This window comes from Hyperoodon ampullatus, assembly GCF_949752795.1.
Source record: "Hyperoodon ampullatus genome assembly, chromosome: 4".
Classification (NCBI taxonomy): domain Eukaryota; kingdom Metazoa; phylum Chordata; class Mammalia; order Artiodactyla; family Ziphiidae; genus Hyperoodon; species Hyperoodon ampullatus.
In genome coordinates, this window is record NC_136917.1 from 1,465,833 (window position 1) to 1,537,921 (window position 72,089).

At 42.0% G+C, this 72,089-nt stretch overlaps 1 protein-coding gene across 6 annotated transcripts; it reads left to right on the forward strand.

Annotated features, from left to right (window-relative positions):
- Window positions 1–6,711: 6,711 nt before the first annotated feature.
- On the forward strand, window positions 6,712–44,326 carry MAPK9 (mitogen-activated protein kinase 9; the record flags this gene model as incomplete). 6 transcript variants are annotated; one of them, XM_079703894.1, is made up of 11 exons in its annotated part: window positions 6,712–6,836; window positions 19,215–19,344; window positions 21,835–21,893; window positions 24,523–24,661; window positions 33,853–34,018; window positions 35,056–35,127; window positions 38,727–38,909; window positions 39,932–40,056; window positions 41,081–41,144; window positions 42,750–42,825; window positions 44,179–44,326. In XM_079703894.1, 11 exons carry the CDS (start codon window positions 6,715–6,717, stop codon window positions 44,324–44,326), a joined length of 1,284 nt encoding a protein of 427 aa, XP_079560020.1. The 6 variants fall into 6 exon arrangements, with proteins under 6 accessions (XP_079560020.1, XP_079560019.1, XP_079560021.1 ...); XM_079703893.1 differs by lacking the exon at window positions 35,056–35,127 and adding an exon at window positions 35,471–35,542; XM_079703891.1 differs by having other exon boundaries at window positions 6,715–6,836; window positions 42,750–42,821; window positions 44,184–44,326.
- Window positions 44,327–72,089: the final 27,763 nt, after the last annotated feature.

Here is a 72,089-nt window from a genome sequence, read left to right on the forward strand (position 1 = left end):
CTTGTACAGTTCTATGTCATTTTATCACATGTGGAGGTTCATATAATCACCACCATCGCCATCAAGATACAGAACTATTTCATCATCCCAAAGATCTCCCTTGTACTACCCCTTTATAACCACACCACCCGCCTTGCCCCTCACCATCCATAACCCCTGGCAACCACTAACCTGTTCTATATCTCTATAATATAGAGAATTCTCATTTTAAGAATATTGTATAAATGGAATTATGTCCTATGGACCTTGTGAAATTGGCTTTTATCACTAAAAATTGTCACTAAAATTTCATAATACCCTTATGACCCACCCAAGTTGTAATGTATATCAGTAGTTCGATCATTTTTATTGCTGGGTGATGGTCCATGGTATTGACATACAGCAATTTCTTTAACCACCCACCCACTGAAGGACATCTGGATTGTTTCCAGTTTTGAACTATTACAAATACAGCTGCTATAAGCATTCATGTAAAGGTTTTCAAGTGGACAGATCTTTCTTTCTAATGTGGTATGTATACAGTGGTTTGGAGGTATCAGGAATGGAGGCTGGAAGAGCACTTTGGCTATTGGTATGTATGGGGATCAATGAGGCCTTTACTCACAACACTGGGTATTGGGCATTGGGCCTGGAGATGGGGAGACTGATGACTACAAGGGGCCGGCAGGAAGAATCCTTGCTGGAGTCACTCACGTCCCTGTGAGTGACATAATAACCAAATTCTGTATCATAGTATGTACTGTAACTTAAGAACTGATGTTCAGAAGAATGGCCCTGAGGTGCTGTGAAGTTTTTGGTTATCCAAGAAAGATTAAGTTGTTGTGCTATGCTATTTTTAATACGAATTAAAGTAGGAAAAAAGAACAATTTGATTAAAACTTTCAGCAGCAAGCATTGAAACAAAGAGGGTGATTGTGAAAATCTGCTTTTAATCACAGCAGTCAGTTAATTTAAATATTGAATGTCCTGGGTATTCTGAAACATTAGTGTGATTAAAGGTTTGAGTCTATGGATCACTGAATTATCTTCATCATCAGAAGAAAGTGTCTTAGTGGGGTGAAGACAACAAGATGAGATGTGAAGATCTGCGTTATTCTGGCCTGGTCTTGACCAGCCCTTGGACAGTCACTTTACTTTCTAAATAAAAGTAGAGATATTACAGTAGTATATTGGGAAAAACATGAATATAGTAGTCAAATACACCTCAATTCAAATACAGGCTGTGCCACTTTCCAGCTGAGAATTTGGGCAAGTTCCTTACTGTCTCCGAGTTGTTTCCTCATTTGCAGAGTGAGGACAGTACCACGCACCTCACAGGCTGTTAGGAGAAGGTGTATAACTGTGTACTCAGAGCCTGGCCCACATGCCTTCCTGCCTCCAGTCTCATCTGCCTCAAATCCATTCTCTGTAAAGGTGTCAGAGTGACCATTTTGCAGCTTTTCATTTAAAAGTGTTTGTTTAGTTTTTAAAATGTGAAATATGTGCATAGTTTTAAAAAAAAGAACAAAGTTATAATGGCAAGAATGAAAGTCTCATTTCCCACTGTTTCTCTGCACTTGCTAGCATATTGTGTGTTTGTGTGTGTGTGCATGTGTTTGTGTATTTTTCCATACATTGGCATTTACCATATGCACTCTTCTTTAACTTGGTTTATTTCCTTATATATCTTAGACATCTTTCCATATCAATGCATAAAGTCCCTGCATTGTTTTTAATGGCTTTATTATACTTTTGTGCCATAATTTATTCAGTCATTCCAAGGGTACTTTTTAAGTTACTTCTAGTTTTTTGCCTGTTACAAGCAGTGCTACAAACATCCTTGCACAAATATCTTTGAATATTTGTACACATGTATTTGTCAGATACATTTATAGAATTGTAGTTGCCAGGTTAGGAGTCTTGTGCATTTAAATTTTTCCTTAGGTATTACCTATTTTGCTTCCAAAAAATGTTTTACCAATTTATAGTTCTCACCATCATGTGTGAAAGTACCTGCTTCGTCACACCTAGGTTGATACTTAACTTGCACTCAGGTCTTGCCTCCTCCAGGAAGCCTTCCTTTACGTCCATCTCTCACTCACACATTCCACTTGTTCTCTCGCTCTGCCCTCTGGACACTACTCTGCTGGGCTTCTGCCATGCAGCCTGTGCATTCCCCTAGGACACTTTCTATGTGATGTGATAATTATGCAGTTGGTGGTTTGAGGGAAGGGACTGTCTGATTAGTACTCCATTGACAGCTGCTACCTCACTCTTGGCACACAGGAGACCGTCAGGAGTTTGTTAGGAGAACTCAGTAAATGGTAGCTGTCATCCCCACAAGACTCAGACTGTATGCTCTCCAGTGTTCTTTCCCACTTTAAAATTTTATAATTATGTAAAGCTGTAGTTAGAGCTAATTTTTCTATTTAGAAAAATTAATCAGATTTAATATTTATAGTACCTGAATTGCTTATATTTAGAATACTAGAGGTAAAGAAAAAAATTTTTAAAGCATTTCTTACTCTAGGCTCTAAACAGGTAGGAATGTTCCTCCTGCCCAATGTTTATTTATAGAGTGGGTAGATTTTACAGGTCTTCAGTCTTGGAGAAATAGAGATTTTCGATTAGAGCATTTCATTAAACAAGCATTCATCGAAGCAGCATGGTAAGTGGAGAGAGTGTGGACATGAGCCAGATGCCTTTAGCAAAGGCCGTGCCGATTCCTGACCTCGAGGTACCCACTCACCACACTTAGGTCTGTAGGAGCAGAGTGTGTTCTTCTAGGAGCTTTTTCAGTGGAAAAATGGTGGGCATTGAACAATGTCGTATGAGAGGGAAGACAGGCCCTCCCTGCTTTTGAGGAGCTCCTGACCTGGCGGAGGGAGGCAGAGGCAGACCTGCAGAAGCTGAGTGACAGTGAACACGGTAGGCACTGGGTCCCACTGCTGGGAACCGAGGTGAGGAACCAGCACCTTCTGGTGAGGGAAGTTAAGGCAGGGACTGCACCTTCAGTGTGTTGGTAATGTGGTTGCATGAAGAATTCTTAATGTGTTGGTAATGTGGTTGCAAGAAGAATTCTTAACACCTCTCAGTTTGTAAATTGTCTTCTGAAACCAGGTTGACATCCATTTTGTTGAAATACAATCTCAAGAGAGAGTTGATTTCATTAATAGCTAAATTGCATGCTTTCTTAGTTTGGTTTGGGGCTCTTTCTCTTGCTCTCATGAAGCCCATGAAGCCCAAGCTTGACAGAGGAGGTGGCTTTGACAGATTCTGTCTTAGGTGATTTTTTTTTCTGCCTAATAGGGGAAACTTATTTTAATTTTAAAATTATTTAAAATCTTGAGATGAAATTATGTTAATTATTGACCTAATAATGTAATGTACTCCCCAAATTCACAAAAGCTAACCTAATACTGTACCAGTCTGAGTACAGGTTACAACAGCTGTAGCAGAGAGAGTTCCAGAGTTGTTCAACAAGGTTGAGATTAATTTGTGCCAATCTCAATGTGGGCAGGTGGACCAGAATGGGGGCCAGCTCAGTGCCACAAGGTCATTCCAGACTCAGGCTGGTGGGTGACTGTAGCATCTTCCGCATGTGACTTCCATCTCTGGGTCTATGACTGCTGATCCCTCAGCCAACAGCAAGGGAGAAAGATAGATTGAAAGGCAAGCAGCTTTCTGTTTAAAAAAATGATCTGGGAGTAGCATACATCACTTCTGCTCACATCTCATTAGCTAAAGGTTGGTCATCTGGCCACACCTGGCTGCCAGGAAAGTGGCCAGATGTCATCTCTAGTTAGGTAGCCATTTGTCCAGCTGGAACAGGGTGACTTCTGTTACTAAAATGAAGGGAGGGGTGGATCCTGGAGTAGGTCAGCAGCCTAGGCCTGTCATACTGTCCCTTGGCCACTTCAGACTTAACTTGTCCAAAGCCAAACTTTCCGACTCAGCTACCTCCTGCTTACTTCCAGCTGTTTCACCTTTGTTTCTCCCCATCTACTGCAGGGCAACAAGTCACGTACATTCTTCCTCCAAGCCGTGCATTTCCTTCTTTTCCCCACCTGCCACGATCCTGCCATTTTTGTCAGGTCTGCCTGTTTTGAGTCCTACCCATTCGAATCCAACCCTTTCTCAGCTTCCCGAATGACCTCTCTGAAAAGCAAGTGTGAGCCCATGCCTCTTGTGCTTTGATGGCTCCACAGCCCTCAGGCCCAGGCCCAGATGGCTCCGAGCGGCTTCCAGGGCCTGGGGTGATCTGGCCTTGTTTTCTCTCCAGTTTTTTCCCCCCATGACCCAGCAGAATCAAATCTCAAATGATTTGTCATGCTTAGAAGGCACCTCCAGCTCTCTGCACATGCTACTTCTTATCCCCGCACCCTAAACCTCCATCCTTCTGGATTTAGGGCTCTCCTTGCATCCGATCTCTTCTGAGTGTACCCTCAGTGTACGCCCTCTGTAAGCTCGAAACACAGAAGGCAGGTTCTGGCAAAGGACCTGGTCCACAGTGGTGCTCAAGAAATGCTTTATGAATGACCAGCATTGCTGGTGCATTACAATATGGCCAAGAAATAGCAGATTGTAGTGGCTCCTGCCTTCTCGCTGAGTCTGTCTCTGATCCTTTGCGTTTTCACCCCACTCATCAAGCTGAGCAGTTCACCATGTCTGAGCACAGTCAGTTTGAGTTCTGTGCCTCTACTCTGTCTCTGGCAAAACTATCCAGGGCAAATGCCACCTCCCCCATGAAGCTCTTCTTGTTTTCTGCACCCCTGCCCGTGGGTAGGACCTCTTTTGCCTTTCAGCTTTGTTTCTATTTTGCTTATGGCCCTTACCTCTTTATAACTTATATTACAATGTAGATAATAGACTCATTCCTCACACTTCTCCCCCAAATAGTGAAGTAGGTGCTGCTTCAAGACCAATACCTGTTTGATCTTGATATATGTCTTCTATATTATTTATCACTTTCTTGTACAAAGGTACCCCATAAATGTTGAGATGAATTGTCTCAGTCTCTTAAAAACTGTAAATAAATTAGAAAAGGATACTCCTTCAGATGTCAGTAAAATAGAGCAGCATTGTGAGGGAATCATTAGCTACAGTGTTATGGGTCAGATCAGCAGAGGTATATTGAATGGTCACTCTGTCCCAGGGGCCAGGCCCTCCCTGTCCTCCTGTCCTGGGAGTACAGGGTGCCGCCGTGAACAAGACAGACCTGTCCCTCCCCTCCTAGAGCTTAGGGCCCCCTTCTCACAGCAGCATGGCTTGGCCAGCTCACTAAGCCTTGGGTCACTCCAGTGTAACACAGGGCTGATAATTCCTGTCCGTCGTTGTGAACAGTGTGTTAGTTTATCTAGTGCAACTCTGGCCTCTGAGATGCAATCCCCAGCCAGTGTGCAATGGCTCTTGGTCAAAATGGCTGCTGGTACTACCAGCTGTGCCTCAGCCACTGCCCTGAGAATGGTAAAACATGAAGCAACAGTCAGTTGGAGAAACTATTCACTTGATTTAAATTCTTTGTTCAGTCTTGTTGTTAATCAATTTCCATGTTTAATGGAAGTCCTAGACATCATTGTGTTGAAACACATATCATCACTCCAAAAAACTCAGTGGGTAGATATTAAATATTAGGTGTTAGAACAAACAAGCAGGAATTTGGGGAAGCTGTAGAATAAAATTTAAATTCTGTGTTTATAAACAGTGTAGAATATTTACCTAAATGATTCTATTGTTGGCTTTTTAATTTTTAAGAAATGATCAATATAAATAGCTTGCTAACTTTTGAATAAACATTATCAGACAAGAACCAGGGAACGGAGCAAAGGTAGCTGCCTGCCGATTTCTGTTTGCTTTGTTTTCTGTATAAAATCATACAGGCTCCTGCAGCGTAGGAATCTCAGCCTACTGTCTAAACCACAGAAAGGCTGCTCTGGGGCTGCCAGTTTATACTCATGCCTCATGGATAACATAGCGTCCATGTTATTGACTGTAGCTTATGACAGAGTTCTCCGTCTATGGCTGTCTGTATTGAAGCTAGTGATGTAGGGTTTGGGGAATGTAGGCCGGCTCCGGGACCACCTCACAAGGTAGGAGCGCACTCACGAGCATCCACGGCACACACAGGTGTCACTAGGCCTCCAACACCCTGTTCTTTAACTTACCACTTTTACGATCACTTTGGCATCAGACTTGCTTTCTGGTTCATCACTTTAACCTGAATTTGTGGACACAGCAGAAGACTGGTCCATTTGTTTCTCTGCATGAATGAATTGTAGACATGTTCATTTTGCAGCATCTCCAGAGTGCCTCCATATCTGGTTGAGACAGCACGGTGTAATCTGGTCCCACAGGAAGCAATCTGATGAGAATCACATAGTGATGTAGTCTTGTCATGGCTAATAAAAATGTACAAATTCTTTTCTCCAAAGGTTGTTATTTCCTAATCCAATCCCTTAAGATGTGGTCATGCAGGGTCTCAGAATTCCTTCCTTTCATGATAATCTTGTACCATTAAAATGTCTTTGCATTTTTTGCATGTTGCTTAAGTTCAGAACTTGGTCTAACTGAGTTTACCAACTTACAGCCACATTGTCTTATATACCAATAAATCTGAAACACTATTAAGTGAGCTATGCATGTATAATTTCAGTAAGAATGCATGTTCATTCTGTTTCTCTTTCAAGGAATCTGACGACTGTACCAGCTCTTCGGAATATTCTATGACACTACATCATGAGTGACAGTAAATGTGATAGTCAGTTTTACAGTGTACAAGTGGCAGACTCAACTTTCACTGTCCTAAAACGTTACCAGCAGTTGAAACCAATTGGCTCTGGAGCCCAAGGAATTGTCTGGTAAGTATGGTCTGTTTCAGTAGTGTAGATTGAGTTTTTGTTGTAATAAAAACTTAATAGATCTAAGTCGTCAGAATGTAGAAACACTGATGATAAAAAATACCCTTTTCTTTGCTATAGGTTTATAAGCTAAATTGAATCAACCTCTTGCTTTAGTTACATATAGTCAGATTGTAGGATACAAGCTCAAATTCTTAGAATGCTGCGTAAATTTAAATAGGTAGCAATTTTTCTTTTTTCTTTGTTTCTTTTCTCCTTTTTTTTCTTTTCCATTCCCCCTGTCATTATGATATTAGAGTAATAGGTATGACAGTGAGTTGTAACAGACATTTGGAGTTTTATTCATTTCTTCATCCTGGCCACCTTCCCCCCCCCTCCCTCTTTTATTCCCAATCACTCCTATTCATTTCTAGGCGCCGTCATTGCAGTGCCTTGCCCTTCATTGGCAGGATGAGGCCAGTCAGTGTCATTATCACCCCATGGATTAACCAGGAAGGGATGCCGTATGAGGGGTTGGGCTGGCCGTCTCTTCCTTGGTGTCTCACTTCAACTATGTGTCCAGCCCAGAACGTCAGAACCGTTGGTCTGACCCTGAACCTTAGTCTCTTGCTTGGTAAGACAGTCAGCTGCCGCGACATCACTGGCCAGCTAAAGGTAAAGTTTTTCACATGTTTTCTAGACTACAGTTATCAGCACTTCCCAGGCTTTTTATCCCTTCGTTTTTTGGCAAAATCTTTTCTTCTTTTTTTGGTTAGTAAAAACAAGATTGTCTTTGCATCTAAAAGGAACTGTGGTAAAGCTAAACACCCAGTGATTACAGCTTGTAGGTAAAGGGGATTCAAGATAAAAGAGAACTCTTGTATGGTCTGGTAGGAGAGTTTATATTTTTATTAGAGATGTTGAGTTTAGAGAATCTGCATCAGTGGTTAGTAATTGATCCTCTGTTGTAGAGATATGTGATCAGGGAAGTTAGTTGTTTTATTCGGCTCAGGTAGTTAGAGGCCCTGGAAGCTGAGAGGAGATGGTAGTTCAGAGATTCCCAGAAAAACTAATGAGGGGGAAGGGGCTGTTTGGAAGGAATGCCTGGCTTGCATCTAAAATAGTGGTGATCTTAACTTCCAATTGATAACATGCTATATTGGTACTTAAATCCAGTGTGCCAGGAAAGTTTTAAAGTGAATGGATGGTTCATATTAGGATACTTTGATGTTAATAAAAAGTTCTAGACAGTAAAATATTCTTTTGATTTATAACCCATCTCTTATTTGGAACTGGATGGTAATTTGGCATAGGGAATTAAGCAAGACTGATATCAAGGACATTTAATGTAATAACCACATTAAGAGCTTGACTGGAAATTCATAATTAATTGTATAATGGAGAGCTTTACAAGGCTTATACAGTTAAAATTAATGACTTCATTACAGCATGGTAAATGACAATAAAATTACATGCTACTTTAAAAAATACTGTTTTTCAGAGATTAGTTTTGATTTCCAGTTTTCACATACTACTTCCCATCTTTGTTTTTTAAAGACGTGTTTAATAATGAAATTACTCATTATGGGTGTATATTTTTCATTAAAAAAATTCTAGTTTTGAAATGAAAGTTCCCAAATAAACAGTTATAAGCTAAACCTCCTCTGGTAAAAGCAGCGGTAGAATTATAGGATGGAAAGTTCTGAATTTTTAAAGAATTTTAAACACTAAGAGTCCAGAAATAAACCCATACATCTGTGACCAGTTGATTTTCAAAAAGGGTGCCAAGGTTATTCAATGGGGAAAGAACAGTCTCTTCAACAAATGGTGCTGGGACAACTGGATACCCACATGCAAAAGAATGAAGTTGGACTCCTACCTCACATCATGTAAAAGGTTAATTCAAAATTGATCAATGACCTAAATATAAGAGTTAAAACCATAAAACTCTTAGAAGAAAACAAAGGGGGAAGCTTCATGACTTTGAATTCTTAGAAATGACACCGAAAGCATGAGCAACAAAAGAAGAAATTGGACTTTATCAAAATTAAAAATTTTTGTGTATCAAAGAACACTGTCAAGAGAGTGAAAAAACAACCCACAAATGGGAAAATATTTGCAAATCGTGTATCTGGTAAGAGTCTAATATTCAGAATATAAAGAACTCCTACAACTCAACAGCAAACAGACAAACAACCCAATTTATTTATTTATTTATTTTTAGGTAAAAGCATCTTTTTTCTTTTTTAAATTGAAGTATAGTTGCTTTACAATGTTGTGTTAGTTTCTGCTGTATAACAAAGTGAATCAGCTATACGTATACATATATCCCCTCCTTTTTGGATTTCCTTCTCATTTAGGTCACCACAGAGCACTGAGTAGAGTTCCCTGTGCTATACAGTAGGTTCTCATCAAACAACCCAATTAAAAAAAAAAAAAAAAAAGCAGGCAAAGACTTGAATAGACATTTCCCCAAAGAAGATTTATGGCCAATAAACATATGAAAAGATGCTCATTGTTAGTCATTTGGGAAATGCAAATCAAAACCACAATGAGGTACTACTTCATACCCACTGGGTGGCCATAATCAACAAATTGGAAAATAACAGAGGTTGGCAGGGATGTGAAGAAATTACAACCCTCCTACATTGCCAGTGAGAATGTAAAATGGTGCAGCCACTTGTGTAAAACAGTTTGACAGTTCCTCAACAAGTTAAACATAGAATTATTACATGACCCAGTAAATACCCCTAGATATATTCCCAAAAGAATTAAAAACAGATGTTCAAAAAAGACTTGTATACAAATGTTCATAGCAGCACTATTCTCAATAGCCAAAAGGTGGAAACAGCCCAAATGTCCATCAATAAATGAATGGATACACAAGCTGTGTTTTATACATACATGGAATATTATTCATAAAAAAAAATGAAGCACTGATATATGCTACAACATAGATGATCCTCAGAAACATGCTAAGTGAAAGAAGCCAAACATAAAAGGTAGTATTATTATATGAGTCCATTTATGTGAAATATCCAAAGTAGGTAAATCCATAGAGAAAGATGCAGATTGGTGGTAACAAGGGCATGGGGGAGAGAGGAATGGGGAGCAGCTTCATAATGGGTATGGAGTTTCCTTTTGGGGTGATGAAAATCTTTTGGCGTTACTTAAAGGTGGTGATTGCACAACACTGTGAATGTGCTAAATGCTACTGAATTGTTCACTTTAAAATGGTTCATTTTATGTTTATGTGAATCCCCCCTTAATAAAAATTTTTTTGAAAAAAAATGTAAACTGAAGGGTGCCTTAACTTAAGGATATTTGTCATTTTTAATGGATATTTAACCCCTGATACTACAGTGTTATATGTAATATTTTCATGTTATATTATGCATTAAAATATGTTGTCATTTTCTTGTAACTTAAGTTATATATTGATATAATGTTAACTGTACTTTCACTTAACTCTTAGTATTTTCATTTAAATAATTTTATGACAGTTTTATTAACATTTGTAGGAGCAACTTTCACCTCACATACATGTAGAGGCTAAAATTTTAACACCATCCTAAATTTCACATCTTGCAAGCCCCCATTTCCATAGCCTGAATTTTGATTTTAAGGAAGGATCAAAAACTGGGTTTCACCCTTTTCTGCTCAAGAAGGAAGTCTTCGAACTGATTAAAATAGCTCTTAATGAGCCTCTTGCACAGCTAACAGTTTATTTTGTGATCTTTGATGTAATTATTCACTTAACTTTGTAACCCAAGCCAGTTGTTCATTACCAAATCAAAACCTTTTAGTTCGGTTAACTTTACTGATGCATGGAAAAGAGGTTAGTTAACTTGATTCAGATTATTGATACTTTCTTTTAGAAATGTTTGTGCAATTATGAAAATTATTCTTAGACTTCTGGGATGTTTTCTTTTGGCTTTTAGACGAGGTGCCGTCACGAGAGCTGGGCCTAGATGATTGGAGACCTGGTTTCCATTATTACTTTACTGCTACTTTCTACCAGAGCCTGTGCTGGCTTCCTCTCAGCCGGGAAGGTGGGTGACTGCTCCTCACCTTCCTTCTAGGCTTGAGGCTTCGTGGTCCCATTGAACTGCAGCAGTGGTGGTGCAGGCAATGGTAGTCCCAGACTGACAAGAGAGAAACTTTTCCCGTGATACTTCCCCCACATGTCTTCAGAGGATTTTTTCCTGGCTCTGTTTTGCACAGAGTCTTGGATATTGGTATTATGCTTTAAGGTCCTTAAAAGAAAAGTGTTCTTTTTATATGAGGTTCAAGGAGAGGATCTTTTACCTTGTTCTGCTGTGTAGATAGAGCAAGAAACTATGAATGGTGCCAGTCAGACTCCTTTCTTCCTCATCAGTGATGGAAGGGCTTGAGTATACCCACCATCAAGCCCTAACTTTTAGATAACTTCTTATCTCCAATGGTCCCTTCTCTGCAAATAAGACAGGTTCTTTCCCATGCCCATCACTTTTGTCCCCACTGCATCTCCTGGTTGGAGTCTCCTTTGAAACCCTGCTCTTCTGTCCCTGTCCTGACACTATCCCTGATCTTTTGAGACTTATCTGTGGAACTTCAGATAATCTCAGCTCATGCTTGGAATAGAGCCTTCTCTCTGATCGAACCAAAGAGTGTGTGATTGGTTTGATTGACGCACATGCGCGCGCGCGTGCACACACACACACACACACACACACACTCCAGAACTATAAGATAATAAATTTGTGTTTTAAATCAGTAAATCTGTGCTAATTTGTTATAGCAACAATAGGAAACTAATATACATGTGTTTTTACATTTTTGAGAAGTAAAATATCATAGCAATAATGCATGGTTTACAAAACTTGTTAATCATCTATTTAAACTAGAGCTTGATAAAGATATAGGGACAGGTGTGCAGGTACACCAAAGTGCAGGTATTGTTACAGGATTAAAAGGAGGAGCTGGGATCCAAATAAAATATTCTGACTCCGAACTTTGAATTGTTTTTACAGTTGTCTGATTTATTTGTTTCTATGTTTTTGTTGTTCATTAAAACTGTTAGTAAAATAATTAAGAAGTTTTAAAATGTTTATCATTTGAAGTATTTATAAAATTAAGTTATTAGTAGAATTAAGTAATTCAAGGTTTTAAAGCTCTACGGGGAAAATGTGTGTACATTTCTTTCATATATATATATATATATATATATATATATATATTCACTTTTTCTCTCTCCTTCTAAAATCTCAAGTTGTTTAACCAAAGTAGTAAGGACTGTTTGTTTTACGAAACAGTTCTACGAAGTGCTTAACTTTTTTTTTTGCTTTTATTAAAAAATTTTTAAATTGAAACATAGTTGATTTACAATGTTGTTAATTTTTGCTGTACAGCAAAATGATTCAGTTATATGTATATATGCATTCTTTTTTTAAAATATTCTTTTCCATTATGGTTTATAGTAGAGTATTGAATATAGTTCCCTGTGCTATACAGTTGGACCTTGTCATTTATCTATTGTAACATATAATAGTTTGCATCTGCTAACCCCAAATTCCCACTCCATCCCTCTCCCACCTCTCTCCCCCTTGGCAATCGCAAGTCTGTTCTCTATGTCTATGAGTCTGTTTCTGTTTCATAAAGGTTCATTTGTGTCATATTTTAGATTCCACATATAAGTGATATCATATGGTATTTGTCTTTCTCTTTTTGACTTACTTCACTTAGTATGATAATCTCATTCCATCCATGTTGCTGCAAATGGCATTACTTCATTCTTTTTTATGGCTGAGTAGTATTCCATTGTATATATGTCCCACATCTTCTTTATCCTTTCATCTGTAGATGGACATTTACATTGTTTCCATGTCTTGGCTATTGTGAATAGTGCTGCTATGAACATAGGGTGCATGTATCTTTTTGAATTATAATTTTCTTTTTATATATACCCAGGAGTGGGATTGCTGGATCATATGGTAGCTCTATTTTTAGTTTTTTGAGGAACCTCCATACTGTTCTCCATAGTGGCTGCACCAGCTTACATTCCCACCAACAGTGTAGGAGGGTTCCCCTTCTCCACACCCTCTCCAGCATTTGTTATTTGTAGACTTTTTATGTGTATATTTATTTATTTATTTATTTATTTATTTATTTATTTATTTATTTATTTATTTATTTATTTATTTATTTATGGCTGCGTTGGGTCTTCATTGCTGCGTGCGGGCTTTCTCTAGTTGCGGCAAGCAGGGGCTGCTCTTCGTTGTGGTCTGTGGGCTTCTCATTGTGGTGGCTTCTCTTGTTGTGGAGCACGGGCTCTAGGCGGGTGGGCTCAGTAGTTGGGGTTCGCGAGCTCTAGAGCGCAGGCTCAGTAGTTGTGGTGCACGGGCTCAGTTGCTCCGCAGCATGTGGGATCTTCCCGGACCAGGGCTTGAACCCGTGTCCCCTGCATTGGCAGGCAGATTCCTAACCACTGTGCCTCCAGGGAAGTCCCTTGTAGACTTTTTAATGATGGCCATTCTGACTGGTATGAGGTGGTACCTCATTGTAGCTTTGATTTGCATTTCTCTAATAATCAACAATGTTGAGCATCTTTTATGAAGTGTTTTAAAAAAAAAGTGTAATATTAGATCTGACAATGCTTAGAAGTGACAGTTACAACCTTAACCTGAAATGGTTGGTATAGCTCTTATTCCTTTTTGCTTCCTCTAGTTTTGTACAAGCATGAATGTTGGCCTGTTTTATACTGTTTTGTTTTCTATTAGTATATATAAATAACCATAATGTCCGCAACAAAATTTTTGTGATAAAGAAGATATATGCTATAAGGCATAGGAAGGCTATGATTCAGGAGAATTGACTTCTAAGTCCAGCTCAGATCCTCATAGCAGTAGTTCTTAGTGACCTTGGGCAAATCATTGTGTCTTCATAGTTACACCTCTAAAATGTATAGTTTGGAACTTCTAATTTAAGATGGTGGGTCAGACACCTAAACCAAGAGACAGGAGAGCAGTAATCAGTGGATATGAGAGCATTTAACAAGTTTCTGCAGAGGAAGTGAGAATAAGTAGATAAGACATTTGCCACAAAGAAGAGAACCTATCTATAGTAGTACTCCAAAGAGGCTGTGAGTATACAGATGCCAGATACAAAAAACGAAGATGAAACGATGGCTAGAAGCAGGGATGTTAATTAAAAGTGTGTCTATGAAACAGTTTTGCTAGTTGGCTCCCAACATTCCCACCCCACCCCCATGCTCAGCATTTGCCCCTAGAGAGTGAGTAAGTAAATGAAGAATTATTAGGCCAGTATCTGGGGAAGGAGAAGCCTAGTAAGAGGAGCCCAGGATTTGGGGTGTTCTTTCCCTTGAGGGCATTTGAAAATTCTGGAGTGGGCAGCTGAGAGACTTAGAGTCCTTTGGACTGCTTTGTGGGGCTATAGGAGACAGGGATTGGAGTCCAGGGCCCTCTAAAGGGGCTTAGTGAACTTCCTTTGCTTTAACTGGGTCCAATAAAGGGCTGCATCCTAGAAGTAAGGATGAACCAAAAAGAAACCGGCCCTTGCAGGAACTGCCACTTAGCTTCACATCATCTCATTTGCTGAACCCAAAGTGAGGTGAGCCCAAATTGCTAGTGCCCCCAGGTACCCAGCAGAAATAAATGTAAATTCTACCTGGAGGAAGATAGCGTCATACTGGATATCAAATTATTTATAGATAGCAAACAGTTTTGCAAGTTCAAGGTGCAACACATAATCAGAAATAACTAGTCACACAAGGAGATTGGACAACATTCACAAAATCCAGCACAAACAACAGAGAAAAGAAACAGATCCACAGGGGTTATTGGCATTATTGGATCCAGACTTCCAAAGAGTTATGATGTTATGTTCCAGATGATAAAAGACAGTATGAAAAATTTTTGGTGGAAAATGAAAACTTAAAAAAACTAAATAGAAATTATAGAACTATAAGACGTAGTAATTGAATTATGAAGTTAATGGGTGGGTTTTAAAGCATATTAGATATAACTGAAGAGAGAATTGTGATCTGAAAGATAGGTGAGGAAAAAAGTACCCAGAAAGAAGCCTGGGGAGACAAAAGGGTAGAAAAATATAGAAGAGAGGATGTATTTGTTTTCTATTGCCACATAACAAATTACCATAAACTTAGTGGTTTAAAGCAAAACAACAACCATTTATAATTTCATAGTTCTGTAGGTCAGAAATCTGGGTGGGCTTCCCTGGGTTCTCTGCTTGGCATTTCACAAGGCTGAAATCAAGGTGTCACTGGACTGGGCTCTTATCTGGAGGCTCTGGGGAAGAATTTGCTTTCAAGTGCATTCAGATTCTTGGCAGAACCCAGTTCCTTGCAGCTGTAGGTCAGAGGTCTCCATTCCATTCCCTTGCTCTCTATCAGCCAGGGGCCACTCTGCTCCTAGAGGCTCCCACATTCCTTCTAATGTGACCCCCTTTCCATCTTGCAGGCAACAACATGTCTAGTCCTTCTCAGGATTCAGATCTCTCTGACAGTCCCCTCTTCCCACCAGCCAAAACAAACTCTGCTTCTAAAGGGCTCTTGTGATTGGATTAGTGCCCCCCCCACCCCTTCCCTTGTGATCTCCCTTTTGTTAAACTTGGCCCTCTTGCAGGACACAGGGTCGATATACTACAAAACAATCAAATGCCTAGAAATTGATAGAACAAACCACTTCAGAAAACAGTTTGGCATTATCTACTAAAATAAACTATATGTAATACCACTTTTAGCTATCTACTCATCAGAAATGCATGCCCAGAACCATGTACAAGAATGTTTATGACCATGTTTTTTGCTTGCAAACTGAAAACAACCAATGTATCTATCAACATTATGTCATGTAATCATAACAAAAGAATATTATAGCAATGACACAGAATGAGTTATAGCTTCACACAACAACGGATGTACCTCACAAATATAATGTTGAGTGAAAGAAGTCAGACATAGACAGTTTCAAAACCCAGGCAAAAATAAATGATGCAGGGGCTTGAAGATACATGTTTAGCTGGTAAAAGCAAGGAAGTGATTATCATAAAAGTCAGAAGTAGGGGACTTCCCTGGTAGTCCAGTGGCTAAGACTCCGTGCTCCCAATGCAGGGGGCCCAGGTTCTATCCCTGGTCAGGGAACTAGATCCCACATGCCACAAGTAAAAGATCCTGCATGCCGCAATGAAGATTGAAGATCCTGCGTGCAGCAGCTAAGACCCAGCACAGCCAAATAAATATTTTTTTTAAATTATAGTATTAAAAAAAAAGTCAGAAGTAGTTATCGTCTTTGGGGGGCAGGAAGGATAGTGATTAGTGGGGGGGAGCGCTTTGGGGTTGTTGACAAAACATGGTTCTTTGTAATAAATCATTGAGATGAGGAACAAAAAAAGAAAGCAAAAGAATGAATACCAGACAGGCATACGCCTTCTCACCAACAGCACTCAACTTTGGAAATCATTGGAGCTCTGAGAGAAAATTGATTTCGAGCTTAGAAGACAAACTATCAGTCAAGGATAAAGGAAGAGTAAGGTAATTTATCTTCCATGCCCTTTTTTCTGAGGAAATTCCTTGAGAATGTACTCCAACAAGAAGGAATACAAGAACGTGTAACACCAGAAGCAGTGGAAGGCAGAGAAAAGAAATCCCAGGGCGATAGGTACACAGCAGGCCTTGAAACCCCAAGAAAAATGTCTTCCCCCAAAATGGAATAGATTCCAAACAATAGATAATGTGAGTAAGAAGGTAGGAAGTACTAGTGGCAGGCTCTAAAGAGGTATATTTGTCTTCTCTTAATAAGGAAAAAAAAGTTTATTAGAAACTTGTGGTAGAAAAGTTAGAAAAAGTCATGATCTAAGTATAAAACAAATTTAAAGCGGCATGATGTTTGAGAACTTATGGAATGTTAGAAGAGAATCCATTTAACCTTAATGCTGGAAACAATCACATTCTCTTATGAGTGGCAAGGGTCATGTGATCTTTAGAAATGAAATGTAATCCTCGCTCTGAAATTAGTAATGTTTACGTGTGTGCACATACATACATACACTCTGCAAGTTGATTTTCAACTTTTAGACACATCCTAAGGAAGAAACACAGAAGATTTAATTATAGAGATTGAAAGATGTGTTATTAAACTTGACCATTTAAGACAGAAATTGGAGGAGAAGAGATTAGAGGGCTGGAGGAAAAAGGAGATGAAGTATAATATTCTCATTTTACATAATGAGGAGCAGGAGGTTCCTTTGAAAGTTGATGCAACAAGTTTAGGCATGTTATTTAAAGTTACAAGGGTGACCAAGGGAAAAGTTAAAAATAACATGAGAGGGCTTCCCAGTGGCGCAGTGGTTAAGAGTCCACCTGCCAATGCAGGGGACACGGGTTCGTGCCCCGGTCCGGGAAGATCCTACATGCCGCAGAGTGGCTGGGCCCGTGAGCCATGGCCTCTGAGCCTGCGCATCCGGAGCCTGTGCACCGCAACGGGAGAGGCCACAACAGTGAGAGGCCTACGTACCGCAAAAAAAAATAATAATAATAAAATAACATGAGAACCAAAAACTAGGAGGAGTTGGGGGTTTCAACTAAGTGACTAAATCCTCAGTTTTCATAATGGGGAGCAAATAGCTAATTTCTGAAGTTGATAAATGAGGAAATAGTGATAAAAGCATATTCTTTGGAGTTGAGATATTACTAAAAGAAGTAAAGCCAGGAATAACTGAAGGTAGCTCCTCCTGGAGTTGGAACTAGGAATGGGGAAGCATGAGTCCGCTCAGATATTCAGAATTGGTCCATTTGGCTCATTGGACAAAAACTTTTGAGACCAAAAAAGGTGTGTCTGTTTTTAAATTCTCAAGACTGAGAAATATATATATATAAGTACAAATCACATGTGTATGTATTAATTAATGATTTGTTTCACAAATAGATTTATTTTTAACATTTTATAATCCATATGAATATTACATTTGCATATGGGCATGTGATTTTAATTAATTAATTTATTTTCTTTATTATTTTTTTAGCTCCATCATGTCCTAGTTGTGGCACGCAGGGTCTTCATTGAGGCATGTGGGATCTTTCCTTGTGGCATGCGGGCTTCTCTCTACTTGTGGCCCATAGGCTCCAGAGCGCGTGGGCTCTGCAGTTTGTGGCACGTGAGCTCAGTAGTTGTGGCACACAGGCTTAGTTGCCCCACAGCATGTGGGATCTTAGTTCCCCAACCAGGGATCGAACCCAAGTCCCCTGAATTGGAAGGTGGATTCTTTACCACTGGACCACCAGGGAAGTCCCTGGGCATGTGATTTTACATCTGTGTATACATGAACACATAATGTGAACTGAATTAAAGAAAAAGTAATTCCAAAGTAACATGAAGCTTCTAATAATTCTTAACCAAATGCTACAGCAGACAGCCTTCAATTTAAAAAAGTTAAAATTGAATTAAGTTTGGGTTTTTTGGCAAAAAAAAATTAATAGAAGTGAATAATGTAAACAGTGTTATAAACTGAATAGAATAAATAAATAGAAACAGTATTTTAAATGGTGCTTAGGTTCTCAGATGGTCTTTAGCAGCTTTTAACCCCTGATGAGGAGCCAAAAGGTAACAGTGACAGCAATCATACTGTTAGTGCTAGCTTGAAACTAGTACAGAAGGTACTCAATTTTTCCTATCTATTTTCTGGAGGAAAATCAATCATAAACTTCAGCTGGGAACTTGAGATTCTGGAAACACAGCTCCTAGAATATTTTATTTCTTACCATAGTAGTATGAGGAGGTATTTCTAGCAGAATTTTATGTATAGCAATTGCTTATGTTAGGGATTTTGTATCTTGGGGATTTACCATGAAGTGAGATTTTGGCTTCTGTTTTCCTTTTATATTCTTACATCTGGGAAAAACACAATCAATCAAAACTTAGATTTATTATATCCATCTCATTAGTTCAAACCATTTTCTCCACTGTGATACTCCAAAATATACTTACATTTCATTCTGTGATACCAGTGACTTTTTTTCAACTTATTGGCATATTTAAACTGAAGATTTTGTTTCCTGAGCAGTCTTACATGCTCTCTATTAAATTACTTGGTTCTGAACATAATAATCTCAACTAATATAATGAGACGTCCATGTGCAAAGGATTGCTGAATCCCATCCTAGCTTCAGCTGCCATGGTGGCGCCTCTGCGGAGGAGTCCGTTCGTCCTGCACTCTTAGCCAACTCACCTTGCTCTTAATGTGCAGAAGTACCAGAGTGGAAGCAAGCAGATTTTTCCTTATTTGTTATTCATTTAAAAAGATAATACATTGAATGTACATTCTGCATTGCTGTCTATTCCAAGATCATCCTAATGGGTTGCCTATTATATTTCTTAATTATAGTGCTGCTTTTGATACAGTTCTTGGGATAAATGTTGCAGTCAAGAAACTAAGCCGTCCTTTTCAGAATCAGACTCATGCAAAGAGAGCTTATCGTGAACTTGTCCTCTTAAAATGTGTCAATCATAAAAATGTAAGTTATGTCTATGTTTCCTCTAATACTTTAACGTTGTCAATGCTGTCATAATCATCTGGGTCTTTGGAGATACAATGAGCTTAGACCTAGGGTAAACTAGTGATAAAAATACTATTTAAATGGTTATATTTTACTGACAGAATTTTTAATCAACATTGGGGATATTGAAGTCAGCAAGAGGCATCATTGTCCATAGACATTTAGGTCACTCAGCACAGATGGGAATGTCAAATAACCTTGTAACCATTTGGTTTTCACTGTTTCCCTGTGTATAAAATGGCAACAGTATTGACCTGGCAAATTGAAAAATATCCAAATACTTTTTAGAAAAACGTTGTTCTATAAGTAGCTTTTACATATTCACATTTATTTAAATAAATGTTATTAGATGATGTTATATTCAAGATAGTTGTACTTGGCATCTCTACAGAAATCAAAGCATTGTAAGTTTTAAGGAAAAACAGTATATCTCTAGAAAATGAGGTACTCAGGCCCATTTTATGTTCTACTACTGATGCCTGAGCATTATTTTGAACCTGATTTTGATAACCTTGCCATGTTATAAAATTATAAAATGTTAAGTCTGGCAGGGGCTTTGGAGATCCCCTCCCATGTGACCTCTTTTTGTTACGGGGTGGGGGGGATAAGTATTTAAAAGTACACTCAACTCTATATGGCTCCTTTTGTTGTAACATTTATGCTGGATTTTTCTGGTGTAGGGACATTAAACACAAAACTAAGATAGGTTCAGTCTTTTGAGTCTGTGGTTTGAGTTTGTTTTTAAATTCTCCAATGCATGCTTTATTTTACAGGTTTAAAAAAAAGTAAAAAAGTTTTTTTCTCAGGTTACAAAAAAATATGTTTATTATTTTTTTTAATTCAGACAGTATAAACAAGAAAGAAAAATCCTTGAATCCCACCACCCACAGGTCACTATCATTAACATTTTGGTGAGCGTTCTTGTACATATATGTACACACATACATAAATAAGCTCAGTTATGTTATTATGCATCCTGCTTTTTCCCTAGTGGAATGTTGCTAGATCTCATATACATTAATGAACATAGATATAAACCATTTTTTAAATGGCTACATAGTACAGATGCACAGTAATTCATTTAACCAATCACCTATTATCAGATTTTTAGATTGTTTCCAGTGTTTTGCTATTATAAGCGGTGCTGCAGTGAACATCCTTATACATTGCATCTTTGCACGCTTGTCCAGGTGAATTCCTTGGCCAAGATTGCTGGGTCAAAGACTATGCACACTGTTAGTTTTAATAATATATACTGACAAATTAACCTCAAAGAAGACTGTCAATTTTACACTTTTATTGAGTATCTGAGTATGTCTTTTATTTCAAAATACCCCAGAGCTACATACTGTCGATCTTTTGTTTTACCTTACCAAACTGATAGATGACAAATGATACCTTATTTTTATTTGTGAGGTTGATTTTCTTTCCATATCTCTATTAGCCATTTATTTTTATTCCTTGAGAGTTTGTTTTTCATGGCCTGTGTCCATTTTTCTCTAGGACTGTTGGTTTCTTTCTTATGCATTTATAGAAGATCTTTGTATATTAAAACTGTCAACCCTCACTTCTTTTCCATCTGACCTAATTTAGGTTGTTTTTGTCATACTGATTGTTGTTGTTGTTGTTTAACATAATCAAATCTCCTAGGTTTCCTGTCATGCTTAGAAAAGGCTTTTCTACACTAGAATTTTATAAATGTTTATTCATATTTTAATGTTTCATGGTTTCATGTTTTAGATTTAAATTTTTGTTCCATTTTGAGTTTATCTTGGTGTAAAGATTGAAGTATGAATCTAGTTTTTTTTCCCCTTGGCTAGCCAGCCACTCCAATCCTATATACTGAATAATTCATCTTTCCCTCAGTCATTTGAAATGATTGAGGACGTGTGTTTGATGCTCAAGCAGCAGAATTCATTGTTTAACCATTGGGGTGCCAGGACCAAGGCCTGTGGTGGGGTCAGTTCTTGAATCCTCCTTACGTAAAGGTAATGTAAATAGGTAATGCTATGAGGCATTTCATCTTTATCATACCAAAAATATAAGCTTAGCCTTCACATTTCAAAACTTTTTAGAAATTTGAATATTGTATTTAAGTTTTCAGAGTTAACATATTGCTTTATTTAGTGTTTTTCTACTTGTAATTGCTACTTTTTTATGTTCAGAGCTAGAAAGACATTATGTGTTAAAATTCTATAAGTTACTGGGGACACATAAAAGTGATTTGATTAAAAGTGCATATTATTTCCAAGATGAGAATCCTGATCATTTAGCTTTTTTCAAATGTTGTGTAATAGAATGTTTTGGTAAAAGCAATAACAATAATAATAAATACAAAGCTCTGCTGTGATTTTTTTTTTGTAGTTTTAATACACTTTAATGTTAAACTTAATTTTTATAATCAGGTAGAGTCATTTGACATGCTGAGATATAATTTTCTCTTTTCAGATAATTAGTTTGTTAAATGTGTTTACACCACAAAAAACTCTAGAAGAATTTCAAGATGTGTAAGTATAATTTTTGTTCGGCAATACACTGCTCATCAAAGACTGAAAATTTAGAAAAGAAAGTAACTGCTTTTTTTACTTAGGAAATATAGGTGAGAACACATTTTTAAATGATATCCTAGCCACTTTCTCTGTGGAAGAGAAATATTAAGGAAAATGAATAATAATATTCAACTATTTGTGCCTAGATGGTTATCATTTCTACAACAGATAAAGGATGACTGAAAATAATTCTTCAGAGCAGACAGTGCCATTAATGCTGGTGATTTCCTTTACTGAAATATAAAATATAACATGTTTTTCTCTAGTCCCCTGAAAGCCAAATTGTAAGGTTTAGGTGTTTATAATTATTATTTGAAATGGGTAAGTCATTAAACTTCCAAAATCTGAAATAGAATTATCTTAGTAATGATGAAATGAGATATTAATTTATTATTGAGATATAATGCACAACTTTATCCTAAATTTATTCGTGTATTCATTCATTCAACAAATATTTGATTGCCAGGAATTCCCTGGCAGTCTGGTGGTTAGGACGCCATGCTTTAAGCCCGCAAGCCACACGGTGAGGCCAAAAAAAACAAACAAACAAATATTTGATTGCCAACTGTGTGCTAGGCACTCTTATTTTTTATTTTTTATTTTTTTTGCGGTACGCAGGCCTGTCACTGTTGTGGCCTCTCCCATTGCGGAGCACAGGCTCAGTGGCCATGGCTCACAGGCCCAGCCGCTCCGAGGCATGTGGGATCCTCCCGGACCGGGGCACGAACCCGTGTCCCCTGCATCGGCAGGCGGACTTTCAACCACTGCGCCACCAGGAAGCCCTAGGGACTCTCTTGAACTTGGCATACTTTAGTGACCAAAACAGCAAAAATCCCTTTCATTTTTTAAGAATTGCAGGTGGTCATATTTCTTCCTAGAGCTTTCAGGAAAGCCAGGGAAGATAGACAGTCAACATAACAAATAAGGAAATGATGTCATTCATTAGGATGTGTGGCAAATGTTGTAGAAGAAATGGAGCTAGGTAAGGGGGATCAGAAGTGCTGGGCGTTAGGAGTCCGGTTGCAACTAAGTAGGGTAGTTAGGGAAGGACCCCACTGGTTTGGTGACATTTGAAGAAAGCCTTCAAGGAGGTGAGGAGGTTAGTCCTACAGATATTTGGAGGAAGGCAGTATCAAGATAGAAGGAACAGGCAGTGTCAAGGAGCAGAAGGGGGAGTGTGCCTGGTGTGTTCTAAGAACAGCAAGAGCCAGTGTGGCTGGGTCAGAGGAAGCAGAGGAAAGTTGAAAAGGTGGGCTCAAAGAAGTGACAGGGCCAGACACTGCTGGGCCTCTAGGCCATTGTAAGGATTTTCCTTTACAAGTCAGTAAGACTTTCAGCAGGAAGAGTGAGCTTATCTGACTTATGTTTTAAAAGAATAACTTTGGTTTCTGAGTCGAGAACCCACTGTTAGGGGTAGGACACAGAAGACCAGTCAGGAGGCTATTGCAGCAATTCAGGTGAGAGATTATGATGGCTGCATTTAGACCAGAGGGGTGATAGTGATGGTACAGGCAAGAGATAGGATGCTGACGCTGTTTTGAAGGTAGAACCCCAGTGTTTGCTCCTAGAGAGGATGTGTGGTATGAGAGAAAGAGGAGCTGAGAACAACACTTGGATTTTTGGCGTGAGCACCAGAAGGATAAAAGTGCTCTCAACTGAGATGTGGAAGGCTACAGGAAGAGCAGATTGCGAGGTAGGGTAGAATCAGGAGCTCAGTTTTAATTCAAGATGTCTATTGGACATCCAAGTGGAACTGTGAAATAGGCAGTTAGATAAATGAGCCTGGAGTTCAGCGGGGGGTCTGGGTTGAAGGTATTAATTTGGTAGTTGTCAGTCTATAGATGGTATTTAAAGTTCTGAGACCAGAGACCAGAGATCACCAAGATTGTAAGTACAGTTAGAGAAAAGAAGACCAAGGACCGAGTGCTGGCACTTCAACAGTAAGAAGCTGGAGATAGGAAAAGGGCACAGTCAACCAGGATTGTAGGACTGGCCACTGGATTTAGCAACACGGAAGGCCGACATGGAGGCTTGAGGACAGTTTCAGCAAAGTGGTGGGGGCAAAAGCCTGATTAAAGTGGGATTAAGGAAAAATGGGAGAAAAAATTGGAGTTGATAAGTATAGACACCTCTTTGGGGAGTTTTTGCTTGCATTGGGAGCAAAAATATAGGATGGTAGCTGGTGGGGGAAGTAAGGTCAAAAGTTTTCTTAAAATGAGAGCAATAACAGCGTGGTTTCTATATTGGTAACAATGATCCAATAGCAAAAATGTTTAAATATAGGAGAATTTGAATGTTTGAGATTCTATTTACTATGATATAAAAATTGTTTTATATTTAACTTGAGAGGCATTTTGTTGTTGTTTTTATTTTTATTTTTTGAAAAGTTTTACAAACTTTCATTATACATTTGCTTCTTTTCAAGATACCTTATAAATGTTTAGGGAAAACAAGTTATCTTTTTACTTTAGCCAGTGCAGTGACTAGGTGGTAAGTTATTACTATTTCATAAAAATTCTAGTTTAATAACCATAAAGGAATTTTGGATAATTTTCATGTGTACATGGCTGATCATTTATTTCCTCAGGTATTTGGTTATGGAATTAATGGATGCTAACTTATGTCAGGTTATTCATATGGAGTTGGACCATGAAAGAATGTCCTACCTTCTTTACCAGATGCTCTGTGGTATTAAACATCTACATTCAGCTGGTATAATTCATAGAGTAAGTAGTGATACCATATTGTTTTGTTTTGTTTTGTAATCACAATCATTTTGTTGTCATAATCTCCAGTTACAAAAGAACATAATATTTTTAAAAAATTTGTCAATGTTGAAAATCCAAATAAACTATGGGATCATGTTACTCTTCCAAATATAGTTGAGATTAGAAGACATTTGTGGAATGCCTGGTTTGCCTGGGTGCATGTGAGCCACCCTGGATGCAGGCATGAGCCAGCTGTTCAGACTAGTACTGCAGAAAAATACTTCTTTTTTTTTTAAGTTTTTATTTGAAAGTAACTTAAAACTTAGAGAAAAATTGCAAGAATAGGACAAAGAACTTTATTCTTTACCCAAATTTACCTGGTATTAATAGTTTTTCCATATTTGAAATCCCATTTTTAGTGAGCAAGGAATTTGGATTTGGGGTGGGGGAAAGTTAGAGGCCAAGTAGTATATGATACAGTTGCTTGAGAAGTCTTACGTGAATTATGGCCCAAGTGTTCATTGCTTACATCGTAAAATTCTACCACTCCAGCATCCCAGCCATACTGGTGGGAGCTTTTGGAAAGGCTCCAGGCAGACCTCTAGACTAGGCCAAGGCTGGAATTTGAATGATGGTGTTGCCTGTCGGGGTACATATTTAAAAACCAGAGAGATATTCTCTAAGCTGGTTTTATGAGTTTTTGTTATTTTCTTCACTTGTACCGCTGTGTGAGCAGATTATGATAGAGTTGTGTTTTTCTGTTTGGTTTTTTGTTTTTGGGTTTTTTTTTAGCAACTATAATGTTGAGTGAGACTAGAGGCAGAGATAGTTTTATTGAAAACATTCTTAGCATTCCTTAAATTATTACTATACTAATTTTGTTGACAGACTGTCTTTCAATATTATGTTTCAACAGCAAGAAGTTGTATTTTCTCTGAACTGAAATCGGTGGGGGGAAGAAGATAGTGAGACAAAAACAATGAAGCCTTTTCATACAAAAAAGAATAGAGAGATTTTTGATGGTGTAGTAGTAATAATTCTTTTGGATCTGTTGGGTGCCAGGAAAGGCTGTTTCCATCACAGCCACTGAACAGAGGCCTAACACAGTAGCAGAGCCCACCAATCCAGAGAGGGCCAAACTCTTGCCCCTTGTGAGCATGAGGCCTGAGGCCTGAGTGAGGTCTGCAGCCTGAGGCCAGTCCTGGCCCTCCCAGTGCCTGTTGGGGGCCTGGCACAAAGATTCCTGACCAGTCTTAAGTCATTTAAAATACAGCCTTTGCTGCCGCCAAGTGTTCAGTTTAAATTATATAAATACTGTTGACGAATTCGCTTTAAAAATAGTAACACTAGTCTTTTTAATTAAAAATAAAGATTCCCCAGCATAACATTCTATTTCTCTTCATAAAATAGTCACAGACCTTTATATAAATTAAGGCACTCTTAATTTCTCTTAAATACATTTTGTATTAAAGTCTTAACTGAGAATAAGTTCCCAGATTATTAGGCTTCATTATGTTAGGCCTTATTAATTTTGTAAAAGGAAACAGATTGCCTTGCTTGTATCTCCCCTCTTGGGCCCAGACATACATGGGGAAGCAATATCCTCCCGTTTTAGGGGGCCTTGTAAGAGCTGCAGCATGCATGTGCCTGTGTTAGGTGCTGTTCCGTCCCTGCGGTTTAGGCCCATGCCTGCAGACTAGAAGGTCCAAGGAAGTTTTGGTTTGCCCAGCATGATTCCGCCAACTACCTCTCCATCCCATTTACCTCCCCACTGGATCTCCCTCCCCTTATCTTATGCCCTCCTGTTCACACATTTGTGGGTCTGCCAGACTTTGTGTCTGCTGTGAAAGTACCACGTGGTCATTGTGGGAAAGGTAGATAAGGCACCTGTTTGCACACCCACCACCCCTCCAGGTCCCAAGAGGTGATGAACCGCAGTTATCCCTTTAAGCCTGTTAACGGTTTTCTGTGAACTTTTCCTGTCCTTTTTTCTGTATACTATACCATAGGCATAAATACACACATTCGGTTTCACTTACTAAGATGGTTTCGTTCTAAACATAAAATTTAATTACTTGAAAAATAAAACACCTGTAATCCCACCAATTTTTACCTTGTATAATTCAAAAAATTGAATGGAAGTCCCCAGCCCTCCATTGTCACCTGGAGGAGGCCAGTGATAGCAGTTGGGTGTGTTTCCTTCCTAACTTTACACTGACACATTTTCTTACTGATGCTAATACTAGCATATCTGTCTATACTTACGTCCTTTTTAACTTATATTTTTCAAAAACAGGATCATCTTGTACATATATTGTTCTGCAACTTGCTGAATAAGTTGGTCGATCTGTTTTGTATTTTTATCAAGGATCAAATAATTTTACAAATACTTACTAAAAAAGAGCCCCCACCTCCTCCCTCTTATTTCTCTCTCCCCAGAACAAATTCTTTCAGTTCTTTTAGCTGTTATTTTGGTGTTTATCTCCATATCTTGAAATAATATGATGAGATCTCTGTTTGTTGATCTTTCTTCAGTTTGGGACATAAGGTACTGATTTAGCTCTTTTTCACCAATCGTGCCCCTCACCTGCCACCTTTCCTGTCCCCCTGTCCTCCCAGTATAGTTACAATGTAATTGGTTTGGATCAGTGTCCATAGTGTGTTTTACGTCATCGTGACCCTATAAACGCTTTTCACAGCTAAGCCTATGTTTACACCATGATTATATTTCTTTTCCTTTCAACTTTTTGTCCCTAGAGTTAACAACACTTGTCTTTTATCTGTTAGAGTTTTGGTCTTTTTTGTTTGTTTTAAGGAGGGAGCAGTTTTCCACGTCCTTATTGCTAATTAAACCCTAAGGTTTCTACCAGGTATCTAAGTCTTCTCTCACTGCATCCAAATGTCTTAGCTGTTCCATCACCTTGATAGTCTCCTGGCGCCTCAGCCCTGCTCACATCTGGACTGGCTGCCCCCATACCTGATGCAGAGACCGTATCCTGGACCTCGCTCCAGCATTTTCCTGGGGATTTCCTTCACCTGTCTCTGGAGTTGGAGCCCGCTTCCTGATCCCCATCTCTCCTTTGTTTTGGTGGGACACATCCTCCAATAGCTTCCCCAGAAGTGGTGCATGGGAAGTAAAGTTTTTGAGGCCTCAGATAGCTGAAACTCTTTATTCTGCCCTCTAACATGATTAATAATTCGGTTGGATATAAAATTCTTAGTTACAAATCAGTTCCCCTCTAAGGTGTAAATACAGTACCCTGTTGTAGTGTAGTGTTGTATGGCTTTTGAACTTCCTAATGCCATTCTTATTACTGATCCTTTGCAAGTGCCCTGGTTTGGGTTTTGTTTTATCTCTGGAAACATTTTTTAAAGTTTCTTTATTTCTTATATTCTGAAATGTTAGGATGATATGCCTTGATATGGAAATTTTTTTCGTTAATTGTGGTGGGCACTTGGTGGGCACTTCAGTCTGGAAGAACATGCCATAGAGTTCTGGAAAATTTTTTATTATTTCTTTCAGAATGCCTTCTTTACTGTGTTCTTTATTCTATATTTCTCTGAAGTACCAGTTAGTTGGAGTTCTTTTTTATCTTTAAAAGTTCCTTTTTATAGCATTTAGTTCTTTTTTTTATTGGAGTATGGCTAATTTACAATATTGTGTTAGTTTCAGGTGTACAGCATAGTGATTCAGTATTTTTTCAGATTACATTCCATTGCAGGTTATTACCAGATAATGGGTGTAATTCCCTGTGCTATACAGTATTTCCCTGTTGCTTACCTACTTTATATATGGTAGTTTTGTATCTATTACTCCCATACCCCTAATTTGTGTCTGTTAATTTGTATCTGTTAATCCCATACCCCTCTTCCCTCTCCCTTTTGTTAACCACAAATTTGTTTTCTATATCTGTGAGTCTATTTCTGTTTTGTATATATATTAATTTGTATCAGTTTTTAGATTCCAAGTGATATCATATAGTATTTGTCTTTCTCTGACTTATTTCACTAAGCATAATATTCTCTAGGTCCATTCATGTTGCTGCAAATGGCAGTATTTCATTCCTTTTTTTATGGCTGAGTAATTCCATATACACACACACATACCACATCTTATTCAGTCGTCTGTTGATAGGCGCTTGAGTTGCTTCCATGTCTTGGCTATTGTAAATAGCATTTTGTTCTTCTTGTATGGAGACACTGTCATCTCTACAAGGCTAGAATTTCTTTGAAGTTTGTTTTCTGGGTTTTTCTTGTTTGTTTTTAGGCACGCTGTGTGGCATGTGGAATCTTAGTTCCCCGACCAGGGATCGAACCCATGCCCCCTGCATTGGGAGTCTTAACTACTGGTCTGCCAGGGAAGTCCCTTTGAAGTTTTCTTATTGCTGCCTGGAGTGTTTTTCTTTCCCCTGAGGTTTTGTTTTGTTTTGTTTTATTTGTTTTAGTGCATTTGGTCTCTCGCTGTCACATGTGAGGTTTTCCTCAAATGTCTGGTGACCTTTTGTCACTGGTCCTATTTAAGACTGAAGGATTAGAAGGCCTGGGTTGGGATTGTTGAATGAGGGGTTTTTCTCTAGAGCAACACATAGCCACAGGTGTCTCTGTTTGCAGGTCTTTTCTCCGGACATCATTTAGTTTCTCTAGAAAGGCTCCGGTCTCTTGACGGAGGGAGAGCAGTCTGGCTGCTGGTATGAAAGGCTGTGTGGGGTGGGGCTGAGGTTCTCATGTGGTAAAATGCAGACCTTCACTACAGCGCCCTGTCTTCAGGCTGGACCCCTCACCCATGCCCTTCCTCTGCCTCATACCAGCAGATCTGTTGGTATTGTGCTTGAGGCCTGAGTCTGGAAACTTGGTTTCAGTTTTTCTAGATAATAGGCCAGTAGGAGTGAAGGAGGAACCAACACCTCTGTGTGGATCTGGGAGGCCTACCTCTACCTTTCTGTGAACCTTCCCCCACCCCGGATCCCTCAGTGTCCTGCTCCCTGCCCCATCCTGCCTTCCACAGTACTTGTCGTTCAGTTCCTAAGCCCTTCCCAGGAGTTGTGGTCCACATTATTTCACTGTGGGCCACTCACTGAGGTTGGAATTTACTCCACTCAGCCAAGTCATTTATTCCTCTCTGCTGCCTTCCCTCCCCATAGAGCATGTGGGGTTTTTCATTGAAGGCATTAGTGTAGCATGATGACATTGGACATGCAAGAGATGCATGGGGAGAAGGCCTGTGAGGAAGAACAGAGGGAGTGAGTCAGAGGAGGTGGAGAAGCTGACAGGGGTCAGCCCAGTCTGACCCCTTGGAGTAGAGAGGGCATGAAGGAGGGTTGGGCTGCCCGTCAGAGGAATCTGGTGTCTCATAAGAATGGACCTCCTTCCCCATGCAGTCATTAGCCAAGAGCCACTGTGGGTTGTGTGGCCTTGTCATAAGCAGAGGGGAGGGTCAGGGTACCTCAGTGGGGTGTCTGTTCGTTGCACTCCCACAGCAGAGAGCCAGGTACGCATTTTCATGGCTACCACCATCCACCCTTGCCCCCCTCAGCTCTGCTTCTCCACACAGGTCAGGAGCAGCCCCCTCAGGCTCCCCGTGGGCTTCCCTTCCTGAGGGGAAGGGACCAACTATAGCCCCTTTCACTACAGTTGACCTCGGAGCCACAACAGGTACTCATTCTCTCCATTCTCCATTATTCCTACCCTCAGCCATCCCCTTGGCAGGTCTCTGTGCCTTACCTGAGTGTGACCCAGACCTTCATTCCTGAGGTGTCTAAGTCTGGTGGCTCACAATGGGCCACTGGGTCCATGGACCCACCCAACAGTCATCTCCCCAGTCCCTGAGTGTGTGATTGGAACTGATACAGTTGGCAGTTGGTACTCTTAGCAGAGTGACCCCTACATTGGTTCTCTGGTCTGTGAGGTAAGAGTTATGATGGGGAAGGCCAAGTGGAAACCTGAAACTGCCCCCCTCAAGATAGTACATCAAAAACATTATTGAACTCTGGGAGGTGGGGGAGAATGGAGGAGATTAATGCTGCCATTAAAACCTAAAGAATGCGAGGATGGTGGTCCCTCATAGCTCAGTTTAATTCACTAGTCCAGCCCTTGAAGAAACTAGATGGATGCTAGAGAATGTAGACCATCGAGCCTTAGCCGATCAGTAGTCCTGATCGCAGCTGCTTGTGCTGGACGTGGTGTCATTGCTAGAGCAGATTAATAAGGCCTCAAGTGTGGCATGTAGCCTTTGACGGGGCAGATGCATTCTTCTACTGATTAGAAAAGACGATCAGAAACCATTCACACTCATGTGAGGTGAACAGCAATATTCTTTCACAGTTTTGCCCTAGGCCTATGTCCTAATATAGCTGGTAGAGATCTGGACCAGTCTCCATTTATTACCTGGCCTCCACAACTCACCCCCTACCACCAGCTAGAGGAGGCATGATGTTGCTTTGAGTCTTTGACTTTCAGTATCCACTTAGAACTTGTGTCTAATTCTTCTCCAAATGTCTGCTGTTCCCAGGTACCATCACCTGAGTAAGGGGTCATAGGTACCTGTGGGGAAATCAAGGCGGTGGACGCTTGTTACAATGTGCAGGGTTCTCCCTCTTAGGACACCTCCAGTCCGTGGGTTCTAGACCGAGAACTGACCAGGAATAGCAACGGCCTCAACCTCCCGCTCCTCTGCTCTTGCCCTTTTTTGGTTGCAGATATTTCGTGCACCCTTATCGGCTGCCCCAGCGATACCATCCCCGCACTCTGGGTCAAGCCCCCAAATTTAGGTGTCATTTTTATTTTAATGTGTGTTTCTTGTTTTCCTTGTTGGGGATGGTTTTCAGGATTTGACGGGGCAGAACTGTCTTTACTCTGCCATCTTCACACTACAAGTCCAGTTCGTTTGTGGACAGCTGCTTCTGGTTGTGTGTGGAGACTGATGGGAGAGCAGCTGTGCATGTGGGGAGCCCTCAGGCGCCCTGAGACCTCTTTAAGCACCTTCCCATGGGCAAGCATTGGGAGGCAGGGCTGCCTCTCCCAGCCCAGTCCTGCCAAGACAACAATCCACACCTTTGACAGCTTGGTTTGCATTTTATTATCATAGTTTTCCAGCAGATGGCAATAAAGTGCATTGTTCCAACAAAATCAGTGCAAGAGGGCAATCTTCTGACAGGTGGAGGTGGCTGGAATGGGCATGTTTTCTAATCACGCAGCAGTTCATCAGACTGGCTGGTGGCACTACTCTAATCATCCTTGTTCATGTGGCACCGTGTTAGTTCAGGGCCAGGTTGGATTTCAGGGACTGCTGGTGGTAAAGTATAGACATCTCAAATTTTTTTAAAAATCAGTCTCCTAAAAAGAAAGCACCTATTGACATCCCCACCAACAGTGTAAGGAAGGGTCTGTTTCTGCTTCTTCCTCCAGCATTGGGTATTGCCATCTTTTCCTCATTGCCAGAAGAGAGACTAAAAATTGTTCCTTGTCATTTGGGTTTTTAATTTTCATGAAGTTGAGCATTATTTTATGTGTTAGTAATTTGTATTCTAAAATGCCTATTCTTGCCATATTCTTTGGTTTTAAAAAAGGAACCTAGAAACAGATTGGTTTGTTTTACCTTAGCTGCATTACTGCCTTCTCACAGGAAGGGATCACTGGTTTGAGCGTGGGGCTGATTCTTCACTCGCTTTCCTTTGTGCAGAATAGCAGCTGTGGGTGAGTTGGCAGTGTTCCCCACAGCACATCTCCACATCGGGACATGCACAGCAGAAGTGCTCTGGGGCCAGTCAGGGACCAGTGCATCTGCATGGGCTTGGTGGGAATTTTAATTATGTTTTTAAACGATATATATTTATAAGTTATATTTTACTGAATTCCGGATGTTTAGAAAGAGAGCGCTTAGCAGTAATGAAACATAATTTTAGCTGATGTAATTTTTAAGTGTTTTTCTGCTTATCCCAATAACACCTGGCAGCCGTCACTCAAGGCACACCTATGCCCTTTGGTGACACATTGATTGGAAAGTTTCAGCCAGGTGCTGGGCCTGAAACGTCACTAAAAGTGACGGTCTTACTGTGTGGTGTGACTTGGCAGTTTGACGTTGTAGCTACACATTGGAAAGCACTTGTGAAAAGAATAGATGTGGATTGTTTAGGAGTCATAGTTTCTAGGGTGAGTTTGCAGGCTGGAGTCCAAGGCAAGAGTCAAATTCCTGTGGCCTGAGGAAGGGTCTGGGATGTGGGGGATCACCATGGAGAAAGTCCCTAGAGTTATGAAGGAAAAAACTGCATAAGTGATAGGTTGTGTTGAGAGTGTGGTGGAGTATGATGTGTACATTCAGTCAGCAAACATTTTCTGAGAGTTTGCTGTGCCAGACTCCGGGCTGAGAGCTGAGAGCACAGAGAGGCCCTTGAGGCCTCCTCTTACAGAGCCCGTGCTGGGCGGGGCAGAGGAGGGACTTTGAGGGTAGTATGTGTGGTGGGGAGTGGGAGGTCCCAGGGAAGGGTGGGAAGTTGGGGTTGGTAATCATGGGATTCTTCTTCCAAGGAAAGAAGAAGCCTTTGGAAGATTCCAGGGTCAGAGAATTCTAGCCATGTGCTGTCCAGTATTATAGCCACTAGCCACCTGAGGCTATTAAGTACTCAGAATGTGGCTATAATTGTAAATAAACACTGGATTTCAAAGATAGTACCCCCAAAAAAAGAATGTAAAATATCTCATTAATAATTTTTATATGTTGGTTACATTTTAAAATGAATATTCTGGAAATATACTGTATTGGAATAAAGGAAAATATTATTAAAATTAATTTTACCTTTTGTAGTCACTTTTTTAAAGGTGGCTATTAGAAAATGTAAATTACACATGTGAGCTGAGTTATATTTGTATTGGACAGCAAGGAAGAGCCAGAGTGTTGGGAACTGAAGGATGACCAGGCATGGAGCGAGGGAGGAGAGGGTGTTGTGGAAGCTCTCAGAAGGTTTTAAGCCAAAGAGTGTCATGAAGGTTTCCACACAGGGGTAAGGGCAACCATCTGGCCTCTCTAGGCTGATTTGTATTAGTTTCAACATGAGAGTAGGATTTTCCAAAATGGTTCCAAAACCCCAGGGTTCAATTCTAACTTTCCTCCTTCTCCCAGCACTCTCACATAACTCACAAATCCTTACCAATGTGAGATTGTTTACTTAGCATGCTTTGGTTCCTTTTATTAATTTAAATCATTTCTGCCCTAGGATTTGAAACCTAGCAACATTGTAGTAAAGTCAGACTGTACCCTTAAGATCCTTGACTTTGGCCTGGCTCGCACAGCATGCACCAACTTTATGATGACCCCCTACGTGGTAACGCGGTATTATCGGGCACCTGAAGTCATCCTGGGCATGGGCTACAAAGAGAACGGTGAGTACAGACAGAACTGGAAGATGCTGAGATGCGTAAAAATAGTGCTATTCGTCATCACTAGTTTTTTTCTCTTTCCTGTGAACTGTATGAAGTATAATGTGGAGACTGTGTTATACATAGATTATCATAGTTCACAGATGAGAAATAATTAATTTTATATTTCCATTGGCTAAAATTATCCACTTAAAAATTCACTTTTAAAGTTAATATTTTTGAACATTTATCAAAGTATAACATACTTACAGAAAAGTATGCAAATCCCGAGTGTGCAGCTCAATGGGAGCACACCCACATAACCAGCAGCACCCAAGGCCTTCCCGGCCCTGCTCTGGGTCTCAATCCCCAAAGGAAGCCATTATCCTGATTTCCAGCAACATAGATTGATTTTGCTTATTTTTGAACTTGATATAAATGGAATAATACAACATGTGCTTTTTGTGTGTAAAATTGGTATTTTTTTACAGCAAAACTTATTCATGCAATATCAGAGCTCTTTGAAACTTAGCTTTTGAAAAATTTGTCAAAGAGAACTAAATCACATTCACATGTTAAAAAAAAGAATCTGAAAGTTTGCCTAAGTCATCTGAAATGAGCTGTGCTTCAAGTTTATTCAGATGTTTTATAACCTGTGCTCCCATTCTGAGAGACACAGCTCTGTGGGCTTCCAGTCCTCTGTGGACATGAGAGAAAATTAGGTCCCCTGTTAGCTTCTGTCACCCCACCCCCAGCAGCAGGGGCAATAAATAGCCCTCTGCCTGGTCATCTGAGGCCTGTAATTCAGCTGGGCCCCCACAGAAGATGGTGAACAGCCAGAAGCTGGGGCACCTCTGGCCCTCACCTGGAGCCCAGCAAGCCTGTCCCTGTGAGGCCCTGCTGACTTGACAGTTTAGAAAAGGATCATTCTGGAGGCATGGTGTTCATATTTTACAAAAGTCCTGCTGACAAGCTGGGTTTGTCTTTGTTTGGGAGGGGGCTTGAGAAAGGACATGTGTGTGGGGGTCTCTGGCTGGTTTTAATCACCTGGTGTTTGGTAGTGGACATCTGGTCTGTCGGGTGCATCATGGCAGAAATGGTCCTCCATAAAGTCCTGTTCCCAGGAAGAGACTGTATCCTTCACAGGGAGAGACCCAGCACTGACCACGAAGGCTGGGGGCAGGGGTGGGCATGTGCCTGGAAACAGCTTTGTGGGGACAGGCATTTCTTGCTTCTGGGACTTTGTTTGTTTCTGAAGCTGTAAAGTATTGGACTCTTTGGCACTAAAAGCCCAGATTGCTGCAAACTGAAGGCCAAAATAGAGGTCAGCAATATTTCATACTGTGTAAAAAAGTTCACCCGTTACTAGCAATTTATTTTCCTTGTTTGTGTGTTTAGTACACTGTTAGAATCCTTTTTCTCACCTTTGTTTTGTTCATGGCACTTCATAATTTTGTCATTTCACTTTATTTTCAGTTGATATCTGGTCAGTGGGTTGCATCATGGGAGAGCTGGTGAAAGGTTGTGTGATATTCCAAGGCACTGATCGTATCCTTCCCGGGGGACCTTCCCGGCCATGTTTTCCATAAATACCAAGGGCAGCAGGAGGTCAAAAGGAAAATGTCGTAATTCTAGACTATTCTAAGGGGGTCTTGATTATGTTTGTTAAATTAGTGTCACACACCAAATGGTTCAATTTTATGTTTCTTTTTTACTTGACTACCTGTAACAATTTTATTGAGGCATAGAATTAAGTTAAACCAATTTATATTAGTTCTTAATTTTATTAAAAATAGCTTATAAGAAATGTATTTACTCTTTGACAAATGTATTCTGATATTTAAATGAAAATTCTGTTTAGTTAATTCAGTTAATTTAGCTATCTAGAAAGTTGTTGTCTAAATTTAATAGGCCAATAATTTGTAATTTGTTTAATTTGTTTAATATACTATTTCATTAGTTACCAGGATGAATTAAAATATTTTCCTCCAAAGTAAGAACTGAAGCACACTACATAAAGACCTAAATGAAAAAGATTAAAGTAAAAAGTTTGTGAGAAGCAATATTTGCTACATTTTTTTGTTTTGTTACTCTTCTGACATTTTGTAGAAAATTTTAGAAGATCCACTTAGAAGGTTATTTTGTGACACACTGGGGAAGTTTAACAGACATTTAAATAAATATAAAATGCAAAAGGTTAACTAATACTGTGGTCAGCAAATCATATTAATGACATATAGCATAAAGGAGAATAGATATATGATAGTTTCAATAGCTTTCTTTTCTCATATTCCTCATATTCTTCCATCTCCAATATTTTTTGCTCTAACATGGTTCTTCACATATACCCTTTTTCATTTGTGTTCTAACCACCTAAAATTTTCATTAGTCTTTTGATTTTGTTTTTTGTTATGAAAGTGGTCTCTGTCTGCTGGCAGATTGATGGTTATCTTTAAAAGAAATTAAGTTGTAGAGTCATGTTTTATACGTATTTTATTAAAGTAATTTTAGTTTTTTATAATTTTATGGGGGTGGTTTATTTGTAATATAAATTCTTCACAACACAAACCTGGAATGAAAAGATTTTATTCCTATCATTTTATTTACCTTCCTTGACATTTTTCACATCACAGATTTTATGTGAAGTTAAATACAGCATTTTATTTTGTTCTAATAAATTTTCTAGCAATTTTCCATAACCTTACCTTAGATTCAGTTGTTTCAAGATGTAAATAAGGAGATCTTTAATTTGCAAATAAATTCATTTAAAAAGGGTAAAGTTGATGTATTCTAAAGATTGGTTGATTGATTGATTGATTGATTGATGGCCATGCCACAAGGCTTGTGGGATCTTAGTTCCCCGACCAGGGATTGAACCTGGACCCACAGCAGTGAAAGCGCAGAGTCCTAACCACCAGACTGCCAGGGAATGCCCTAAAGATACATAATTAGAAGTACCTACTTAACATTCAGTTTGTCTCAATTTTTAATTCATTTTGTGACTTTCCTTTCTTTAATTAATTAAGGTTTTCTTCAGAAAGTACAGAAATGAAAAGTGTAGGAACTCTTTGGTGCACTATTAAGTAATATAAAATTCTTAATTTACATATTAGCATCTTGCAATGTCACTAATAATAATTTTATGTATAACGTCACCTACTGTCATTCTCAGAACACACCCAGAGATTACATCATTTTGCAAAGACAATTTTGCTAACTTTTTCCAACATTAGATAGAAAAAGATTCCAGAAACCAGATTACAGTTCTCAGAGATTTGTTTTAGATTCGTAACCTGAGGTAGAAAAGGAACTCCTGTCCCCACATGGCCTAAGAGAAAGAGAAAACTTTAGGCAGGCACCTCCCAGAGAGCAAGGGACCCTGGAGGCCAGGAAGCAGGTTACTGAGGGAGGCTCACTGACACTGTCAAAAAGGTGAGGACTGAGAATTGAGGGATGGTCACCTGCAACTTTGATGGGCGCAGTTTTCATGAAGTGATGGGGGAAAAGCCTGATGAGAGGATGTTTAAGAGAGAATGAGAGGCTGGGAGTTAGGGATGCAAGTATAGACAACTCTGTTTTGCTGCAAATGGGAGTGGTAGCTAAGTTACGGATGTTCAGCCAAAGGAGAGTGGCTGTTGCTTTAAGATGGGAGAAAAAAAATTGTTTGATTGGTGATGGAATCCTCCAGTGGATGGTGTAGCAACAAGAAGAAAGACATTACAGGAAGCGAGAGGGCCTTCTCCTTTGTTCTTTAAAGAACGTGTCTGTTCCCTAGGTTCTTTCACAGTGATGTCATTTTATTTTTCTAAGACATACCTCAATTAGTCACTTTTTAAAGATGCTGTTTATTTGATTCCTCTGGCTTGCGTTCTGTTGTATAATTTTTATGGTTTTATCAATAGAATCCCTTTCCACATTCATCTTGCCAGTTATCTCAAGCCCCAAGTGAAAGAGGTAAAGCTGGTATTGTCTGCATTTTACAAATAGGAAGGTGAGATCCAAGGGAGATTGACTGCCTGGCACCTAGTGAGTGTCTAATACACAATGGAGTCTGAAACCCAGGTCATATACTTTGAAAGGAAATGAAACACACTCCTTTGTATTGCAGTGATGGTCTGGGTCAGTGCCAAGTAAAACAGAATGACCTCTCAAAGCTGTCGCTGCTCAATGTAAGCACAGCCACAGTGGGAAAGGACATGGTGAGAGCTCAGAAAGTCCAGAGCCTTGTCTCCTGCCCACCCCCTCAGGCACCCCATCCCGCCAGGCCTGCCTCGCAGGGGTGGCTCCCAGCTGTAAATTGAGCAGTCAGATAGGTCTCTCTACTTTAGGGAGCTTTAGATCTAACATAGTTTTATTATGAGAACTGATTTCAATTTGCCTATATAATTACTACCTAATTTCATGTTTAAGCCTTTCAGTCATAGGTATTCTTCAGTTACAAGATAACTTTATTTTGATCTAGAGTGGGAAGGCATATAGACTTCATCGTGTTGATTTAATAAACTGTGATCAGAGTTTATAAAAATGCAGAGTTTTTTTTAAATAGTCTTAACTTGGAGCCCAAACCTTTTTCAAATATTATTTCAGAATGCTTCTGCTGACCCAGTGAGGTGGCCTGGTTAATTACTTGTTGATAAGTATAAATATAATTTAAGTTTTCTTTGAATGATGCTACTTTATGTAATATGAATATAAGGCGTTTCAGTTGTATTTTCCTCAAGAGACTCCTTAGATATTGATCAGTGGAATAAAGTTATTGAGCAGCTAGGAACACCATCTGCAGATTTCATGAAGAAACTTCAGCCAACTGTGAGGAATTACGTAGAAAACAGACCAAAGTATCCTGGAATCAAATTTGAAGAACTCTTTCCAGATTGGATATTCCCATCAGAATCTGAACGAGACAAAATTAAAAGTAAGATATCCTTTTTTCTTATACTGGGTGAAGCTTTCACTTCATATTTGCATTCTAAAAGCTGTGAACCTTGAGAGACAAAGTAGTTGAAACTCTCAAAGTCATTTACAGGTAGAATGCAGGTATTTCAAAAAGAAAGCTTAAAGACCTAGAAGTTTTGTCCTCAATAAAGTGACATAACTGAAGCCTGTGGTCAAAATATTTACATCAGTCTGAAAGACTCTTATGTTAATTACAGCAAATGGAATTCACACAGTTTTCAGGTATAAAGAATACTTGAATAAAGATTCTAGCCCAGTTGAAGAGTCAGAAATTTTAAAAGTCTCTTTCTCCCCTTCTCCTGTGCCTATCACTAAGTGTTTTAAGGGAAAGAATAGATTTGTTTCTCTCTACATCAAGGTAAACTGTGCCTCATTCAGAAAAGCCCCATCTCTTCTTTGCCTATACTATACCTGTGAATTTTAATTGCTAAAACCTAGGTGAGCCTTGTATTTAACCAAGTTATCGAAGTTGTTGGATTTTTTTCTAACTACTAATCTCTAGATTTTAAAAAAAGTGTATGTTGCCAACATTGTATACAGGTAGGCAAAGCAGAGAGGTATCTGTGAAGTGTTCTATACTGTGCAAATATGAAATCATTGTGTGCCTTAGTCTGTTCTAATTTCACTTCGATGTGGCATCAAGAAAAAACACTTGCCTATGCTTCATGCCTGCATTCTTGGCAGTGCCGCCCTTAGCTTAGCTCCTGCACCCTCCCTGGACGTGGCTTCTCAGCCTTGTGCCCTGTCTTTCTCCCCTCCCAGATTCAGAGGCTGAAAGCACATTTGAAAGCCTGGTTTGTAGTGGAAGTGGCTGCTTGACTTACTATTAAAGAAAAAGACTCTAATAATCTTGAAGCTATCAACAATTTCTCAAAGTTAATATATTTTTGTTCTGTCTCTGCTATCACATTTAGTTCTTTATTGTGTGATTTTCAGGTTAACGGTATTACTTTATTAATCTAATATTTGTTTTTACCCTAGCAAGTCAAGCCAGAGACTTACTATCAAAAATGTTAGTGATAGATCCCGACAAGCGAATCTCTGTAGATGAAGCTTTGCGTCACCCTTATATCACTGTTTGGTATGACCCTGCTGAAGCAGAAGCGGTAAGCATCTATTTTGAAAAGACTTGTGTGTAAAGGCAGGGTATACATTTCCTTGGACCTTCTGTCTGTTAGTCTGGAATGGCTGCGTAAAGTCCTAGATTTAAAAGGACTCCTGATTACAACGAGGCCATGTAACATAGGTCACAACCCCTTTTGGGACTCTTGTTACTGGGGCTCTACTCAGAGTACCTCAGGAGTGAACATGCTTATGCTGTGGTGATATAATTATCTTCATTTATGCAGATGCTGATGTGTGATCATAATATCACCTTTTTGAGGCATCCATTTGTGTACCTGGCTCTGTGCCTTGGGCTTTGCTTTACATCATCTTGTTTAGGCATCCAGTCAGGCTAAGAAACTTCCTGAAAATCACAAGTTTGTTCATCCTTCCCCAGAGGTACCTGCTAGGGGGGTTCCACTTCTGAGTTTGGTGCTCATGTGCATTTTTCTGTAGCAGCATTGGTATGGATGGTCTTTAGTTGGAAGTGAAATAACCACATAGTGGCATGCTCATTATTATGTCTTGGCCTATGCATTTAACCACCATTTTAAACATTGTTTTATATGAAAAGAATTTGATTTATAAACACGTGATTTTAAGCAAATTTTTGAAGCAGTCCATTTATCAATTGGGGATTGAGTTTGGGAGTTCTAACAGGAAGAAATATAAACCTGAAATGTGTTTTGCAGCTTCTGTATTTCATAGCACAGTACCTTGTCCAGGGTGGATCTCTAGGAAGCAGCCTGTGATTACTAATTTTATAATTACATTTGGGCAGATGTCTTTAGAGTGTGATTATTAAGAGGACTATAATAGCTCTATTTTTTTGGTTAACTTTTCCTCAATTAATTTGATTCTGAAACTGATGGAAAATCATACTTATAAAGAAATCTTTAATAAGCCAAGTATTTAATGAAACTACATCCATATTATAAATATTTTAGAAGTCTTACAAAGTGATTCTTTTTCTTCATGCCTCATTATTTTTTTAACTATTGACTTTACCTGTAATTTAATTTTTAGCCACCACCTCAAATTTATGATGCCCAGTTGGAAGAAAGAGAACATGCAATTGAAGAATGGAAAGGTAAAGACGGAACTTATTTTGATTGTTACTTATGACATTTCTTGCAAGGGGGCAACATCACTTTTTGGCAATAGCCTTTCTAAGAGAGGGGCAAGAAACCCTGCAGCCCATTTATCCTCTCTCTTCCCACTTCCCAGTAGAAAAAGAACTTGAAGGTAACAGAATTAGAGAGGAACTGTATGAATTGCATATTATTTGCTTCAAAAGAGAAAAATAAAGGTTTTTTCACACAATCTTACATTATCAAATCTTGGTTTGTAAACTAAACTCAGTGATTGTATCACACTTAGCTTGACAACATGTTGCAAATTGTTGAGTAACCCCAATTCACAGGGCCCTGTAAAGCAGACGTGGGAGACCCCACTGGGGTCATGTGAACTTCTGCTGTATTTGTAAGCCATGTAGTTATATATGTGTTTTAAAATAAGAGTTTGGGGAAAATTGCAGATCAAAAATATGCAGATAGTTATTATTACCACTCTAAGATTAACCAAACAACCCACAGCAAACTAAACCAGTAAAAAAGAGGCTAAACTAAAAATTTTTCATTAAAAAGCAGAATCAGTAGTAATTGAAAACTATGGTCAGCACAAGTCAAACATGGTGATGTGTCCTTCCCAAGAGCCCCTCCCCGGGATATAGGGATGCCAACAACCTGCATGTGCACACACCCATAGGCCTCACTAAGTGCTTGCAATATGCTAATTTTATTTCATGAATAGCAAAATTTTAGGAAGCTACTTAGTTAATAAGTAATTAGTTTTTCTTACAAATGAAAATTGAGGAAAACTGAGATTGAAGCCAAGAAAAAACTTAGGTAATTAGATTAATTTCTGACCAGTCTGGAGGGGTTCTATTTGGAGAACCACAGTAATGATGGAGGAAAACATGTGCAAAAAGATGTGAGAATATCCAGTACTTAAACTGTTCTGTTAGAGCCACTTTGCTAGTACTTTCCCTCCCTCTCTCCCCACCTCTCTCCCTCTGTGTGTCTCTCTCATTCTCTCTCCCTCACCCCCCACTTTGTAAAATCCCCATCATGGATCCAGAGCTACCATACATTTTTGGCTGTCTTGTTTTTTTGTTTTTTTGTTTTGGCTGTGTTGGGTCTTGATTGCTGCGCGCAGGCTTTCTCTAGTTGCGGCAAGTGGGGGCTACTCTTCGTTGCAGTGCACAGGCGGTGGCTTCTCTTGTGGAGCACGGGCTCTAGGCGTCCGAGCTTCCGTAGTTGTGGCACGCGGGCTCAGTAGTTGTGGCTTGCGGGCTCTAGAGCACAGGCTCAGTAGTTGTGGCACACGGGCTTAGATGCTCTGCAGCATGTGGGATCTTCCCGGACCAGGGATCAAACCCATGTCCCCTGCATTGGCAGGCAGATTGTTAACCATTGCGCCACCAGGGAAGTCCCTGGCTGTCTTAATAGCTGGGTTGAAAAGATATAATGGATCAAATTATATTTTGGTCTAGGTAAACTATATTACTTAATTGTCTATCACAATTAAAATAACACATCACAGTGCCCTTGGAGTGGTTCCAATTGATTTGGAAGCAGGATTTTGAGATGCAAAGAAACTGATGAAGCATTTTAACTTGCATTTCTATTTGAAGAGCTAATTTACAAAGAAGTAATGGATTGGGAAGAAAGAAGCAAGAATGGTGTTGTGAAGGATCAACCTTCAGGTTAGTGATTGCTTTAATAGTTTGACTGCATAATATTTTTCTTTCCCTATTCATTTTTTATAAGTGGCAACAGTGTGTTAAATGCCAGCTTGACCAGCATTGGATTTGAAAACTCCTTATGTGAAATAGTCTTCTCCTTTTTGGTTTGTCCTGGTGGTGGCAGCTAACATTTTACTGTTGTGCCAGGTAGCGAACCAACTATATTATGAACATTCTTGTTTCATCCTTGTAACAGCTGCTGTCAGTTTCGTTAATAGATAAATTGAATTTAAAGCCTTTTCAATGTGCATGACCCTCTTTGTACTGTCCCCAACCAGTTAAAAATGAAAATTAATGTGAATCTAGATAAAATGGAATTGGGTTTTCTTTTGAGAAAATTGTTCATATAATTCTCTCATCTTTCTACGTGCTCTACTTAGTGGTAGAAGTCTGACTAACAATTAGGTAATTGTATGAGTATTAAAGACATAGTATATATGGTGTCCTGTAGGGTTCTACTTAAACAAAACTCTTTAGTTATATTTATTTTCTCACTCCACTCCCACTGGAAAGCACATGCACACACACACACGTAAGTACGTGTTGGACTGCTTCTTATTCTTGAATTTTATATTCAGCATGACAAATGTGTCAAGTGTCTAGAGATTATATAACTTCAATACAAATTTAGGTGCTCGTTGTTAACTCAGCACAAATTTAAGACTTACCTCTGAGAGCCTGGATGTTTTGTTTTTGTTCAAACCAGACTAAAATATAGATAGTAGGAAATAGGATAGTTTCATTTGCCTTAACATGTCAGCTTTGGGGATCTAGAAAGCAAAAATAAAATGAACAAGAGTCCACTAATTTTTTTTCCTTTTTTAATTTGCATGCAATCCTTCTTTTAGAAGGTATTTTTATTGCAAAAGAATTTTTCAAAGGTTGATGCTTTTTTCCTTGGACTAAGTGTTTATGATCATAATTGAAATATCTGATGACACTTGAATCCTACTTGGGCTTAAGCCTTTTGTGATACTGATAGTTTTAGGATAAATTCAGCAATTTTATTTTAATATCTTTTTAAAACCAGCAGGTATTTTTAAAGTAGTTAATAACATGATTATACATGAGTACATAGATGATGTTTAGCCACTGGGAAGAAAGAGAATATTGCAGGGAAAGACAGAGGAATAATTGGGATTTTGAGCCTAAAGAAAGACTCCAGGAAGAGTTCAAAGTGTACAGTCAACTAACTTCTTGTTTATACTAATAGTATAGGAAACTACAAAAGGACAGAGCTGAGAAATGACCTGAAGTCTCATTGCCTGGATTTGCAGCAGTGTCATGCCTCAGATTTTATTATATTTGGTTTTCTTAGCACAGATGCAGCAGTAAGTAGCAACGCCACTCCTTCTCAGTCGTCATCTATCAATGACATTTCATCCATGTCCACTGAGCAGACGCTGGCCTCAGACACAGACAGCAGTCTGGATGCCTCAACAGGACCCCTTGAAGGTTGTCGATGATAAGTTAGAAATAGCAAGCTTGTCATCAGTGAAGGAACTCTCGCTTCCATGGGCCTGAAATACTTGGGAGTTGATGGAACCAAATAGAAAAACTCCATGTTCTGCATGTAAGAAACACGATGCCTTGCCCCTACTCAGTCGTCCTAGGCTTGCCTTGCTTAGATTATAAAATGAAGCAGATTATGTCTAAAGAAAAAAAGTGCAAACCACACTTTTAGAGATTTTGTTCAAGGTCATTTCAGGTGAGCAATTAGAATAGATGAATTTTTTCTTAAGTTGTACAGTAATAGTGACAGTTTCTCATCCTCAGTAACCGTTGGGACTTATATGCATGTGACCACAAATGCTTGCTCAGACTTGCCCTCTAGCACTTTGGAAATCAGTATTTATAAAGCCAAATAATCTTAAAGGTAGTGCTGCTTCTAGAATTGTCTCTTAATCCTCTTAAGTAATTTGGTGTCTGTCCAGAAAAATAGATTTATGTGTATTAATTGGCCACCATCATATTATCATATCTTACCTTCTTTTAGGGTATGAGTTATTTTCTTTCATATTTCAGAAGGAATATAATTAAATCTATATAATAAATTTAAAATGTAACTTTTCTTAAATTTGTCATGTTTTGGGCTGAGAATTACCACTGCTAAGACCAGGACACTTTGTTTTCTCTAAATTGTCTTAGTCTGGGTGACTGTACATTCAGCTTTACTGCATGATAAAATTTTAAGTTTTGTTTTGTGCTGCTTAAAACATATATACCTTTAAAATCCTATCTTCCCTATCCCTTTTTTCTTGGTCTTCTGGACTTATTAATTTAAAATGCTACCTAGAACTTCACCTTCTTTATTAGCCGCCTTATACCTATGTCAGTAATATGATGGCAAATAGATTCTTGAACCCATCACCTGCTGTTAGAGTAGAATTTTATGAAGTGATCACTAAAGATGATTGCAGTCACTTACTAAGTGCTTGCTTTGCTTGAGCCTGGACTGGGTCCTTTCTTACCTTCTGTCACCCAAGGTGAGATACATGATTTCACAAGGCAGAGTTTCCCTCTTCCAACATAACATTCTTACTCGACTTTCTTTCTTCTCCGAAAGAAACCACATAAATCCCCCTTTGATCTGTTTTAGGAAGCAGACTGATTCAGAATGCCTGTTTGTGGTTTGTTTTCCACTTTGTGGAGGCATTTCCTTTTCCTAAGGGAAATCCATGAATGTTCTGGAAAAACTTCTGAGGGATATGGAGGAAATACCCTAAAGGGTAATAATTAACTATTGAACATTTTCTGATTTTAAACTGCTCACCTGAAATTGATACTTTCAGACTGATATGGAAATCATTCAAAGTTCAGTAAAATACTGAGTATTGAAGTGTCATTGCAGAAATGGAGTTACGATGGTCACATATGGCTACCTGTGCTCATAATGCTTTTCCCTTGAGCTTATTCTGTTACAAATTCATATCTTGTGTTTAGTTATTTTGGAAGCTATTGAATCAACATTGTTCACATTCTATAGAATGTGTTCTGAGGAGGAACTTTGATAAGAAAGTTTACTATAAATATTATCTAAAATATATGATTATCTCTACACCAGTTGTATCTTATTGGTCTTATCACTGGAAACTGGAACCCTTGATGAACAAAATTAATATTGAAGTAATAAATAGTTTTATATTGTGAGGTTTAGACACATTCAACTATAAGATGGAAATACTAACTTGAATTGAGGCAGAAACACCTATTACATGGCTTAGGATTATTTTGGTTTTGGAGGCCTGATGGTATTGTGAAACAAGTTATCACTATACTTATATAAACATCTTAAAATGGCCTCCTCTCTAATACACATTCTTTAAAAAGACTTTACTAAATCTATCTTTAAAGAGAAAAACAAAGAAAGGTGAGAGTTTTAAAAATACATTATCTGTCCTAGGCTTATGTATATGCAGCACAGGCATGCTGAGGGTGCATCGAGGTTTCGCTGGGTGCTTGTACATTCAGCCAGGCGCCATTTGTAAGTGGAGCTAGGTGCCACACAGATTGGCTTTCTGCTCACTCATTCCTCTGTGTGTTCACGGATGGAGTCCGTGATGGTGTGGACGGGTTTCCTGCCAAGACCACCTTCCATCAGAGATCAGTGAGTGCACCTAGGACAGGCCACAGGGCTGCAGACAGCCCAGCTCCATAGAAATACCTCACCCCACTTCAGGGTCCTCCCTCCTGAGCCGAGATGTGCCAGGGCCCTGGTGCAATGCAGATGGTTTCAAACTGCTCTCCATAGATAAATGCTGATGTTGGATAAAGAACTGAAAAATTTGCTCAATGTTTCATCTTTTCTATTTTATTTTTGTAATTTATACTGTACACAACCCTGAAGTAACTATTTTGGACACATATTTTTATAAACCAGGTAATTTATTATTAGCCTGGAATTTGGACTAGGTTCGTTTTGTTTGTTGACTTAGTTTTTTGTTAAAAAGGAAATGACTGCCTCCCCTGTGTCGGGTCTTGATGTCAAGTGCAGGTTCCAGAGAGCAGACAGAGTCTGTCAGCGTAGGAGAGCATTCTCGAAACACATCCTGCTCAGTGCAGATCAGCTGTGGAGACAGGAGGTGGAAACAGGGCTCTGTGTTTATCTCTGCACCATGAAACTCAGAGCCACAGTGCTGAAAGGAGAAAACCCTTGGCAGGGCCCCTTACTGACACCCAGAGTCCATAGTTGAAACACTGAATGGGATACTGGTTTAATCCAGATTTGATGCTGTGTAAGTCACGGTAATGATGTATGATGAATTCGTCTGGTTGATTTCTAATGTAACTCCTCTGGTGTTTCACACTGGTCGTAAACACAGGTGTGACCTTTCAGATTGCATATCTCAAAAGTAACATTGCCTAATGTTTTATAATAAAATATATTATGTGTGCTTTGATTGGTGAAAATAATACAAATACATTTTAAAAGAGAAGTGTATAGCATGTCCAATTTTTGTGGTGTGTTTTTAAGTGACAGTTGACTGTATTTCTACATCACCATCTCTGATTACAGATTTAACGTGAACACGGGTAGATATTGGCGTGTCGTCATTTCAATCAATATTAGCAAATGTTTTTACATTGAAAAGCAAAACATTTCTGTTAGATCTCTTACTGAAAATATTCTGCAGATTCCTGAATCTGAGTTTTCAAAAACATGCAGTGCAAAATCGAGTATTCGGAGTAATTGTTTTCTCACAAGGTGTGGCCAGAATAATCCCCCAATCCGTCAGTCTTTCCTTGTATCCTTAATGGTGCTTGTGTGCTTGTGGTTTTGTGCATGGATGAGCCCCTTTCATTTTGCTTCTGGTTTTGAGGCACTTTAGGATGTTTACTACTTAAAACCATAGGAATAGAAGGGCCCACAATGGCTCACTCTCTTCACTGCTTGAAAGGAGTAGAATCATTCCAGATGGATGAGTATCAATCTTAATTTTAAAGATTTCTAGAAAAGGAAAACATTTCTCTTGATAATGATCTGGGCTCCATTTCTCTATCTTACCCGCTTCCCACTTTTAGTGTAGGTAGTACTAAAATACTTTTAATTTATTTACTTAAATGGTACATGTAGGTGGGTGAGATTTTTTTTTTTGGTGGGAGATGGGGTAGTATTTCAGAATAACTTAGTATATACTTTCCTGAAGATTCTGTAGCTACTTGTGTGAACTTAAGTGTAAGCTTACCTTTGACAATAAGGCAGTTATTTGATATTTTTGGTCTTTAATCAGTAAAGCTGGTAATAAAATCCATAATAACAGTGACAGAGTGGCCAGTGATGTCTCTTTGAAGCCAAATGTGACCATGATTTAAGAGGGATGTGCCTGTCATGGCCATTGGGAACCTTTCATTCGCTGGGTCCTCAGGGCCCAGGGGTCCTTGTGAACAAGGGTGTTTGCTATGCCATTTCTGTGCTGTGGGGTTTTAGTGTTGGAAGGGAAATCCAGAATCAGTTCTCTAACCCCCTGCACAACAGTGAGGAAGCTGCAGCCCCTGACCCACATCAGGAAGGGAGCAGCAGGATTGCCCTCAGAGTGCTGTCACACTCGTGCAGATCTTACTCTTCTTATAGTCATGAACACCTTTGAGAGTCTGATGAAAACTGTGATCCTCTCCTTAGAAAAAGGCCATGAGCACAGAATTTTGCCAAACTTTCTGAGGAATCCTGAACCCTGGTGGATACCATGTTAAGAGCCCCTTTCTAGAAGCAGCTTCTAGATGCTTCGTGGTCTTAGAGGGAAGCAGAGCTTGAAGGAGGGTTCTGCTGGCCTTTTCTGCTCTTAGTGGTTCTGACACTTTTACAACAGATCTTGGGTATAAATAGGGGCATTTTTACTCTGAGCCCCAGCACAAGTCAGTGTTCTTGTTCTGTGTCAAAAAGAGCATATAGAGTCTCAGTTCAGTGAAATGGATCGTTTACAGTATTCCTTCCACATGGAACTTAGGTGCAAGGTAGGAACTATAGGCTTATAGTACAGACTTCATAGAAACATAGGTGTGATTAAATGCATCTCTTCATTTTAAAGAAGTAGTTCTGTGCTGAGCTTTGAAATAAACTCTGGGCTTTATTTTGTCTACGCACTTAGATTTCATAGAGAGTGGGAATGGACGAAGAGGTTCTCTAGTTCATACTGCCATTCAGGGTAGGAATCAACCTGAAGAGGTTACCCAGCCTCTGCTCAGATGGTTTTAATGAAGAGAATGCTCCTCCCACTGAATTTTTTGTAGTTTTGACTGTTAGAAAGTTCTTTCTTTAACTGAACCAAAACCTGGTTCCCACAACTTCCACCCATTGGTCCCACGTCTTTCCTTCTGGTGAAACAGAGTGAGTCTGATCCACCTTTATGAGACAGGCTTTAATACGTTAGTTGGAAAAGTGAGCTCCAAGGCTTCCGTTCTCTAGCTTAAACTCAAAGTTCTCCCAACCCTCTTTCATATGAAAAAGCCCCCAGAGCCTCACCACCTCAGTGCACCCTAAGAACATGGGCCCAGAAGTGAACGTAGTATTTCAGATACAGCCTGAGCACACGCCCTCCAGACAAGGCCCCACTAATGAACACAGTCTCAGGTGGCCTTGGCTTTAACAGCCACGTCACACTCGCAGCCTGTAATCCAGCCAAAGTACTGGATTTTGTGACGTTGCAGTTAATCCTGATTCTGTCTGCCAGCTTGTGACATCCATCAGTTTTATGAGCATGAACAGGCCTTCTGAAAATTTATCCACAAGGTGACTAATAACCTTGAGCGGCAGGATGGAGCCTTTAGGCAGACCCCACAGTCAACAGTGACAGGAGCCATGTGGCCAGCACTTTGCCAGCCTCCTCTGTAGGGTTCTCAGCCCAGTGGCTTGTCATTCAGCTCATGTGGAGTGTTACCTTGCCATGAGGTCAGGAAGAAGAATCTTCATGGACACCTCAAAGAAATCATGTAGACACTTCAGCAGCTGTCTCTGATCTACTTCAAGAAAAGAAATGAGTTTGGCACCAGGCACTGGTTCTCAGAGTTCATTCTTCTATTTTCTCTAGGGAGGAGAAGGTGGTGAGCTCCAGCTTCCCCTTCATGTCTACACCTTTGAGATCTTGTGGCCACTTAGAAATGTGACCAGTTGCTGTCTCAGTGTCCACAAGTGAGTGAGTGGGCAGGGAAGCAGGGTAGAAACAAGTGTTGGCCTTATTTTATTTCCACGTGAATAAAGAAGTGACGTTTCGAAGTGCACGCGACTGTGATTCCACAAGGGGCCAAGCTGCCCTCCAGTAGCCTGTTGATCACAGGATTATGTCCATCCAGCACAGTTTATCACCTTGAACATACCTTGCCTTTTTTCAGCTAATAGCAGTCAGGCTACTTTGTTTTTATTTGATTTTAATCTGGGCTAGAGTTGCATAACAGAAGTTCACTAATAGTTAAGTTTGTCCACCTCTCCACATGAAAGTTGATGTCTTGGGTGTTTTTAAGCAGCAAATTATCATACTAAAGATGCTCTTTTAAAAAATAACGATTTGACCAGAACACTCAGCTGTACGTGTTTGTTCTCAAATGTTCTCAAAGATGGCTCCCTAACGGTACTTGACAAAGGAATCGAACGCAGCAAGTGAAGGCTTGCCTCTTTCTCCCCTCACCTACCCTCCCTGCTCCCATGGGAACTGACCCCCGGCCCCTTTCAGGAACTTCCCTCCTACAGTCCTCTCTGTCCTGTGTCGTCACTCTCCCCACCTCTGCTCCATCACTTCCTACCTTTATGTCACCTGTGTTCAAAAGAAGACGCTGCTTAACCCTTGAGTTGCTCCCCTTCACGACAGAAATGAGTCTAGACTCACCCTCTCCGCCTCCTCTCATCCCATCTGCTCCCTGTTTTAAATAAAAAAGATACGTGTGAAAACACAATCAAGAATGAAAAACTAAACAACATATTCCCCCATCCAGAGATGACCACTTGATACTTTATTGTCTATCTTTCAGATAGTTTTCTATGGACACATACATATCTAGATTATTTTTTGTTTTGCTTTTTGCCCAAATGAGGTCACACTGTACATGCTTTTTATCACCTACACTTTTCAGTTAATGGTCTCCAGCTGTCCATGTTGGTAAGTTTTCATCTGGTTTAATACCCAGAGCCTTGGGATTTCCCTAGTGTCCCCTAAGTCCTTTTACTAGTGTGTCCTGCCAGGATCTAGTTGAAGCTCTTGCATTCCTGGTGTCCGGTTTCTGGTTGTCATGTTCTTAAGAATCTTTTAATCCTCCATGACACCAGGATTGTCAAGCAGGTTGGCCTGCAGGATGTGCACCCTCTAGCTCTGTGTGGCTGCTTCCACGGGGTTGCACTGACCATGCTCTTCATCTCCAGTATTTCTTGGATCTGGAATGCATATCCAAAGGTTTGATAGATACACCCACATCTTTTGGTTATAATACATTTAAGTGATAGTGTGTTCTTTATATGAACTCACACCGGAAGACATTTCATATCTTTTTGACCCACTGTCACTGATGCTAAAATTGACCTCTGGGTTCAGATGATGCCAGTCCGGTCCTCTGTCACACAGTCGTGTTTTTCTCATGACTAGAAAGTCATCCACGTGGGCTTACTTTGGCAGGGGGCCCATCCACCACATATCTCGTGCAGTTAACCCCAGGTGATAATCCTTGCCATGAGCAGAAATTTTACAAGGGCTTAGTTCAGCCACCCCACTGACGTCCTCCGCTGTCAGTCTGCTCTCAGGGAGAGCTTCCCAGATCAGCTCTGGCTGAAAGGCAGGCTCCACGTGTTGTTCCTTCCCTTCAGCAACCAGTGCTCAGAGTAGGGTGTGGGTTCAATCCCTACCTCAAATGGTATCACAAGAAGGTTTATATTTCTGACTTTCTCTTTCTTTGAGTATTTCCAGTCATTCTTTTGGAGACTTAAATTGCTGTAACTGTGGCCAGGGAAGCTCCTTAAAGCTGATTCCTTCCAGTCCTTTCTACTGACTTCATTAAGTTTTTAACTTTTTATTTTGAAATAATTTCAGACTGACAGAAAAGTTGCAAAAATAGTCCAAAGGGTTCTTATATACCTTTCCTCACCCCAATTCCCCAAAGGTTAACATCTTACCACATGTGCTTGAGCCTTCTCTGCATACATACAGCTATACATGCATGCATGCACATTTGCTTATATAGATGCATGTGTTCCTGTATACACACATTTATGCTGGCATATAGTCACTAATTTCCCCCCATTGATTGTTTTTACATGCAACCAGATTTTTTTTTTCACAAATTTATCTATTTATTTATTTATTTATTTATGGCTGCATTGGGTCTTCGTTGCTGTGCGTGGCCTTTCCCTAGTTGCAGTGAGTAGAGGCTACTCTTCATTGCGGTGCACAGGCTTCTCACTGCGGTGGCTTCTCTTGTTGCAGGCACGGGCTCTAGGCGCACGGGCTCAGGAGTTGTGGCTCGTGGCTCTAGAGCACAGTCTCAGTAGTTGTGGCGCTTGGGCTTAGTGGCTTCGCAGCATGTGGGATTTTTCCGGACCAGGGCTCAAACCTGTGTGCCCTGCATTGGCAGGCAGATTCTTAACCACTGCGCCACCAGGGAAGTCCCCCAGACTTTTTTAGTGTCTGTGAACTCGTGTATAATGAGGTATATGCATGTACTTTACAGACAAAGACACAAGTATACATAGACATATACATAAATAAATACTTTATTAAATGTGGATATGTTAGTAGTGTTTATAATAGGCAGCATTCGTGTGGGTAAATGTGTCCACATGACTTCAGAGAAACCTACTAAAGAATCTGTGTGTGTGTGTGTGTGTGTGTGTGTGTGTAATGATTGACAGTACCATGGGGAGAAATAAATTTTAAAATGTAGTGGAAATTTGAATGCACTCCTCTCAGAAATTGACAGGTCAAGCAAGTGAAAAATTAGCAGAGATCTAGAAGACTGGAATGCCACAGTTATTAAACTTGGACTCATAGAGAATTTTGTACCCAAAAGGCAAATTCCTTTTAATCACACATAGAATTTAAAGGAAATTGACTATATACCAGGCCACAGAGGATGCCTCAATAAATTCCAAAGTTAAAAATACACAACTTTTTCTGTGGTAGTGCAATAAATTTCAAAATAAATTTGAAAAGATCTCACACATCTGGGAACTAAACAATACTCTAAAAGCAATCTAGGTGAAAGAGGAAATCATAAGAAAAATTATGAAATTCCTAAAAGTGCATGACCTCAGAAAAACACTGCATGCCAAATTTGACCCAGCTAAGGCTTAAATACATTTATGAAAAACAGGACAGTTTTTTTTTAATGAGTTCAATGTTCAAGTCAGGAGATTGACAAAAGAGCAACAGCGCAAGCCTAAAGACAGAAAATGAGTAATAATAAGGATAAGGGCAGGGACAAGAAACTAGGAAATAAAAATGAGAGAAAAAAATCAGCAAAACTGAAAGATTAATAAGCTAGATAAACCTCTGGAAATACGATCAAGAAATAATATGCAAGTGACAGACAAAGTGAAAAAGGGAAGTTATTATAGACAGAAAATATACAGTATTCTAATAAATGTGATCATCTACAAGAAGCAGACAAATTTCTATAGATATATAAAGCACTGAAATTGTCTCAAGGAATGATGGTACTATGCACATCATACATACGAACTTATTTAATCTTCTCAACAGTTCCATGAGGTCAGTATCATCTCCATCTTAAAGTCGGGGGAATGGGGGCAGGAAGGAAACATAAGCTCCCACAGCCAGAGAGCATGCAAAAATGGGGTCTGAGGCCAGAGGAGCGGGTGTGCTCTGGGTGACCTTCAGAAAACTTGAATGGATCAGTGGCTGTCAGAGGAAGTGAAATGGTAATCAAAGGGTACCCTCCCACCCCCCCAAATACTCTCCAGAAAAAATTAATCTTACAGATCACTTTTCACTCATTTTCAAGAAACAAACTAATTTATCCAAGATTTTCAAAGCCACCCAGCTCAATTTAGGAGGCTGGATTAATCTTGATTCCAAAATTGAATAAAGACAGATCAAGATTATGCCCTTTTCATAGATGCTAACTGAATCCAAGATTGTATTGTTTATTCACAAATGCAGGGGTGTTTATTGAAACTTTCAATAAATAACACATTTTTATTTTGATTTTAGACTCAGAAAACTAAATAGAAAAGAGCTTCCTTTGGGGAATGGCAGGGCTTATTCTGGGAAGAGCAGGAGGCAGCAAATTTCAAACGTGTGAGGGTGAGCTAGCAGAGAAGTGCAGGGTGTGACAGCCGTCAGGGGCCACCTTGGACCCATCAGACCAGGAAAGACTAAGGCGGTGTGGCGGTGGCAGTGAGAGGACTTGGGGCTTGTGTGTGCTGTGGGCCTGTGGAACGAGGCTGAGCCCTGCTGAGCATAGGCAGACAGCCTGGCCGAGGCTCTTCTCAAACCCACTGGTCTAGAAACAGCCCAGCAGCCTAGCTGGAGGCAGAAAGCCCCACTCCCCATGGACACACTGCCACCTCTGCACAAAATCAAAATGCATCCTTCTACAGGACTATGTCGGGACTCCTCAGCTGGGCCAGGATGCTTCCCAGCGGTCCCCACTTCCAGGACCCCTCCTGTGCCCTCTTCCCCTCATGCAACTCCTTCATTTTCAACAAACGCCTGCTGAGAGGCTCCTGTGTCCCATTAATAAGACACAAATACTTAATCCAGCTGAGTTGACAGCTAAGGACAAGAAGTTGCCTGGGTAAAGGAGGCTCCAATCCTTTTGGCTCCATCTCCAATAGCTCAGCAGTGGCTGTGATGGCCTAGAGGGGCTCCTGGCTTCCACTCTTGTCCAGCCACAGCCCGGCCTTTACCCCACTAGAGTGAGCCTGCTACAGTGCAGCTGTAACCACACGTCACTGCCTCTGTGGCAGCCTCCGTGGGTCCCACTTGACCAGATGGGTGTTAAACCTGGGCTCCACTGCCACATCGCTCACACACACTTTTACATGATCAAGGTTGCCAGCGTCACATTTGGGATATTTGGATGTCCTAAAACCACCTTCTGTGCTTTTTCTGCTGATAAATTCTAAACAACTGAAGGTCGGTAAACCATTTTGATGCCGTGATGCAGATTCCTGGGCCCCACACAGATCTTCTGAGTCCAAGGTCTTGGGCATCTGTGTTGTAAATGAGCTCCCAAGGAAGGCCCATAACACATCCACTCTGCCGGCTGTGGGCCCTTCGGCAGGCAGCAGCTTGATCCTGACCTGCCTGCCTCCCACCCCGCCCCCAGGGCAGTTAATGGGAAGCACGCAGGGTTTGGGCCCCCGCCCTGTTGTGCCACCTGCATAAGTTGCCTGCCTTCTCCATGCCTCTCTTGCGGAATGGTGTCCGAGTTTCCCGTTACCACTATTGCAAATTACCACAAACAGTGGCTCAAAACAGTGCAAGTGTATTTTCTTACGGTTCTGTAGGTCAGAAGTCTCACATGGGTCTCACTGAGCTTAAAGCAGGTGTCAGCATGGCCGGTTCCTCCTACAGGTTCTAGGGGAGAATTCGTGTCCTTGCCTTTTCCAGCCTCTAGAGGCCACCCACATTCCTCGGCTCTTGGCCCCTTGCTCCATCTTCAAAACCAGCAGAGTAGCATCTCTCTGACCCTGCTTCCATACTCACATCTGTCTCTGACTCTTCTTCTGTCTCCCTCTTCTGCCTTTAAGCACCCATTGATTATATGGGGCTCGCCCTGATAATCCAAGGTAACGTCCCCATCTCAAAGTCCTAACTAAGTCACCCCTGCAAAATTCCTTTTACCGTGTGAGGTCACACATTCACTGGTTCTGGGCATCTGTGGGGGCCATCATTCTGCCCACCACAAATGGGAGGGATCACCCTGTACCCTTTTTAATCAGCATTTCTTGCAGTGTGACCCATCTTCTGCCTGCATCAGCATCACCTGGGGCTCTTGTTACAAGCACAGACTGTGGGGCCACCTAGACCCCCAAACCTGAGTCTTGATGGGGGTCTTGGGGCGCTGCCTCTCCTCAAGGGCTCCAGGTGATTCCTAAGCACAGTGACATTTGACATCTTGGGTAAGTGAGATCTCAAGTTGTGGCAGGTGCCAAAGGCACTTAGGACGGAAGGGGAGGTTTATGCCATCAGTCCCCTGGCAAGAACCTGGTGGGCCCATCATGTCACATACTTTCCCCTAAGCTTGGGAGCTGAGGACCCTCAGGAGGTGTTTTCCAGGCCTGCAGATGTAGGCTCTGCTGGACACTGCCCCCAGGACCCAATAGTGCCTCCTCTGAACCTCAGTCTCTCCTTTGGGCCACTTTGGGCTCCTCGTGCCACTGAACCAGTAGGCAGTGAAAGGAGTCGGCAGGGGTGGCCACCCCCAGCTATGCCACCTAGCTGGCAGAAGTGCTGCCTACAGGCAAGGGGACTCTGGGAGGGTGGGAAAGGGAGTGACCTGAGGGAATCTGAGTGTCCCACGGGGGGCCTGTGGCAGGCAAGTTTTGCGCTCCGAGACGCAATCTCACCTGCTTGCATTCAGCACAGGTGGGTGGATGGCACTGTGAGCGTGCTGGGGTGGCCAGCCTCAAGCTCATGCTTTTCTGCCTCAGGAATTTTGCTTGAGATGTGGATGTACACTCAGCCTTCATGCAGGAGCAACCTGGAAGTAGAGGGGGCATGGATAAATTCTCTGCCCAGCAGGAGAATGCTGAGACACTTCCTGTACAGTTCCTTAAAGGGTCTAGGCCTTTATCAGCCATGACAATGACCATCTGAACAATGCACCCTTTATGGGCTGTCCACCCTTCCCTATCTCACCCTCCCTCTTTTCCCCAGCTCCCTGGGATCCTCTCCTACCTGCACCTCATCTCAGGCCCCGCTTCCAGGGACACCCCCCCACCATCTGTAATGCCAGCCTTTGTCCTCAGCCAGCCAAGCCTGGAGCTTTGTGATGGGGGACCAGACCCACACTCACCTCCCACACACATGCACCACACATGCCACACACACTCACATATTACAAAAGCACACGCATACATGCACACTCACTCTCTCTCTCCTCCCTGATCCCTACCCAGACTCAGTGGATGGTCAGGGCCCTGGTCTATACACAGTCATTAAATGTGACTGTCTTAGTCCACTCAGACTGCTGTACAAAGTACCACAGACCAGGAGGCTTATAAATAACAGAAATTTCTCTCTGACAGTTCTGCAGGCTGGAAGTCTGAGATCAGGGTACCAGCATGGTCAGGTTCTGGTGAGAGCCCTCTTTCAGGTTGCAGATGGTCACCTTCTCACTGTGTTCTCACCTGGCAGAGGGAGCAAGGGAGCTCTGTGGGGTCCCTTTTATAAGGGTGATAATCCCATTCATGAGGGCTCCACCTTCATGACCTGTTCACCTCCCAAAGGCTCCACCTCCAGATACCTTGGGGCTTAGGATTTCAACATATGAATTGTGTTTTAATTGAGGTATAGTTGATTTACAATATTATATTCGTTTCAGGTGTACAACATAGTGATTCCAAATTTTTATAGATTATACTTCATTTAAAGTTATTATAAAGTATTAGTTATATTCCCTGTGCTGTACGATCTATCCTTGCAGTTCATTTATATTATACATAGTAGATTTTTTAATTGAAGTATAGTTGATGTACAATATTATATAAGTTGCAGGTATACAATATAGAGATTCACAATCAACATATGAATTTGAGTGGGACACGTTCAGTCCATAACGGTTACCCCCCACCAGTGGCTGGCCATGTGATGACTTTCCCCTGGAGATTTACCCTCATAGTAAGTTTGCAGAGTTTTCACCAGAGCCAGCTCGGCTCAAGGAGCTGCTGGAAGGTGATGACTGCAGCACATGCTGTACCCTCAACACAGATCTGACCTCCGGGGCAGCGAGAGAGGATGAGTTTTCACCAGACCCAAGAATGGCTGAGTTGTGGGTTTCACTAATAAAATGCACTGGCCAGAGGCCAAAATTGTCCTCACTGTTCTCTGATTATTGGTGCCAGTGCTTGGCAGCCCGCTTGGTATCAGGCTCATTCCTGAGTCACCTGCTCCAGCTGGGCCAAGAGTTGGGGCAGACATGTTGCAGGGGCCCTCACAGGCTCTGGCCACTGTCTGAGTGTCTACAGCAGCTGGGACCACAGGATCTCCTTCCTCCACCTATGAGGGCCTACCTCAGACTGCACCCACAGGTCCAGCTGCCTCCAGATGTCCCCTAATAGCTCCCTGGCCCCACAGTCTCAGCAAATCCCCCATCCACCCTGGCCAGAGCCCAGCTGCCTCTGATTTCTCACACTTTCTCCTCATCTTCCCATCACCCAGTCCCCCAGCTCCCTGCCCCTGCCCCGGGTCTGTGCTTCTCCGATGTCCCTGGCCTGCCTCCCTCCCTCGTGTGCACTTCAGTGCAGCAGCTGCAGTGGTGGCCTCCTCAGGGGACAAGGACCCCAGCCCCGCCATCCCAGTGTTGGGCTGGTGGGACAAATTCAGGTGGTCCCAGAGCCGTGTGTGGGTGGGAGGTGCCATCTGGACCATGGGCAACCAAGGCAACGACTGGGGGTGCTGGGAAAGGTCTCATGGGTGCCACGACCAGTACAGCTCTGGCTGGAGGGGCTGCTGACAGACTTGAGGTGGATCCCGCCCCTGGGCCACACGCAAAGAACAGAGTCCCAGCTCCTTACCCCCAGGAGGCCCTGACCTGGCCCGGGCCCCTTCCGCCTGGGCTTCTGTACTCTCCCGCACCCTCTCCTCCTCTCCAGGCACAACTGCCTCCTGTCTTTCTCACAAAAGAGAAGTGCAAGCTGGCCACAGGGTCTTTGCTCCTGCTATCCTCTCTGCCAAGGACAATGTTCCCACAGACCTTGTAGGGCTGACTCCTCCTTCGGGTCTCAGCCCAAACCCCATGTGTCCAGAGGGACCTTACCTGAGCCCTTCCATCTAAAGTAGCCCCGGACACACTCAAAGACCTCACCCTGTATTGGTGACTTCATGGCACTTAGGATTCTCTGAAATGATCATTTTTATTATTCTTTTGTTTGTACGGTTAGTTTTCAGTCTCCCCGCTCTAAACTGTGGGTGCCGAGGTGGCAAGGACCCCGTGTCCTGCTCGCTGCCGGATCCCAGCGTGCGGCCTGGTGCAGACCACACACAGGCCCTCAGGAAATATCCACCAGAGGTGTGTCCCAGGTGGGGCTGGGCAGAGTAGACTGAGATGAGAGCTCTCGGGACTGCTCACCCTCTGTGCCAACGCCGGACACTCCGGACACTAGTCCCTGGGCATATTCTGGAGTGGGAAGGTAGGCTGGGGCAGCGCAGGCCAAAGGGACTTGATGGATGCAGGTAGGCTGGGGAGGGGCCCGGGAAAGTGTGGTGCCTGCACGGGGCCAGACCTCCCCCAGGGTCTAGCCACAGCACCTGCAGCCAGTGTCCCCCAAGCTGGGGACAGCTCAGAGCAGAACTCCCTGCTGGCCTCGAGGCTCGGCCGAAGGAGCTGCTGGGAGGTGGTGACTGCAGCGCATGCTGTACTCTCAACACATACCTGACCTCCGGGGCAGCGAGACAGGATGCAGGAGACCTCAGGAGACACGGCTTTCTTCCCCGTCCCAGGCATAGCCTTGCCTCACTCAGGCAGTTGGGACATGTGCTGTGGCCACAAGCAAGTTCACAGGTTTCAGTTCCTCCACCAAGCGCCGCCCCGACTCCAAGCAGCCCCAACCCTGCACCCAGCATGACGGCAGTGCCTCAGGGGTCCCCAAGCCTTTGCTCACAGAGAGGGGTGGAGTGGGATAGGGAGAGACTGGCCCTCCTCCTCTGAGCTACAGTCTCCGAGGGGGCCCTGAAGTGCTGCTCGGGCCTCCGCGTGTCACGGGTGAGTGGGCCAGCTCTTCTGAGTCCTCTCATGCAGCCCTCTCTCCCTAGAATCCCAGCACGTCTCTGAGGCCTGACCTGAGGGTTTGGGGCGTGGGGTGAGAATCCGAGAAGACCCGCTGGCCTCAGGACTGGCCTTAGCGCCTAAGCCCCGAGGCGAATCCATGTGCTGGGAACCCGCCTCAACCTGCCTCTGTTTATTCTTCCCCTTAACCACAGCCCGGCCATCGGCACTGGTTTCAGGCATGACCCTCACTGGGACCAGCCTCTGGCCCTAGCCTTGTCACAAAGCCCTGCTGCCTCCCTGCCCAGCCCAACCAACCCACCTGCCCTAATACATCTATGAGCCCCAGGGAGATGCCTGCTGTCTCCAGGCCTCAGTTTTGCCAACTGTGCAAGATACCAGCTGGACTCTGTTGTTTTCATTTGTCCAGTCTTCTGGAAACAGCCCTTGGGGCATGCTAGAGCAGAGGCCTGCTCCATCATCAGGCTTAGCACAAGGGCTACTTCACCCTCAGCTCCAGGGAAGCAACACCCAGGCCTGTAACCCTCATTCTTCAGGTCTTTGGAAATAGCCAGAACTGGCCTCCTCAGAGCCCGTGCGGCAGCTCTGGGCTCTCTTGGGAATATCAGGCACGTGTGCTCTTTCTGAGGGTGTCAACCCAGGGCTGCTAGGGGCCATTCTGCCATAGAAGCTCTGGGAGATGGGAGAGGTGGATTCCTACTCATAACGTTTAAGCGTCTGCATCTAACTATTCCTGAAAGCAGAATACCTGGACTTTTAATGCTTCATGAGCCAATAAATTATTTTTGCTAAAGCTAGTTGGGCTGGGTAACCTGCCACATCTCCTCAGGCAGGTCCTGACTAAAGCAGAAGACAGATATCCCGACCTCTACACTGGGAGAAACCAGGACACTTTTCATGTTCAGGTGGAGCCAGCTGAGAAAGGTCACCGGATCTTGTTCAGGCGCCCTGCTCCATTCTAAAAGTGAAATAGCACACCGGTTATCCTCTTAGTTATCCTCTTAGTAGCTCAGTGTCTTCACAGTGGTGCCCCACCCTCCCAGTGGGCCAGTTCCCGGGACCACCTGCCCTACAGACGCCGCTTGGGGGTTGATGAGCACTCTTCCCCACCCTTTGATGCCCACCCTGTGCCCACCAGACACAGGGGCGCAGACAAACCACAGTTCAGTAGCCATCTCAGGAGGAGAGTCCAGAGGGGCGGCCAGAGCCTAGCCTTGAGGCAAAGAGGTGAACCAGATTTTAGGGTGCCAGGGGTTTTCCAGGCGAGGGAGTCGGTGGGGGGTCAGTTCAGGTGCAGAGTCCAGCAGGAGCCATGCTGTGGCAGAGGGGGTTGGCATCTGATGCTTGCAGTGGGTCCCCCTCCATGGGGGTGGGAGGCGAGTCACAGCTCAGGGTTCTGAATGCAAGTCTGGACGTGTGGCCTTGACCCTGAGGCCTGCAGCAGAGGAGAGGCCTGGTGAGCAGGGACACCTCGGGTATGGGAGGCCTCAGGAGGGAGTGGGAATGGGACCGCCCGGCAGGGGCTCCCGCAGTCCCACCCCTCGCCCTGCTCGCCCTGCGCTTCCCCATGCTGCCGCGAGGGGGCGCCGCGCCGCGCTACTACAGGGCCGGCCGCCAGCGCACGGCGGGCTTCGCCCAGGAGCCGCGCGGGCGGCAGGCAGCGGGCGGCAGCCCGGGTCCTCAGCGCCGCGGCGGGCAGCCGGCGCGGCGGACGCTGCCCATGGGTCGGGCTCCGGGGTTGGGCGCACCGGGAGCCGGTGAGTTGGGGCACGGCCGGGCGGGACACGGGCGCTGCGGGCAGAGGCGCTGGGAGGGGCTGCGGCGGCGGCGGGGCACAGGTCGCGACGCGGAGGCTGCGAGCCTGGCGGGACGGCGGGTGTTCGGGCCGCTGCGCGGGGACGCGCAGGGTTGACCCGGGGCACAGGTGCACGCGCGGGTGACAGTGCGCGTGGCCGGCCGGCCGGCCGGCCGTGGCGCCACGGCGCGCGGGAGTGTACGGCCCTCGCGGCAGGGGTGGTGGAAGGTGGGAGGGGCTGCGAGGCGCGCGGGACTGTGCCCCGAGGGGCGCGGGTGCGTGGGCAGGGGTGGCGACCGGGAGGGGACCGGCGGAGGGCACACCCCCAGCCGCCGCTGCGAGAGACCGGCTGTGCCGCGCACGCCCCGCCACTTGACTCGGCGCGAGCAGCAAGCTTCCTCAGTTGTTCGGGTGGCAGGAAAAGCCAGCCTGGACCCAAGGCCTCCCCAGCACTAGACCTCAGTTTCCCGAGCTGCGAAGTGGGAACAGTAAGGCTGACCTGCCGAGTGGTTGCGAAGAACGGAAAGGGCCTTGTCTGTGGGAGGAGAGGGTGGTGTTGTCTCTGAAGCTGGGATCGGATTGAGGAAAGGAGCAATGCTGCCGCCAGAGAGCCTGCAGGGACAGTGGGGTCAGCTCCGGGTTCTGGGTGTGTCCCTCACTCAGTGACGGCAGGCAGGGCTAGGGAACCCGTAGTCCACTCCTCTCTGTGTTCAGGTGGGGAAAGGGAGGCCGGAAGGGGAAGAGGCAAGGAGAGGCTCCCGACCCTGCCCCAGGCTCAGCGTGGGGAGTAATGTTGAAAAGACAGACAAGCCAGCTTGGGGTGGTGGAGGGGCTCACCCCTGCTCCCGCGCCCCTGCCTCCTGGGCCCCTGAGGCAGGTGTTCTGCTGAGCCTTAGGAGTCAGAGAAGTGTCCTGGGAAGATTTTCCTGCAGGGCAGGTGCTGTGTCCCCATCTTAGAGTTAAAGTAACCGAGGCTTAGAGAGGTGACAGGACTTATTCAAGGTCTCAGGACCATGAAGTGGCAAAGATGGGGTTTCAGCGGTGGCAGGACTGGTTCCAAAAGCCATACTCCAGCCACTGAGTCAGGGGAGTGGCTGGGGTTGTTAGCTCACTCGCCTAGAGCATCCATGGAGCTCCTACTGTATGGTATCTGCTCCTGGCCGCAGTGAATGCTTACAAGCAGGTGCGGGAGAAGGAAGCTGAACAAGTAATCAAAGGAAAGACCAAGGTCATGGCAGAAGATAAGTGGGAAGAAAATAAAACCGGGTAATTAGGGTAGAGACTGGGGGAGTGGGGAGGGAGCCTTATCCTGGTCAGGGAGTGTGTCTCTGAGCAGTGACCACTGGCTGTGATGTGAACTCCCACAAAAAGATCTGAGGGTGCAAGGCCCCTGAAGCAGGCACAGGTGGCGGGTGGGAGGAGCTGGAACAGAGCCAGTTATGTGAGCTGTGGAGTTTGAATTTTCCTCTGGGTGCAGTGGGCAGACCCTGGAGGGTTTAGAGTTGTGAGTATTGAAAGGACGTCCCTGAGGTGGGTGGAGAGGACTGCAGGGGGCAGGAGTGGGAGCAGAGGTTTTCAAGGATGAGCCAGCTGGCTGCTGGATGTGGAGTCTGCCATCCTGGCAAGGCCAGGGGCATGAGAAGGGCAGGGTCTTCGGCAGGTGGTGGAGTTGTTAGCTGTGGTGGGCAAGAGAGCCTGGTTTGGTCTCAAACACTGCCCCACTTCCTGCATCCTTCTGCGCGCCCATCTCAGATCTCCCTGTGCCCGGCAGGGGAAGGAGTGCCTGCCTGCCCCGAATTTGTAGAGAAGAGATGCTGGCTGTTTGGGCTAGGCGTTCAGGTTGGTCTCTGCATCCTTTGACATGTTCCCATAAGTCTTTGAATATTATTCCAGCTCTCACTTGTACTTTGACCCAGACCTAGAGTCAGCCATTTCTCAAGAAGCCTTGGTGTCTTTCAGTGGGGGCTGGGAGTGGGGTTGGAAACCAGGATCGGGGCATTAGATGTGCTCATTGCTACCTTGGCGTCATTGGCCCTAGGCCTTCTCAGTGGACTGAGCCAAGAGCTCTTTTTTTAAAACTAAAAGTTAATGTTTCCATCTCCTTTCTCCCACAGTAAGAACCTGGTTCCCACAGAATATAAATATATGTAATAATTTGCTTAATCCTAGAATATACCCAGAATAGTTTCAGAATCACTACATCCAAACCACTACCAATTAAAACCTACCAGGTCAAGTTCAGGATTTCTTTGGCTGTAAAGTCATAACTTTGTGAGTATGTTCTCAATTTGATATACCATTGGTTTCATCTGTTTGTGTTTGCACACAGTTTGGTGGTTTTCTTTCCCTTTCGTCTTTAGGATATACTTTTATTTTTTGAATATGTAAAGCATGTGTTTTACATGGTCCAAAGGTCAAAACTAAAAAAAAGAAAAAGAAAAAAAGAAAAGCTGTACTTAGGAGTCTCAATCCCATCTTTGTCTCTTCCTTCTTGTTCCCATACCATGGGTAATCATTTGAAATCATTTCTGGTTTATTCTTCCTGGGTCTCTTTTGCAAAATAAGCCACTTATGCGTTATTACAAAAGTTAGCATGTACATCTTTTTCTGTGCCTTGCTTTTTTCAGTTAAAAATATCTTTTTACCAGTTCACAGAGACTTCCCTCATTCTTTTGTACAGCCACATAGTACTCCATTATGAGGCTGTTCCCTACTTATTCAACTGTCTTATGGATGGGCATTTTGTTTTTTTCAGGCCTTTGCTATTAAAAATAGTGGAGTAATGGATAACCTTGACTATAGGTTGCTTGTGTTTGTGGAAGCATATTATTAATTCCAAGAAGGAAGAGTAAATAAATATTTATTTTGTTAACTATTCTCGATTCCCCTCTTCCCAAATTTTGCACTCCTACCAGCAAGGTATCACAGTGTCTATTTCCCCCACACCCTCGTGGATCTAAGAGCCAGGAAATAGTATTTCAGTGCATTTTAGTTTACATTCCTATTATTATGAGTGAAATTAGACAGCTTTTCATTTGTTTACGAGTCATTTGATTATCTTTTTTCTGCGAATTGCCTGTCCATATATTTTGTCCATTTCCTTTTGCATTTGGGGGGATTCTTTAACTTGGATTTAAAAATTTGTTCAAAATACATATTAGAGATATTTATTTAAGTGCTTTATCTTTGTTATATTGCAACTGTTTCTCCCAGGTTTTTTTTAACTTGTTTATGGTGGATTTTACCATTAAAAGCTTTCTATTTTTAGATAGTTGATTTAATCATCCTTCATTTATTGCATCTAGATTTTGAATCCTAGTTAGAAAGGCTTTTCTCACACTCAGTTGTAATGGAATTCACCTGTTTTCCAATACTCGTTTGGTTTTGTACTTAGTTTACAGATCCAATCTAATCTTTTTCCAAATGTCTATCCCTCTATCCCAACACGATTTATTTAAAAGGCTATCTTTTCTCCAAGTGATCTGAAATACACCTGTATCATATACTAAACATCCAAATGCAGTTGGACCTATTTCTGGGCTTTCTAGTCTGTCTCACATCTCTGTCCCTTCATATGCTGGTCTCACACGTAGGAATTACATTGTGTGTGTGTGTGTGTGTGTGTGTATGAACAGCAAAGAAGACTGTATCTACAACTATTGCAACAGGGGAAAGAGATTGAACTCAATACCCATTATTGTGTTTTGATATCTGGTAGGGCTAATCCTCCTTCCACTGCTTTTAATTTCAGGGATTTCCTAGCTATTCCAACATGTTGCTGGTATCTCTTGTTAGGATCGTATTAAATTTATGTATAACTTCAGGATAATTGATGTTTTTATGAAGTTGAGTCATCTTATCCAAAAACAAGGAATGTCTTCCTTTGTGTTCAAGACTACTTAACCTTTTACTTGTCCAAGACCACTTTCAGGAGCATTTTGAAGTTTTCTTCACATTCTTTGTCAGGTTTATTCATGAGTATTTTACCTTGTCTGTTGCTGTTATAAAAGGTTTTTTTCCCATTATATCTTGTAACTTGTTATTGTCTACGTGTATGTTATTTTATATCTATCTACCTCATTAAACTTATTTTGTTGTTAGACTCTGTTAGATAGTTCAGATATGCTGTCATCTGAAAATTGAAATAGTTTTACTCCTTTACTGATTTTTATGCATCTAATTGCTTTCTCTTATCTAATTAAATTAGCTAAATACCTCTAATTCAGTATTAAATATTGAATATAATAGGCACCCTTACCTTGCTCCTGACCTTAGTAAAAAGACCTCTAATACTTCTTCCATTAAGAAAGATGCTGACTTTACATATATATATATATGTACATATATATATGGAGTATCCATTAATTTCTGTTTTATTGGGTGATTTCTTAAAGTAAGGAATGGGTATCGATTTTTGTTGAAGACATCTGTGGAGACAATTATGATATTTCTCCTTAGCATAATTAATAAGATGAATGATATTAATGGATTTCCTAATATCAGGTCTGGGATGAGAGTGAGGCAAACAATAAGACATAAAATTTATTAATATGAATATTAAGCCATCTTTGCACTCATGGAATAGAAACCACTAGGGCATGATATATTTTGATATGGTTGGATTAGCTATCTATTGCTCTATGACTGTGTAATGAATTACCGTAAATGTAGTGGCTTAAAACAACACACATATATTATCTCATAGTTTCTGTAGATTTGAAGTCCAGGTGTGGCTTAGCTGGGTTCCTGCTGGTATTGGCCAGGACTGGATTTTCATCCAGAGGCTTAACTAGGAATGGATTTGCTTTTCCACTCATATGGTTGTTAGCAGACTTCAGTTCTTTGTGGTTGCAGGACTGACAGCCTAAGTGTTTGCTGGTGGTTGCAGTCTGCTCTCAGCTTCTGGAGGCCACCCACAGTTCCTGGGGACCACCTGTGGTTCTTGCCACATGGGCTTCCCCAGCATGGCCTCTTTATCAGGCCAGCAAAGAGAGTCTCTAGAGTAAATCTGCTAGACAGAGTCATGTGCAGGGGAATCAGGAGGTGATATCCCATCACTTTTGCTATATTCTGTTGGCTAGAGGAAAGGTTCCATCTGCACCCAAGGCATGAATACCAGGAGATATAGGGATCATGGTCACCCTAGAGTCTGTCCACCACAATGGTGTTGGATTCTGTTTGCTAATATTTCTTTTTGCTCAAGTTTCCCCAGTCATCTCTTAGTCTGATAAAGCTTAGCTTCCAATGGGTTTTTCAGGAAGGGCTTATGAGTACAATAGTCCCTGATTTCTTTCATGTTGCATATGTTTTCTATAAACCTGATACTTGAAGGATAGCTTGGCTGGTTATAGGATCCTGACCTACACTTTCTTTCCTTGAGTTTGTTACAGTGCTGCTCCGGATGGTATTTCTTACATGTTGTTGACAAGAAGTCTGACATAAACATGCTTTCCTTCCCTTTGTGAGTGACTTGATCGTTTTTCTTAGAGCTCCAAAGGATTATTTTTTTCTTTACCTTTAACATCTAATCATTTTACTAGGAAAAGTCTTGGAGTTGAGCATTTGAGATGTTTCCTCAAGTATGGGTGGGGGCTTTGACTATGCAGATTCAAGTCTTCTTTCATTTCCAGAAAGTTTTCTTGGATAATGATTTTAAATGTTAAAATTTTTTTCTTCCAATAATATGTCTGTATGCTGGATCTTTTTTTCTTTTTCTTTGGACTGTCTTCTGTATCTATCACTTTCTTTATGGCTCTCTTCACTGCTGTTTTGTGGTTTTCAGTCATTTCCTCAATGAGCATTTAAAAATTTTTCAGTCAAATCTATCCTCCCTAAGAGAGCTTCTAATTTAGTGTTCATTTCTGAGTTGATTTTGTCTTTCATTTTCTTTCCTGAGTTTGGGAAACTCGTTCCACGTTTACCTATTTTTTGGTCCGTATCAAATTTATCCTTCAGATGTTTTTTTCATATCTGAATCTTTTCTTAAGGCAGTTCAAGTTGGGGCATTGTTAAATTGTTCCCCTGTGAACTGATTTGTGGGGAGAATGATTGTTATTCTTAAATGGTTGTCAACCTTAAATTGGTTTGTATGGGTTTTATCTGTTACCTTCTGTTAACTTAGAAATGTCTTTAGGTTAGCTGGGACTGGTAATAATAAAATGAATGTAGGCAGGAGTTGGGCATGTGGATAACATCAGGTTTCTTAGTTCAAGAATTCCCTCTTCTGTTGGTTTAGAGAAGTGCAGTATCCTTACTTGGTGTCTTTAAGGCTTTGGGATGGTTATGTGTCTTCTGTGTTTACTTTTGCTTCTGTAGGTCCTTGAATTTCCATGCTACTTCTTCCTATCTACTACCACCAAACCTCCAAAGGCCTCTACTTCAGAGCCACATCTCCTAGAAGCAGGACAGTTCCAAGACCGCCGCCTCTGGTCCCACACACTTTGTCCCCTTTCAATTCCCCAGTATTCAGTGCCTTGATTCCCCCTGGTCTCAGACCTGCTCTCGGAATTTCCCCATGCAGGTGGGACTTTCTCCTTCTGGTGTTATTTTTTCTAAGGCCTTGGACCTAGCTCGCTGCTGCTCTTTCCCATGTGGTCTCTGCCTGACCCTCAATACCAGCGGGCTCTGGAGCAGGCTCTGCAAGTTGGGTCTCTTTCATACCAATTTCAGGTGGGCAGCAGCCTGTCTCCTGATCATGTTCCAGGCCTGGGTGTGGGTGCTTTTATTTGCTCTTTTGGTTCATCTTTATGGAGAGGTTTGGATTTAGCTGACTGCTGTTATCTATGGGGACCCAGAGATGTCCCCAAACTTTTTACTTGGAAAGCTTCATAAAGAAGGATGTACTCTTCACCTAAATCCATCACTTGTTAATATCTTGCAGCATGTGCTTTATCTCAGTGCTCATTACTTTTGCTGAACCGTTGAAGGGTTAGTTACTGGAATCATGCCCTCTGCCTAAATACATCAGCATCCCCTTAGAACAAGGATGTTCTCCTACAAAACCTCTCTTCAGGTATCACACTCAAGAAACTTAACATGAACACGTTTCTCATAAACAGTCCATATTCAGCTTTCAACAGTTGCCCCAGTGATGTTTATGGGTCTTATTTTTACATCCAGGATCCAATCAGTGATCAGGCATTGACCTTGTTTGTCGTGTCTGTTAGAGTCTGTTTAATCCACAATGGTTTCTCCATATGTTTTTGGTTGATCTTTCCTGTGTTGTTTTGAAGGATCTACATGAATTTTCTCCCATAACCTGGATTTATTGGACTCCCTTCTCAAAACTTGATTCAGGTTAACTGCTTTGGGTTGAAATTGCTATAAAATTACCAACTGTGATGCGTGTCACCTTTGGCCTGTGTATCCTGTACCCTCCTGGAGGCCAGGGCATCTGCCAGGAGCGTGAGGGGAGGGGTTTTGGGGGGAGAGGCTGAGGAACTTGGGGCTGAAGGCTTTTGCCAGGCATCCTGTGGAAATGTTAGGCTCTGGCCTCCATTTCCCTTCCCACCCTTCAGGCATCATTCCCAGTCTCATTCCTGTCACTGTCAATACACCCTTGGCCTTTGGGCCTGGCCCTGTGGGCCTGGCTCTACCTCAGGGGGTTCTCTTTTTCTGCAAAGGTGCCCATCATGCCCCTTTCACGCAGAGCCCCCAAAGATCCTCCAGGGAACCAGAGATAGCACAAGGCACCCAGGTCACAGAGACTGGGGTTTGAACCCACTGCTTCCTCACTGGGTGACTGCTCTTACACTCCCAGGATCACTTTGGATTTCAAACACCAAATGGGGCCCATAATGCCGGTGCCTGGTGCAAAAGAGGCATCCACTCCGTGCCTATTCCCTTCCCTTCCTGGTGACCCAGCATGCATCCCTCACTTTTGGTAATGATGATGAAAGGTGGCCTGACCCTCCTTTGCCCTGCAGAGCTCTCTGGGGCCGGGGCCTGTAGAAAGGAGCCCTCTTGTGTGTGTCATGTCATCTCCAGGATTTCCTTAGGGTCTTACTACCCCAGGCACCGCCACCAGGTATACCCCAAACCGCCAAACCACATAAACTTAGCCAGGAAGAGTCTTATGGACTAACCTGTGAAAGGTCCATGAACCTTTCACAGGTTCATGGTGGGGGGTCACCTTCTTTTTATTATTTTTCAGTGAAGCTAACACAGGCTCCAGTGTGCCACCAGGGAAGTCCACACACCATTTTTTTATAAAACTTAAAAGCAATTAAACCGTACAGTATATTGTTTAGGGATACGTATTTCTGGGATACATTTTTTTCTTGTAAGATATATACTCTTAGCAACTTTCAAATATACAATACAGTATTGTTAACTATAGTCGGCATGCTGTACATTACATGCCCAGGACTTACTTATTTTATAACTGGAAGTTTGTCCCTTTGACCCTCCTTCACCCATTTCACTCACCCCCACCCCCACCTTGGCAACCACCAGTCTGCTCTCTGTATCTATGAGCTCAACTTTTTTGTCCTGTTTTGTTTTGTTTTAGATTCCACATATAAGTGAGATCATAAGTATTTGTCTTTCTCTGTCGAACTTATTTCACTTAACATAATGCCCTCAAGGTCCGTCCATGTTGTCACAAATGGTAGGATTTTATTCTTTTTTATGTCTGCATAATATTCCATTGTATATATATAAATATACCACATTTTCTTTATCCATTAATCCATTGATGGATGCTTAGGTTGTTTCCATGTCTTGGCTATTGTGAATAATTCTGCAATGAATGGGAGGGGGCAGATATCTTTTTAAGTCAGTGTTTTTGTTTCCTTCGGGTGAATACCCAGAAGTGGAATTTCTGGATCATATGGTAGTCCTATTTTTAATTTTTTTAGGAACGTCCATGCTGTTTTTTAAAGTGGCTGCACCAATTTACATTCCCACCAACAGTGCCCAAGGGTTCCCTTTCCTCCATCTCCTCACCAACACTTGTTATTTCTTGTCTTTTTTATAATAGCCACCCTAACAATTGTGAGGTGATATCTCATTGTGAATTTGATTTGCATTTCCCTGACGATTAGCGATGTTGAACATCTTTTCATATAACTATTGACCATCTGTATGTCTTCTTTAGAAGAATATCTATTCAGATATTCTGCCCATTTTTAAATCAAATTGTTTGTTTAAAAAAAAACATTGTTTTTTGCTGTTAAGTTGTATGAGTTGATTTAAAAAAAATTCCAGATAGTGGGAATGATGAAAGTAGGGTGGGTTGGGAGGATAGCACAGGAGGGGTTGACAACATTCCACCGCCCAACTGGGTGGAGGACCTCCAGGCATCTAATTTGTTATCGTGCTTCATAACTTATATGTTACAGATAATCTTTTTATGTAACAAACATTTCATAACAAAATCCCTTTAAGTGAATGCTAAAATGTTAAAAGGAGTTCTCACATTTTCTTCCCAAGTTCCTCATGTTGGTCTTTACTCTGGGGACACACTTCCTACTTTGGAGACCACTAAGTTAATCAAAGCACCTGATCACCGGGGTACTGCTCTGCAGCAGGCCCTGGTGCAGGGCGGCAGTGTTCCCTACCTCATGCATGAGTGAGAGAGGGCCATAGTCAGGGTCAACTCAAGAGAGGCTTCCAGGAGGAGGCTATACCTCAGCTGCTCTGGAAGGTCAAACAGCAGTTAGGCAAAATGTGGTGGTCAGGTAAGCAAGGAAGAAGGAACAAGGGTCCAGGCCCCTGGCACGAGAGACCCTGGCGGCTCAGTGCCTGCTCTCTGCATCTTGGCTGTGAGCAGCTTGAGGACAGGCACTGGGCCGCTCTGTCACTGCCATCCTGCACAATGCTGGGAGCACAGCTCAGGAGGGCCCTCTGGGCCTCCTGAACCAGCCACTGCCCAGTTTCCCTGCCAATCCTCAGCAGACCAAAAACACTAGAGAGCAAGGCACAGGAGCCAAGAGGGAGGACCCCAGGCTCCGAGGGGGCAGGGCAGGTCACCCTGCACACTCACACACCTTGACACCACCTGGGCAGGCAGATTTGGATGTGTGCCTGGCTCTGATCCTCAGAGAAGGTTATCCATGATCCGGAACCCTGGTCGGGAGGTGCGATCCACTTGTGACATATTTCCATGAGGATGGTTGAACTCTCCACTTCCTTCACGTTCAATGGCAGTATCCATCAGTCATGTGGGAAGGCTCCCCAGCTCAGGAGTTCTGACAACCGGCTGCTCTGACAAACCCCTTAAGAATAAAACATTGCACACTTGGTGGTTTGTGTGAACGTGTGCAAGGGAGATTGTCGAAAGGGTTAAGGAGGCTGAGATGACAGTGTGTGTGACAGCTGCTCCCCTGATGTCAATTGCAGGCCCCCAGTGGCCTATGCTTTGAGAACAGATGTTTCTGCATAAATGCAGCTGAATTCTTTTAGCACTTTGGATGAAGAAAAGGACTTTAAGTGTCTGCATGTTGCAGTTCTGAAATGTTTGCCAGGGAAAATGTACTTATATTTTGCAAATAGTGTGTAAGAAGAAGGAACAAGTTAAGTTATTGCACCATACATAACCAATT